The sequence below is a fragment of the Vicia villosa genome, linkage group LG2 (genome assembly GCF_029867415.1).
Source record: "Vicia villosa cultivar HV-30 ecotype Madison, WI linkage group LG2, Vvil1.0, whole genome shotgun sequence".
In the NCBI taxonomy this organism is placed as follows: Eukaryota; Viridiplantae; Streptophyta; class Magnoliopsida; order Fabales; family Fabaceae; genus Vicia; species Vicia villosa.
Window position 1 is genome coordinate 142439267 of NC_081181.1, and position 72089 is coordinate 142511355.

At 33.4% G+C, this 72089-nt stretch overlaps 2 protein-coding genes, 1 non-coding gene and 1 pseudogene across 5 annotated transcripts; 2 read left to right on the top strand and 2 right to left on the bottom strand.

Annotated features, from left to right (window-relative positions):
* Positions 1-14549: 14549 nt before the first annotated feature.
* On the bottom strand, positions 14550-15128 carry LOC131646938 (uncharacterized; the record flags this gene model as incomplete). Its single annotated transcript, XM_058916864.1, has 1 exon — positions 14550-15128. A coding segment is annotated over exon 1 (579 nt), but the record flags the coding sequence as incomplete, so codon positions are not given.
* Positions 15129-16248: 1120 nt separating this feature from the next.
* LOC131654329 (small nucleolar RNA R71) lies at positions 16249-16355 on the top strand. Its single transcript, XR_009299370.1, has one exon. It is a non-coding gene; the product is annotated as a small nucleolar RNA R71 (small nucleolar RNA).
* A 16549-nt stretch (positions 16356-32904) lies between these two features.
* Positions 32905-34558, bottom strand: LOC131650196 (uncharacterized; annotated as a pseudogene).
* Positions 34559-35644: 1086 nt separating this feature from the next.
* On the top strand, positions 35645-38802 carry LOC131652293 (uncharacterized). 3 transcript variants are annotated; one of them, XM_058922118.1, is made up of 5 exons: positions 35645-35835; positions 35917-35983; positions 36045-36299; positions 36403-36537; positions 37067-38802. In XM_058922118.1, the coding sequence occupies exons 1-5, from the start codon at positions 35764-35766 to the stop codon at positions 37192-37194; spliced, it is 657 nt and encodes a 218-aa protein (XP_058778101.1). In that variant the 5' UTR covers positions 35645-35763; the 3' UTR covers positions 37195-38802. The 3 variants fall into 3 exon arrangements, with proteins under 3 accessions (XP_058778101.1, XP_058778102.1, XP_058778103.1); XM_058922119.1 differs by having other exon boundaries at positions 35651-35835; positions 36063-36299; positions 37067-38800; XM_058922120.1 differs by lacking the exon at positions 37067-38802 and having other exon boundaries at positions 35657-35835; positions 36403-36839.
* The last annotated feature ends 33287 nt before the right edge of the window (positions 38803-72089 follow it).

A 72089-nucleotide genomic window follows, 5' to 3' on the forward strand; every position in this document is an offset into this window, starting at 1 on the left:
AAAACCTTCTAAAAACTGAGTATTCATAAAATCAGGATATTTACGAAATAAAATCCAAGATTATATGAAACTCCCAATTTTTAGACAGAAGTCTGTTGTCTTCTCTCTGAAAAAGATGCAGGCAAATTTTGGGGTATAACACATACCCGAAGAAGAGGTAGAAAGCATAATAACGCACTTCCATTCAGTCCCCTATGGAGGCCATGCCAGCACGTCTAAGACTTGCGCAAAAATCCTACAATTCGAACTTTATTGGCCTAACCTGTGGAAAGACGTACATGCCGCCATCATAAAATGCGACTGATGTCAACGCACTGGATACATTTCGAGGCGTGATGATATGCCTCAAGTGGGTATTTTAGAAGTCAAAATATTTGATGTCTGGGGAATAGACTTCATCGGACCATTTCCCTCTTCGTTTGGTAATAAATACATCCTCGTAGCTGTCGATTATGTTTTAAAATGGATCGAGGCTATAGCCTCTCCCACAAATGACACACGAGTGGTAATCAAGCTTTTTAAGAATGTAATCTTTCCAAGATTTGGCGTGCCAAGACTAGTAATTAGTGATGGAGGCTCCCATTTCATCTCGAAAATTTTAGAGAAACTTCTTTTTAAGTATGGAGTCAAACATCGAGTAGCAACACATTACCACCCGTAAACTAGTGGACAAGTGGAAGTGTCCAACATAGAAATTAAACAAATTTTAGAAAAGAGTGTTGCCACATCTAGAAAGGATTGGTCCTCTAAGCTAAACGAAGCTCTATGGGCATATAGAACCGCTTATAAAACTCCCATAGGAACTACTCCTTTTAAGCTTGTTTATGGTAAATCTTGTCACCTTCCGGTAGAATTAGAACATAAGGCCTATTGGGCTATTAAAACATTAAATTTAAGTTATACTGCCGCTGGTGAAAAACATATTCTCGACATAAATGAATTAGAATAACTTAGACAAGATGCGTACGAAAAAGCTAAAATTTATAAGGAAAGAACGAAAAAATGGCATGATAAGCGCATATTTAGGAAAAGTTTTAATAAAGGCGACATAGTGCTATTGTTTAACTCTAGGCTTAAATTATTCCCTGGAAATTTGCATTCTAGATGGTCTGAACCTTTCGAAGTCACTAACACCTTTCCGAGAGCAATAGAAATTAAAGGAAAATCGGTTGAACCCTTTATCGTAAATGGGCAACGTCTTAAACATTATCATCGTCTCGAAAATGATGAACATTCACAAATTTTAAAACTAGACGAGCTGCCCGTTCAATTTAACGATTAACCTTTCGCTGTATTGTCGAGCTTGCGACATTAAACAAAGCGCTTTGTGGGAGACAACCCACGTTATTTTATTTCTTTTTTTTTTCATATTATTCATTTTTTTTCACTCTTAAAATTTTATCACTTTTATTTTATTTTTCCTCTTATTCATTTTCATTTTTTAATTTTTTATTACTATTATCAAAATTTTATCTTTTTCAACTTTTTGTTTTTTTATTCATTTTTATCTTTTCTTATGTTTATCTTTTCCTATTTTTATTCTTTTTCTTCTTTTCGGCATCTGGCCAATTCTGACTTAATTTTCATTTGATCAACTCACTTTTCAGGCTAACTTAGTTAACTGACTTATTTCACAATTCAAGGAGTTGATATGATGGAAGTTGTTTTCAGAGGGAGAAGTCAAGTGGGACGTTATGCGAGGTTGGCAGAAAGAAGGATGGCATTGACTTTGTATCCTCATGGCCCAACAATGACTACTATAGGAACTAAAGAAAGTGTGATGTACTTGCTGAACCAAATAGGTTGGATAGATTCTCACCTGATGAGGAGATTCAGCTCTTACCGTAAGCTTACTTACTTACTTACTTGCCTAACTGTGGACTAGGAACGAATAAAGGCGTAATACTTTTTAGGCTTTTCGGCATTGAGTACAATTACACCATTTGCGACTTTACTTCCCTGTTGGGACTTCCCAACGGATTATATGCTTTTGCTGTGGTTCAGGAAGAACTTTTTGAGTACCATAAGCTAGAGCGCTTTTGGGGTAGTATCACTGGAAATGATGATCCCGAAGAGCATGAATTCCAATCTAAAAGCATCCATAATCATGCCTTTAGGTATTTCCACAAGATCCTTGCTCACTACATTTTTGGTAAAGCTGAAAACATCACCGCTGTTTCAAGAGAGGAGCTATTTATTATGTTCTGTGCCTCCCAAAACCGTCTGGTTAATGCTACCACTTTCATGCTAGCAAACTCTGAGCATATCACGCAAGATGAAGTTTCACCTATCTTGATCAGAGGATTAGTCACTATGATAGAAAATGCTATAGGTTTGAGACAACCACTCCTTGGGCTGACACCTCTTGGTACCTACCAATCGATGGATATTGGATTCTGCTTTAACAGAGGCATTATTGGGAATCTTGGTCTTAATCACTTTGAGTTGCTAATTGACCATCAAATCATGGACCAACTCACCTTGCCTAATCCAAGAACAAGTGTGCATAACCTAGATAATTGGCTTTACTTAGGACAAATCCCGGAAAGACAACCATCACCTAAAACACTGCAAGCCTATGAGCATTTTGATGATGCTATGACTGAAGCTGAATTTGAGCCTGAGACTCCGCCTGGTTATTAAGAAGTAGCTTCTCCTCCGCGTCCCGCTCCTCTTGCGCGTCCTGTTGCATCTGCTGAATCGACTGCCCTGAGAAATGATCCGCAACCGATAGATCATGCCCATCACCCGATAAGTCATGGTATGGCTATTGAGGCGCTTCAACATGAACTTCAACATGTGCACGAAGAACTTCAGACCGTGCGATTGGATCTTTTTGGATTTATGGACACCATGACAACACAATTAGATGAAGTTTTTCAACACAATTAGAATTCTGCATTTTTATTCCTTTCTTGCTAAATTTCACATTTAGTATCAACACTATATTTTGCTATATTAATGAAATTTAATTATTTTATATGCTGTGTTACTATAGTACTACTTTCATTTATATATATTCATATCTGTATTGTACTGAATGATTTATCAATCTTCTATATTTTATTGTACTGAATGCCTTATCAGTCTACTATAAGCTGCTATAGCAGTATACACATATATGCTATTTTCTGAAATGCTTTTATCAAAGCATTTGACCAGTACAAATATCTATGCTATGTTATGAAACACTCTTACCAAAACACAAAGACGTACAGACATGCATGCACATTGAGACGCCCATCTCCCTCTATGGGGACTCCCGTCCCAGTTTTTGAGCTCCTAGAGAGGCCCGTCTCAGGCTTTTAAGACCCCCGTCTCAGCGTGTAGCTCGTGACACAAAGAAACAATGAGACGTACGTCTCTGTCTTTTCCTCAGTCCCACGCGCGAGGTCCTCGCCTCTGGTTCTTGTCTGCATGCATGAGACACCCGTCTCAGCTTTTGCACATAAAGAGACTCACGCCTCTATCTCTCTTTTGTCCCACACGTGAATTTTTTTGGTTCCCATGGCTCATTTTTCATTTCAAAATTTTCCCTCTTCCTCGTTTAATTCATACATGCACTTCACCATAAAAACACCCCATTTCATCTCATTAACTCACTTCTATAAAACTTTCTCATTAACTCACTATCTTTAACTCATTTATTTCAAACTTCCTCCACTGTCATCAATATCATTTATCACTCCACCCATTCAACATCTACCACTCCCATATAAATCCATTCTATTATCACTCTTCTCATCACACTCTTATCATCTTCTTTTCTCCATATTTCTCCTTCCATAACCATTTTCTTTTACAAATCTCATTCCTTTTCACAAACCCCATCCACCATGCCTCCTAGGAGCATCATCAGACATGTGAGACCAGAGAGACCACCACCAAACCTGTCCACCACTAGGTTCCGTAAAAATGATGGTGGCAATCAAAGGAGAAAATACTTATCTTTATATACACGCTCAGTTGTCCCTACGAAATATGTGGACACCGACTGTTTAGAGATATTGGGACTAACCGATAGTGTAAATTTTATGTTGACCAACACTAGCCTCTATCATCTTTGTACCCAATCTTCTCCACTATTTGAGCCGCTAGTTTTGGAATTTCTCAGTTCTTTCAATTACGACACCCCTGCAGATGAACCATTCTTGACAGGTACCGTGCAGGTCCTGATGTTTAATCAACAATACGATTTTGATCAAGATGAGATTGCCAGACTTTTGCATTTTCCACGAGGGAAAAATGTCTACTATAGGCCCTTCGACGACTTCAGAGGAGTATCTTGGGAACATATCGATTACACACTCTAGCAAGATTTAACGGGCGAAGAAGTTGACGGTTGGCGGAATCTTTATGCTTCTCGTATCCACAACCCCGCTATACGATATTTCTATCGTATTTTGGGAAACACTGTCTTTGGAAGAACCAACTAGAGTGAAATGTTCTTCTTATATTACGCACTGAATGGTCGAAGAGTAAATGCCACCCTGCTATGCTAAACCACATCCAAGGATGCATAAATTCAGCCGAAACTAATTCTTCCTGTTTTGGCGGTATTATCAGCACCTTAGTCTACTCGTTAGGTCTCACCGTTGAACTCCTCTCTCTTAGTCAATATTTAATGCCGACACAATTCGTAGATTATATCTACTGTCATGACTCACACCTGATATCCCCACGGTCAGATGGGCGATACACCTTGGTCATTATGATCGCGACTTTACGTGTCTATAAATCTGATAACTGCAATTGCACAGTCGTGTCGTGTAGTTTTAAAAGATATCGAATCCACAGGGACTATGAATCGATCTACCGTTATCTAAGGTTACTATGTAAAGCTAGGAGTACTAAAATTTCGATTGTTCCTAAGGGAAAGTGATTGTGAGAAAATTAAGAATAATAATAAAAGACAGGTATCAGTATGTATTTCGTTTAACTAAAGGTAATCCGAAGGTCCATTGGCTTTTTCATAATTAAATTAAAAATCTTTACTAATTCCAATTGATTAAAAATCCTCGTCTCAAACTTTCGCTCTGTTGATTCAGACTACTATCCTAATCCTAATGTACGCTTTCGCCATCCCATTAGATTTTAGAAGAGCTTTTTGGAAACAATGTAATTAATAAAATGCCTATTTTACGAGGTTGTTATCTATTTAAATCTCCTAATCTCAAACTTTCGCTCTGTTGACTCGGAGCAAGCTAATAACCCTAACGTACGCTTTCGCCATCCCGCTCGAGTGTAAAAACAATTTTTGAAAATAAATAAGTTCCAATTAGTTTTAATACGCTTTCGCCATCCTTAAAACTAATGTCCTATGTCTACTATCCAGTTAAAGTCCTCAAACTTTCGCTCTATTGGTTTTAACCTTTGACCGTCCTAAGCCCTCAAACTTTCGCTCTATTGGTTTTAAGACTTACTAATTAAACTAGACATATAAACCAAAAATAAGTGATAATTAATAAAACATAATTTAAGCCAATTTATTTCGGATCCCTACGGTTAACTTACTTTACATACCGACACCTTTAGTAATTTAGCCAGACATATTAATATGATTAAACATGCATAAATCGGTTCGGTTCATAATAATAGACATATTAAATGGCATATAATATATCATGCAATAATAATATAAATAAAGGCGGTAAATAAAAAACCTGAATTAAAATAAATCTGAATTGAATTGAATCTTGAAGTACTCGAACTTCCACCACAGGTTGGCTGGATCGTTCTTCGGAATTTAAATGGCAGAAAATAAAAACAATGAAATAAAACGATAAATCTAACGTAAGGCTAGATCTACGAAAAGTTCACAACAATTTCCTGTGTAGAAATCGTTGTGAGAAAATAAACGGTTAAATGAAAGCAGAATAAGGAAAAGCAGTTCGCGGTACAATTTCGGCAGCACTTCGTTGGCAGGAAATCGGACAGATTGAAGTGAAGTGACTGGTCCTATTTATAGGAGGGGCTTTGCAGTTGCTTTGCGTGAAAAGAGGAACTTCTGCAGACTGGGACGTGGAGACGTGCGTCTCCTATTCTTCAGGGAGACTTGAGACGTGCGTCTCAAGTGGAGAGAATTTAGGGAGGTGGAGACGTGCGTCTCCCTTTTGCTGAGGTGGCAGAGACGTGCGTCTCTGCTTACTTGTGTGGCTTGGGCTGCTTTCCTTCGTGGGCTGGATTGCTTCATTGAGTCTTTGGGCCTCTTTCAGCACACTTGGCCTTTAATTGCACTCCCTTTTTACTTCAGCACCCAATTTATGTCTTTTAGGCATAGAAAACGGTCGTTTTGGCTCCATTTCTTCTCTTTTTCACAATTCGGCATAGTAAGAGTGTAAAACCTGAAACAAAGCAAAAACACGCGTAATATCATAATAAATTAACATAATAAACGGAAAAAGCTATAAGTATCTATGGATTTTAAGCTAAATATACGATATAAAATCGTGTTATCAAATTCCCCCATACTTGAACCTTTGCTTGTCCTCAAGCAAAATAAGAAGATAAAGATAAATGAAACACACTTCCACCACGTCGTTCAGTCATACTCAGCTACATAGTGTTCTTATTCGGAAATAATGATAATGAATCTAGCAATAAACCTATAGTAACAACACTAAACAACTCCCAGTATGCATACCAATCCGAATCATGCCATTATAGCTCGACCTTTTTGACTTGTCATCATGTTTCACCCTTTTCATTCGCGCGCAATCACATTAAGCCCATTATCTTGACACGCACATAGCAGAGTAGTCGGTTAGTGACTATGATCCTTCTCATGGAGTTCTGGCACAATATGTGGTATACTCCTTAGCATTCACTTGTAGATTGTGGGGAATCGGACAATAGTCCTTCCTACCAAGTTCATTACCAGATGACTTCTGAACCAATCGACAGTGAGTTTTTAAATTCTTTGTATTTGAGATTTGCGACCGTTAGGTTAAATGATCTTGTGAGGATCACCTTACTTAGTAGGCACATTTCTTCTTATGGTTGAGCACATAATTATTATTATGAGGATCATACACTTATATTCATCGACTCTCTGTGTAGTTTGTATCTAAGACGGTGCCGACTGCTAGAATAAACTACTAAGGGTTATTTCAAAACTTAAAGTCGGTGGTTTTGGTATAACGGGTACTCAAATCGGTTACGCATACTCGGGGTTTTAGAGTGTTGGGACAATAAGGATATTGACTATATTCAGTTTCAATGCGTTGAGTGTTTGAGTAGCTTTGTATTTCTTAAACGTGTGGGGTTTGCGTTTATTGTTTAGGAGCAAAATTTTTTGTTATGGCTCAAGAAAATGGAAGAAATTGAAATAACTACGGAATTATACATATAAGACTTTAAATTCCATAAATATACTTTATTGAATTTGAAAAACATTACAAGGAAGGGAAATAACTGAAGGGAAAAATAAAACTAAAGGAAATAGAAATAATACGACTCCCCCAGACGTAGATGATGCAATGTCCTCAGTGCATAAGAACTACTCCTCATTGTTGCGGTTGCGAGAACTGCTCGCGCCTCTTGTACGAACACGGCGACGTCTATCAGGAGAGTCATTCACACGAATGTCAAGATCATGCAAATATGTAGCAATTTCAGCGTATTGACTTTCGTTCCTAATAGCATAGTCACGGTGCTCCTGTTGCATCTCTCGGATGAGCCTAATTGTTTCAGTTTGGTTTGTCTGCATAGCTTGAACGAGTTGATCTTGGCGTTGAATAGCAGCATACATGGCTTCAAGAGTGATAGGCGGAGGGTTGTTTGGAGGAGGTTGGTTGACATCAGCTTTCCCTTGGTTGAGTTCTTCTTCATTTGAATCCATAGGTTCATTAGGATGTTCTTGTTGGTCATCTTGAGGGTTGTCTTCAATAAGCCTCCAACGTTGAACATAACGGATGTTGATTCTTTCAGGGCATGGAAGGATGGCATAAGGAATAGGAACTTTGTTGACGACCAAAGTGTATCGGCCATCATGGCGGGGTGAGACCAAGTGGGAATCGCGGCAGTAGGTGAGATCGAGTGACTGAGCAGGCTTCATGTGATGTGAGAGTGAGAGGAGCTCGTCACCAAGACCTAAAGCACAGGCCAAGGTAGTAATAATGCCTCCAAGCAAGAATGGATTTGTAGCGGGGGCGTTGACTAAACCTTGGATGTGTTGGAACATAAACGGTGCGGCATTGAAACGGATATTGTTAAGCGCACAGTAAAGGAAAAATAATTCATTTTGGTTTACCTTGTGGTTGTTAGATCTCGCAAAAATAGTATGCCCCAAAACACGTTGAAAATAACGTATAGCGGGGTTTTGAATGTGGGAAGCATGGAGAGCTCTCCAACCAGTAGGATTTTCTCCAGTGAGATTGAACCAAAATTCAAAAGCGAGTTCCTCCCAAGATCGACCATTGAGTTCTTGAAAGATTGAGCGGTGAGCAATTGGTGCATGATTAAAATGCAAATATGAAGCTACGACATCTTGAGCTAGAGCATATTCACGGTTGAACATTCGGAATTGGATGCTACCGGTTGAGAGTGGTTGATTAGAGGGAGTGTCGTAGTTGAAAGAACTCAAAAATTCTAAGACGAGCGGCTCATAAGTAGGTACGGGTTCGGTACAAAGATGGTGGAGGCTAGATTTGGTGAGCAGACGGGTAACACCATCAATGAGACCCAAATTTTCTAGACACTCGGTGTTCACAAATTTTGTGGGAACAACCGAACGTTCGTAGAAAGCGATATATTTTGTTCGTTGAGCATCATTGTCATCATCTCCGAAGATAATGTTTGAAAGGTCGGGAGGTGGTCTCTCGGGACGCTCACTACGGATTAATGAACGTGGAGGCATGGTGAGTGTGGAAATGAAAAATAGAAATGTAGTGTAGGAGAAATAGAGAATGGGATGAAAGTTGTGAAGAAGAAGAGTGGTGGTGGTGTGGTTTTATAGTGAGGTTTGAAAATGGGGTGGTTAATGGAGAATTAAAATGGATTAATGGTGGTGTTTGAAGTTTGAATAGAATAGAAAAGTGGGAAATGAATGGAGTTTAAGAGGTGAATGATGGAGGATGAATGAGGTTTATGGAGTTTAAATGGAATAAATAGGGGAAGAATGAAGGAGATTGAAAGATGAATTTTGAAATTCAAATTCAAAATTCAAGAGGGAAAGAGAGTGGTCTGCATGGTCAAACAGACTGCTGGCCTTGGGAGACGTGCGTCTCAGGCAGCCAGTCTGCTGGGGCAGAGCATGGAGACGTGCGTCTCCTGTTCCTTTGGTTCGTGTCAGCTGGCCCTACACAGATGGAGACGTGCGTCTCCTGCTGTAGGCAGGTGGGTCACGCATGCAAGTGACCAGACAGTGCTGACAGATACCATTAATATTGTCCATCAGTTCATAACAGTGTCGAATTTTAATACTATTAACAGCAAAAAATGAGAACCAGGCAAGTATATATAGCAGTCAATAGCAGTGTAACATAACACAGTAGCAGTAATCAAAAGAATTTTGCATTTAATATTAAACCAGTACTGAGTGTTAACAGAAACAGAAAGCAAAAGTGCAGAAAAATGAAAATCTAAACTAGGAATAGAAATTACTAAAACTAGAAATAAAATCTAATTGTCTAATACGGTAACATCTAGCCACGTCTATTGTTGTGCTCATTAGACTGAATGTGTTTGAAAACTTCGTCGAACTGAGCATTTAAGGTGTCGATAAAATCGAAGAAATGCATTTGCAAAGTGTGTAGCTCGTTGCGCACATGTTGTACATCTTGTTGTAGCGCAGTGATGGCTTGCTCGTGCGTATTCTGATTAGGCATTCTTTGATTCACCGATGCGGTAGGTGTAGCGGGTTGTTGTTGCTCGACCTCGACATCAGTCATATCAACAGTGTAGTCATCAACAGAATTTTCAGAACGAGTTTCAGGCTCATACTCAGATATAGGTTCATCAATAGGAAGAGGTTCGTAATCAGGAATGGGTTCATCAACGGGAAGAGGTTCATAATAACCAGGAGGTGTTTCAGGTTCAGATTCAGATGCAGGCATTTCCTCATCAAAATGTTCATAAGCTGGAGGAGTTTCAGGTGATGGCTCTCTCTCAGGAATCTGACCATAGTAAAGCCAGTTGGCATGGTTGTGCACACTCGTCCTAGGATTCGGTAAGGTGAACTGATACCAAACTTTGTTATCAATGAGCAATTCAAAACGATCAGGTCCAAGATTACCGATGATACCTTGATTAAAGCAGAAATTGATGTCCATAGAGGTATGGGTACCAAAAGGTGTCAATCTAAGCAAAGGCACTCTCATTCCTATGGCATTAGCGATCATAGTGACAAATCCGCCGATCCTAATGGGCGAAACTTCGTCTTGCGTGATGCGCTCGAAGTTTGTTAGCATGAATGCGATGGCATTGACCGGGCGGTTCTGAGAGGTACAAAACATGATGAACAACTCTTCTCTAGTAACTTCAGTGACATTATCAGGCTTTCCAAAAATATAGTGAGCAAGGATCTTGTTAAAGTAGCGGAAAGCAGGATTGTGGATGTTCTCAGATTGAAATTCATTCTCGTCAGGGTTGTCGTTTCCAGTGATCTTGCCCCAGTATTTTTCCAACTCCCAGTATGGAAGATTTTCTTCAGCTACTTGGGCGTATGCATCAGGTCCATGAGGTAGTTCTAACATTTCAGCAAAATCTCGGATGCAGAAATTAAACTCCATACCAAAGAGTCTAAAGAGAATAACTCCTTTTTTCAGTCCTTGTCCACAGTTTGGAAGATAGGTCAGGGAGCTCAAGAATTCCAGAGTGAGCTTCCGGTAAGTGCTAAACTTGCGGAACAAGTGAGAACCAGTCCAACCAATTTGGTTAAGCAGGTGTAGGATACTTTCTTCGATACCAAGTTTCACCATAGTTGGTTGGTGAGGATAGCAAGTCAAATCCATGTGTCTTCCAGCCAGCTTGTTAAATCTTGCTTCTTGTCCTCTACCACGGAACACAACTTCCATGTTATCAACTTCTTGCATCGTAGTTAGTAGTTAAATGAAAAACCTAGAAGTTGAAAAATATAAGATTAAGTTAGAACTAGGCTAGTGTTCATTTTTAAAAATAAATAAAATTAAATAAAACAAGTTATAATAATAATTATAATTATAAAAAGGAAGTATTTTCACGAGTTAAGATAGCGGCTATAATTATAATAATTATTATAAGATGTATGTAAAAAAAATAAGAGAATTAAAATCTAGAATAATTAAAAATAGAATAATTAAATGAAAATTAAAGGTTAAAATTTTTAAAAATAAAATAAAATAAAAAATCAAGAGAATAAATAAATGTGGGTTGTCTCCCACCAAGCGCTTTGTTTAATGTCGTAAGCTCGACGATTTTAAAATAGAAAACTATTTTTTCGAAAGAGCGGGCAGTTCGTCAAGTTTAAAAACTTTGATGTTTTCATCGTATTCGAGATGATGGTAATACTTAAGACGTTGCCCATTTACGACAAAAGGTTTGACGGTTTCTCCTTTGATTTCTATCGCTCCACTTGGAAATATGTTAGTTACTTCGAAAGGGCCAGACCATCTAGATCGTAACTTACCAGGAAATAATTTTAGTCTAGAATTAAATAAAAGCACTTTATCGCCTATGCTAAAAATTTTCCTAGATATACGCTTGTCGTGCCATTTTTTCGTTCGCTCTGTATAGATTTTGGCGTTTTCGTAAACGTCTTGTCTAAGTTCTTCTAATTCGTTTATGTCTAAAAGTCGTTTCTCACCAGCGGCAGTGTAGTTTAGGTTTAAGTTCTTAATGGCCCAATAGGCTTTATGTTCTAACTCTACCGGTAGGTGGCATGATTTTCCATAAACGAGTTTGAATGGGGTAGTTCCTATTGGAGTTTTGAAAGCTGTTCTATAAGCCCATAAAGCTTCATTTAGCTTGGTTGACCAATCTTTCCTAGATATAGCAACAGTTTTCTCCAATATTTGTTTTATTTTGCGGTTAGATACTTCTACTTGACTGCTTGTTTGTGGATGGTATGGTGTGGCTATTCGATGATTCACTCCATATTTTCGAAGGAGTTTCTCAAGTATTCTTGAAATGAAATGGGAACCACCATCGCTAATTACCAATCTTGGCACACCGAACCTAGGAAAGATGACGTTTTTGAAAAGTTTGATAACTACTCGTGTATCGTTTGTAGGAGAAGCAATAGCTTCTATCCATTTTGAAACGTAATCGACGGCTACGAGTATATATTGATTTCCAAACGATGACGGAAACGGTCCCATGAAGTCTATTCCCCAGACGTCAAATATTTCTACTTCTAGAATGCCTTTTTGAGGCATTTCATCGCGTCTTGAAATGTTTCCAGTTCGTTGGCATCTATCACAGCTTAGTACAGCAAAATAAACGTCTTTCCACAGGTTGGGTCAGAAGAGTCCAGATTGAAGGATTTTGGCGCAGGTTCTGGATGTGCTATGGTGTCCTCCACACGGTGCAGAATGACAGTGTGTTATTATGCTTCTTATCTCTTCCTCGGGTACACAACGTCTAAAGATTCCATCGGGGCCTCTTTTGAACAAGAGTGGGTCGTCCCAATAGTAATGTTTTAGGTCGTGGAAGAATTTCTTCTTCTGTTGGTAACTTAGATCAGGAGGAAGCACACCAGCAGCTAGGTAATTTACAAAATCTGCATACCAAGGTGCGTCAGATCGGGCTAAAGCTATTTCAGCTAATTTGTCGGTTTCAGAGTTTGGATGGTATGGTTCGAATTCATTTGCTTCTAATTGGGCGATGAGTCTTTCATAAGGGAAATCGTCGTCAATTGGTACTTGTTCGGGTTTCAGATTTTCTAATCGAGAGAGGTGATCTGCTACGACATTTTCAGTGCCTTTTTTATCTTTAATTTCCAGGTCGAATTCTTGCAGTAACAAGATCCATTTCAAAAGTCTTGGTTTGGCGTCCTTTTTGGTTAGGAGGTACCTAATGGCGGCGTGGTCAGTGTATATGATTATTTTGGCTCCTACCAGGTAAGAACGGAATTTGTCTAATGCGAATACGACAGCTAATAATTCTTTATCTGTCGTGGCATAATTCATCTGAGCTTCGTCTAGGGTTTTACTCGCATAATATATGACATGTAGTTTCTTATCCTTTCTTTGTCCTAGAACGGCTCCTACAGCATAATCACTTGCGTCACACATTATTTCGAAAGGCTCATTCCAGTTGGGAGGTTGCATAATTGGCGCAGAGATTAATGCTTGTTTAAGCGTTTGAAATGCTTCAGTGCATTTATCGGTGAAAATAAATTCGACGTCTTTCACAAGTAGTTCAGTTAAGGGTTTGGTTATTTTAGAGAAATCCTTAATGAAGCGTCGGTAAAAACCAGCGTGTCCCAGAAAACTTCTTATTTCTCTAACGGTTTTGGGAGGTTGAAGGTTTTCGATGATTTCGATTTTCGCTTTATCAACTTCGATTCCTCTATCTGATACGATGTGTCCAAGTACAATTCCTTGTCGAACCATGAAATGGCATTTTTCCCAATTAAGGACTAGGTTTACACTTACACATTGTTTAAGCACCATTTCAAGGTTTTCTAAACATGTTTCAAAACTTCCTCCACAGACAGAGAAGTCGTCCATAAAGACCTCCATTATTCCATCTAGGAAGTCGGCAAATATTGCCATCATGCATCTTTGGAAGGTCGCGGGTGCATTGCAGAGCCCAAAAGGCATCCGTCTATAAGCGAATGTACCATAAGGACAGGTAAATGTGGTCTTCTCTTGGTCGTCAGGGTGGATAGGAATTTGGAAAAATCCGGAGTATCCATCCAGATAACAAAAATGCGAGTGTTTAGCTAGGCGTTCGAGCATTTGATCTATGAAAGGTAAAGGGAAATGGTCTTTTCGGGTAGCTTTATTTAACTTCCTATAGTCAATGCACATTCTCCATCCAGTTTGGGTACGTTGTGCTACAGATTCTCCTTTTGCATTAGTGATTACAGTGACTCCTCCTTTCTTTGGTACGACGTGAACAGGACTAACCCATTTACTATCGGATATAGGATATATTATTCCAGCTTCTAGCAGTTTTTGGATTTCCTTTTTAACCACATCGCTCATAATAGGATTTATTCGCCTTTGATGTTCCCTAGAGGTTTTACTATCGTCTTCGAGCATAATGCGGTGCATACACAGAGAAGGGCTTATACCTTTCAGATCTGATATGTTATATCCTAAAGCGGTAGGGTATTTTCTTAGGACATTAAGTAATTTTTCAGTCTCAGTTCGTCCTAAGTTGGCGTTCACTATAACTGGTCGGTTTAGTTCTTCGTCTAGAAATTCGTATCTAAGATCGGTAGGAAGTGTTTTTAGTTCTACAGCAGGTTTCTTAGGTCCAGGTATAGGATCGGGAGTTAAGGCTAAGCATTCACTCAGGTGGTTATCTTGATATTCCTCACGCCAGTTGTCATCTTCAAGAATTGGCGGCATAGGAATTCTTAGGATCTCGGTTTCCTTATTTGGTTCGGATTTTATTTCCTTGACACACTCGTCGATTATGTCAGCAGAACAGCATGTGTCAATTATAGAAGGTGCTTTTAGGAATTGGGAAAGGATAAATTCTATTTTCTCTTCTCCTACTTCGAAAGTAAGCTTTCCTCGCTTTACATCTATAATTGCTCCAGCAGTTACTAAAAATGGTCTTCCTAATATGATCGGGATGTTAGAATCTTCTTGGATATCCATAATGATGAAGTCAGTTGGAATGTAGAATTGACCTACACGAACAGGGATATTCTCTAACATTCCTACAGGGTACTTAACTGAACGGTCTGCTAGTTGAAGAGACATTCTTGTTGCTTTAAGCTCACCTAGATTGAGTTTCTTACAGGTTGAAAGAGGCATCAAACTAACACTAGCTCCTAAGTCGCACAAGGCTTTTTCTATGATGGTTTTTCCAATTACGCAGGGTATAGAGAAACTACCAGGGTCTTTCAGTTTTGGAGGCATGTTATTTTGGATGATAGCGCTACATTCAGCGGTAAGCGTTATAGTTTCGTTATCCTCGAGTTTCTTTTTGTTTGATAAGATTTCTTTTAAGAACTTAGCGTACGAAGGCATCTCAGTTATGGCTTCTGTGAACGGTATGGTTATGTTTAATTGCTTCAGAAGTTCTACAAATCTTTTAAATTGCGCTTCGGTTTTTGATTTAGCTAATCTCTGAGGGTAAGGAATTGGTGGCTTATAAGGTGGTGGTGGAACATAAGGTTTCTCTTTTTCGGGTTCCACTTCGTTATTGTTCTCATCAGTCTTAGCAGTTTGTTCATCAGTTGTTTTCTTTTGGGTTTCCTTTGGCTCTTGTTGTGACATGGGTACGTTTTGGGTTCTAGGATCTATGGGTCCATCGTAATTCGTTCCACTTCGTAGTGTTATCGCGTTCGCATGTCCTTTAGGATTGGGTTGAGGTTGAGCAGGAAACGCGCCAGCAGGGGCAGCAGTAGGTGCTTGTTGTTGAGCTACTTGTGAGATTTGAGTTTCTAACATTTTGTTATGCGTAGCTAAAGCATCTACTTTGTTCGATAGTTGTTTTAGTTGCTCGCTATTGTGGATGTTTTGATTCAGGAAGTCCTTATTGGTTTGTTGTTGGGAAGCTATGAAGTTCTCCATCATGATTTCTAGATTTGACTTCCTAGGGGTGTTTTGAGCAGCTACAGGCGCTTTTTGGTAGCCAGGAGGTACAGCAGGTGCTTGTCCAGGCGCGTACAACGCATTGTTGTTCTTATAAGAAAAGTTCGGGTGGTTTTTCCATCCAGGGTTGTACGTGTTAGAATAAGGGTTTCCTTGAGCGTAATTTACTTGATCAGATGGGACTCCATTCAAGAGTTGGCATTCAGCAACTACATGTCCAGTCAATCCACAAATCTCGCAGTTAGGTGTTACAGCGGCAGCGGTGGCTGAAGGAGTGATGGTTAAGTTCTCGATCTTTTGAGTTAAAGCGTCTACTTTAGCGTTAACGCGGTCTATACCACTTATTTCGTACATTCCTCCTTTGGTTTGGGTTTTCTCTAGAGCGGCTCGTTCTCCACCCCATTGGTAATGGTTTTGTGCCATGTTCTCTATGAGTTTGTATGCTTCATCATGGGGTTTGTCCATTAATGCTCCGCCAGCAGCGGCATCTATAGTCATTTTAGTGTTATATAAAAGACCACCATAGAAAGTATGGATGATCAGCCATGGTTTGAGTCCATGATGAGGGCATATTCTAAGCATGTCCTTGTAACGTTCCCAAGCTTCGAAGAGCGATTCGTTATCTTTCTGGGTAAATCCGTTGATTTGACCTCTAAGCATAGCAGTTTTGCTAGGCGGAAAGTATCTCGCTAAGAATACTCTCTTCAATTCGTCCCACGTAGTTATGGAATTGGAAGGCAGGGATTGAAGCCACGCTCTCGCTCTATCTCTCAAGGAGAAAGGGAAAAGGCGTAATCGAATAGCTTCGGAACTAACGTTGTTGGCTTTGATAGTGTCGGCGTATTGCACGAACACGGATAAATGGAGATTGGGGTCGTCTACAGGGCTTCCAGAGAATTGATTCTGTTGAACAGCTTGGACCAGTGAAGGTTTCAGTTCGAAATTGTTCGCCTCAATCGCAGGTGGTGCGATACTTGAATGCGGTTCAGCGTGCGAAGGAGCGGCATAATCTCTAAGAGGACGAATAGCAGCCATCTCTAACTTCGGGGTAATTTGATTAATTTGATCAGTAAAAATCAATTCCTGATTAATCGGAATTTCTGCTACTTCGGGAAGATTACGAGCTCGTCGTTTAACGTTAATGAAACGTTCGATCTCATTAATTCGTTGTATTAAATCTCCTCCTTGTGAACGAGTATTTGGCATACAATCGTTCAGAAAGAAAGGGAAGAATTGTCCTAGTCTCTACGGTGTAACAGTGAGTTACGATATCGACTTAAATAGTCCCCGGCAACGGCGCCAAAAACTTGATCGCGACTTTACGTGTCTATAAATCTGATAGCTGCAAGTGCACAGTCGTGTCGTGTAGTTTTAAAAGATATCGAATCCACAGGGACTATGAATCGATCTACCGTTATCTAAGGTTACTATGTAAAGCTAGGAGTACTAAAATTTCGATTGTTCCTAAGGGAAAGTGATTGTGAGAAAATTAAGAATAATAATAAAAGACAGGTATCAGTATGTATTTCGTTTAACTAAAGGTAATCCGAAGGTCCATTGGCTTTTGCATAATTAAATTAAAAATCTTTACTAATTCCAATTGATTAAAAATCCTCGTCTCAAACTTTCGCTCTGTTGATTCAGACTACTATCCTAATCCTAATGTACGCTTTCGCCATCCCATTAGATTTTAGAAGAGCTTTTTGGAAACAATGTAATTAATAAAATGCCTATTTTACGAGGTTGTTATCTATTTAAATCTCCTAATCTCAAACTTTCGCTCTGTTGACTCGGAGCAAGCTAATAACCCTAACGTACGCTTTCGCCATCCCGCTCGAGTGTAAAAACAATTTTTGAAAATAAATAAGTTCCAATTAGTTTTAATACGCTTTCGCCATCCTTAAAACTAATGTCCTATGTCTACTATCCAGTTAAAGTCCTCAAACTTCCGCTCTATTGGTTTTAACCTTTGACCGTCCTAAGCCCTCAAACTTTCGCTCTATTGGTTTTAAGACTTACTAATTAAACTAGACATATAAACCAAAAATAAGTGATAATTAATAAAACATAATTTAAGCCAATTTATTTCGGATCCCTACGGTTAACTTACTTTACATACCGACACCTTTAGTAATTTAGCCAGACATATTAATATGATTAAACATGCATAAATCGGTTCGGTTCATAATAATAGACATATTAAATGGCATATAATATATCATGCAATAATAATATAAATAAAGGCGGTAAATAAAAAACCTGAATTAAAATAAATCTGAATTGAATTGAATCTTGAAGTACTCGAACTTCCACCACAGGTTGGCTAGATCGTTCTTCGGAATTTAAATGGCAGAAAATAAAAACAATGAAATAAAACGATAAATCTAACGTAAGGCTAGATCTACGAAAAGTTCACAACAATTTCCAGTGTAGAAATCGTTGTGAGAAAATAAACGGTTAAATGAAAGCAGAATAAGGAAAAGCAGTTCGCGGTACAATTTCGGCAGCACTTCGTTGGCAGGAAATCGGACAGATTGAAGAGAAGTGACTGGTCCTATTTATAGGAGGGGCTTTGCAGTTGCTTTGCGTGAAAAGAGGAACTTCTGCAGATTGGGACGTGGAGACGTGCGTCTCCTATTCTTCAGGGAGACTTGAGACGTGAGTCTCAAGTGGAGAGAATTTAGGGAGGTGGAGACGTGCGTCTCCCTTTTGCTGAGGTGGCAGAGACGTGCGTCTCTGCTTACTTGTGTGGCTTGGGCTGCTTTCCTTCGTGGGCTGGATTACTTCATTGAGTCTTTGGGCCTCTTTCAGCACACTTGGCCTTTAATTGCACTCCCTTTTTACTTCAGCACCCAATTTATGTCTTTTAGGCATAGAAAACGGTCGTTTTGGCTCAATTTCTTCTCTTTTTCACAATTCGGCATAGTAAGAGTGTAAAACCTGAAACAAAGCAAAAACACGCGTAATATCATAATAAATTAACATAATAAACGGAAAAAGCTATAAGTATCTATGGATTTTAAGCTAAATATACGATATAAAATCGTGTTATCAATTAACAAAAACCCGGTCCCAAGTGTAATCTTACCCTATCCGGATTGGATTAATGTATGGTATTTTCAGCGTTGGCGTTTTGATCTTGATGCACAAGAAAACTAAGCTGAACTAGAAAACTCCGCGGTGGATGAGATATAACAAGAAATCGATCAAGGTAATCCTTCACCTAAAAACCACCAACCTGCTGCTCAACCACCTCCAGAAAATAATCCTCCACCGGCCACTCTTGAAGCCATGTATGGTGCAATTAATATTACGACAAGATCAATTGTTTCAAACAATGCAAATTAATCAAAATGAAACATTGCGGCTGGTTAAAAAATTGCAGTGCGATCAACACGACTACGCTTATTGGAACAACCTAAACTATGAAGCTATGTCTCCCCAAATGGCGGGATTTAGCAAAGAAATGCATGCTCTCAACTTTCGAGTAGATGGCATGCAAGACTATGACGACAATAGGCGTAGACGTCCCCGAACTCGAGGCGGAGGCAGAGCATGCAGTTGGGATAACAAGGAGTGGTTTTTATTTTCCCTATTTTTACACATTGAGGACAATGCTCGTATTAAGTGTAGGGGAGTCGTATTGTTTCTCCCACTTTATTTATTTTCTTTGTTGCAAACTTTCCATTCAATAAAAAGCATTTTTATGTGCTCTTAAGTTTTATATGCATAATTTTCGTGTTTATTCGAATTCTTCTATTTTATTGACCCATAACAAAATTTTCGAGTGATTAGATGCATGACTCTACACGTTCGAAAGTATGAGGTTACTTATTTACAAGACATGTTAGAAACTTGAGTGAAATTGAGACAATACTATTACCGTCTCGACACTCTAAAACTCCCGAGTATGCATCACTGATTTGAGTACTGTCATACCCCAATTTTTGACCTAAGATACCACCTCATATCATAGCATATGCATCATTTGCATCTCTAACAAATTGCATAGCTTGTGTTTGCTACTTGTGACTCAGCAGGGTTTAATCAAGAAATCACTCATCAGTACAAGCAACAATCAATTAGGGTTTTGTTCCCCCTTCATTTCAAATGAATCATCTTCATCAACAATCAACATTTGGTCCTCAGAGATTCATTTCAACAAACTCAAAGGCTCTGAATCAACCCGATTAGGGTTTTGACTGAAGATAGCACCCCTGACTTTTGCTCAGGATTTGACCTAATGACTTGGGACATGACCTCAAGACCCCAAGTACATCATTTTGGCCTAATCTATTGGCTCAAGACATCTCCTACACAAGGATTGATCAACAGTGAAGTTTCAAATCATCAGATTAGGGTTTTGAACTATCAGGGACTGAAATCAGGGATCACATTTGGGAAACCCTAAAAATCCCCAGGAAGTCAATCAAAAGTTTCAATCATCCTCAAATAATCCCTATGACAGCATCCAGTGGGAATTGCATCTCAATTCAAGATCCACAGTCATCAATCTCATCAGGTCGACAATTAGGGTTTTTGACCTAATTCACTAGACAGCTGACTTTTTAATCAGAACATGGTGCCATAACTTAAACCATGGATCAAGGTCCTCCAATAACTCAATATGATCCATTCATACCATTCATTTGGTGAGGATAGCTTGGTTCATTTAAAATCTCCAGAAACGCGATTCGTCTGAAAAAGTTAACTGTACAAGATCACCATTGACTTTTGGGGAATTTTGGTCAACCTTGACTTTTGAAGTTTTGAATCATCAATATATGATATATGAAGTCATTTGGTCAAGAAAAATCAAGAAAATCAATCAAGAATCAAAAAGTCAAAAGTTTGACTTTTATACTTAGAAAAATTTCTAAGTGTTTTTCAATGGTTTTTTTCCAAACTTTGGAAGGGAATTTCTCAAAATTTCACCTACAAACTGAAAAAAACTTCCAACATGAAAGTTGTAGATTTTGATCCAATGAACAAATTTGTCACATATAATTTTTTTCCAAAAGATCAACCATTTAAGAGATATGGAGCTTCAAAGTTGGTATCTTTTGAAAATTTCACTTAAAACCTCATTTTCTTCAAAATTCATGGATCTTTTTCACCCATTTCCTTAAAGGTCTTGAAGAAACTTTCAACTAGGGTTTTGAAGTGTGTAATATGAGCTTTCCAAAATGTTCAAGAGCATGAAAAAATATGGAGCATAGCTATGGTTTTGAATTATGCATTTAGTGATCATTTTCACTTGAAATTTCAAACCATTTTCACTAAGTTATGAACCAATTTGCCAAATAATGCAAGTAATGATGCATCAAGGCAATAATTGAAGATATTTTCTGATTTGAAGATCAGAATGGAAGAGGATAAGAAGCTTGGAAGAATGACCATGGTTAAGTTACTTTAACCATTTTGCATTAAATGTAAAAGATTCCTTTTTATCTCTTAAGCCAAATCATCACTTCTTTGATCAACTTGCCAAGCTCTGCATTCAGAACTCTTGGCCTATAAATAGAGGTCCAAACTCCATTCAAAATCACACCAAAGCCTCACAAATTATAGGCTTTCTCTTTCTTTCTTAGAATACAAGTTTCTTAAGTTTCTAAGAGGTAGAAAACTCAACCTCCAAACCCTTGAAGTTATGGCCAAAGTGATGGTTCTAGCAACTCATAAACATCATATGGGATGTGTTTGAACCACTCACACACCCCAAATCACCCCAAAACTCAGATTCACTCTTCAACCTCCATATGAACACATGAAGAGCCTTATCATGCCAATTTTCATTCCAGCTCATTTCTGTCCAAATTAACACTTCCCACACCTCACATATATCACATATGAGCTATCCAAACACTCATCATCAACCTAAAACATCAGAATCATCGAGCTCGATTCACACTTAGGCTTAACTGCAGATCGGGTACCTCCAACTGCTCCAGGTGTTTTCAATTCACTCCAAGCATCCAGACACCTTCCATAATCATCATTGAAGCTATCCAGATTGTTACAAAGCATCTGTAACACCTCCAGATCAAAATTCAATTCCCAGTTTGGCCGTTTTTGAAGGTAAGTCTTATGAACTTCAAACTCATACATACATGCATCATAAATGAAAAATTGAGTTGCCATCTTGTTTCTGCACTATCACTGATCAATAGCCCTCAATCAATTTCACAATTCATCAATCGTACACGGTTTCATGTTCAAATTCAGAATTAGGGTTCTTTGTGTTCATCACAAAATTGACCACCTTAGAGAAAAAATAAATGAATTATGAGGACACCATCATGTTCCTCGTGAAAAACCGAGTGAGATAGACCCTTTACTTGATCAAAACAACACAGTTTCAATGATTTTCAAAAATCAGTTAGGGTTGTGTTCTTGGCGCGTTTTTTGGTTTGGAAAATTCAAATCCTTGTTTTAAAATATATTTAATTGAACGCGTATGTATTACAAGCCACAAGCGTGGCTCAGTTGGCAAGTGTTTTGGCTGGTGAGAGTAAGGGCGTGGGTTCAAACCCTGGCAGGACCAAACCATTTTTTTAAACACTTATTTTCTTCAATTTTTTTTAACAACTTTAACTAATTAATTAACTAACCAAATCAATTCATTTTTGCTTCATTTTTTGCACACTTTTTATTTAACACATATATTTTATGAATACTAAAAAAATCACAAAAAAAATATATTTATTTAATACATTTTTAATTAAGTTTAAAATGACATGTTTTTAAGTGTTTTTTAATACTTTAAATATTGTTTTTCATTTGATTTTTTTAAACTTAATCACTTGTAAATATTTTTGATCAAACCCTAATTATTTAGGTCTTAATTAAGCATGAAATTTGTTTTTTATCTTAATTAAGTTGACTTTTGTCAAAATTCAAACCGTTTTAAAACAAACGATCACAATTTTTCAAAACGATAAACCGTTTCTTTTTGGTTTTTCTTTTCAAAAGAAACTATTGATTAAATCTTTTTTTGGATTGATCAATTGATTTTCAAACATGGGCCTCTCGAATATTAGAGAGTATAAGTCCCTTTCCTTTTTCTTTGTACAGTTTTTCTTTAAACAGAAAACTTCTTTCAAAACAAAAACTTTCAAACTGTTTTCAAAACCTCGCGCTTTTTAACAAAAACAATCAACCATGTTTTATAAAATAAAACATGGGCCTCCACATAGGTATAAGTCCCATCCCTTTACATGAAATTAGGTATTTAATTTGTACATACACCTTTTTGTACATACCTCGATCAATTTGATTTTTAACTTTGAATAACTAATAAAAAATGAAGGTTTTCTTTAAATCTTCCCAAAAATACCATGGGCCTCCATGTAGGTATAAGTCCCAAATCCCTTTTGTAAATACTTGTTTACATAGCTTTTGAATACACTCAATGGGCCTCTCCCCGAGTATAAGTCCCGAGCCCCGTGTATACAAACGGATCATGCTTACAGGTATATTTCCTTCATAAACTCCATTGTATACACACACCTTGACATATATATGTAATTGTTCATACTTGTTCATGTTTGTCCATGTTTGTTCATACTTGTTCATGTGTTTATTCATGTTATATATACTTGTTCAACTTAGTACAACACTAGGTTCCCGATAGCCTCCTATTGGGCTTCGTGCAAAGAATCTCCCTAGTTTAGGTTAGGACATAGAGTATGGTTTCCCGGTGAAATCGCTCTAAGAGCTCAAACCAACTATACCATGCCTCCTCTTGGGCTTCGTACAAACGAGTGTCCCTCCCATAGCCTTCTCTTGGGCTTACAATGCAAGGACCCTCGATTGTCCCTCCCATAGCCTCCTCTTGGGCTTACAATGCAAGGACCCTCGGATAGCCTCCTCTTGGGCTTCGTACAAGGACCCATGGGCTTCTTATAAACATCCCCAATATCCAAATCAAATACCCTAGGAGATTATACATTTATCATCTCTATAATAGGAGTATCTCTTCTATATCATCACAAACAATCAATCAATCAATCAATCAATCAAACTTTTTTGCCACAAGGCTGGCTAATCAATCAAACTTTTTGCCACCATACTGGCTGATTAATCAAAGTTTTTGTCACAAGGCTGACTTCATTGAAACTTTTGCCACAAGGCTGGCTGATTAATCAAAATTTTTTGTCACAAGGCTGACTTCATTGAAAGTTTTTGCTACAAGGCTGGCTAAAAAGCATCTTTATCATTCTAAGCACCATAAGTGGCATGGCCCAGGGCTTATAATGAAAAGATTTTCAAACAAAAAACAAACAGATGTATGTGATGATATAGATTAGATACATCGAACATTTAGATGACATTTGTCTCTTATCCTTTGCTTCCACTAGCATAAGTGGGAACTACGATTGCTCTGACTTTCTCAACATCCCTTTGAGAATACGTAGGCACAAGGTCGTATCCTTGGCGAGCAAAACTTCTCCCTCAAACTATTCAAACCTTAGCACCCGTAGACCCGAGCTACAGATGCTCTGATTCCCTCTAAGGGATATGTATGCAGAGGATCGCGATGATCTTTGCGAGCATAATCAAACAAACACCTTAGGTCCCACCTATTTCACAAGAACCTCTCAATAACATGGAATGAAAAACATAGAAAAGAAACCTATAGAGTACTATAGATACGTTGGGTGCTAATACCTTCCCTTCGTATAACCAACCCTCTTACCCAAAGATCTCTCCTCCACTTTTAAGGTTATTGCAGCTTTTTTCCTTTTCCTACTTTGGAAACAATAAAAAGTTTGGTCGGAACAAAAGAAAAATCATTTTTTTGAGCACTCGAGCCCAAAGAAGGCATCAGGTGTCTCATCCCGAAAAAGGATACGATTTTTCCCCGCGACAAGTACCTATTATACCGAAACCATAAACTTTAGTTTTAAAGTAACCTTGAGTAGTTTATCTAGCAGTCGACACCGTCTTAAACACAAACTACGTAAAGAGTCGATGAATATAAGTGAATGATCCACATAAAAAAATATAAGAATCTTTATGCTTTATTGTTATTGGGAATGTACCAACTAAGTTAGGTGACCCTCACCCGGTCATTTAACCCAACGGTTGCAGAACCTAAGATATTTGATAAAAAGAAACTCATTGTTAGTTGGTTCAGAAGTTATCTGGTACTGAACTTGGTAGGGAGAACTTCGGTTCGATCCCCCGCAACTTGCAATGGAGCATAAAAGAAGTATACCACGTAATTGTGCCAGAACTCCATGCTTAAGGATCATAATCACAAACCGACTTCTCTACTATGTGCGTGAAAAGATAATGGGCTTAATGTGATTGCGCGCGAATGAAACGGGTAAAACAAAGCGACAAGAATAAGGTTAAGCTATAACGACATGATTCAAATTGGTATGTATATGTCGAGTTCTCTAGTGTCGTTACTGTACTTTTAGTGTTAAAATTAATCTCATAGGGTTCTAACAAGAACACTCCGTAGTCAAGTACAACTCGAGCGATGTAATGAGCCTGTATTTAATTTTTATTGTCCAGCTGTTTTATCTGATTATTTGCTTGAGGACAAGCAAAGGTTCAAGTATAGGAGAGTTTGATAACACGAATTTATATAACATATTTGATTTGATTCTCATGAATAATGTTAGTATTTTCATTTAGTTAAATTACTTTATTTTAGTATTATGTTGGTATTTTCGATGTTTCAGGTATTATGTTCGTGTGAAAATTATTTGTCAAAAGAAGAAGAAATTTAGAAAATCAACTTAAAAAGACAAAAGAAAGAAGAGGGAAGCAATTTAGAATTGGAGGTGCAAAGCAAAATGAACAAGAAGCACATTTGAGGCCCAGCCCACGAAGGGGATGAGATGCCCGTCTCACAAGCCCAAAAGAAGGAGACGCCCGTCACCAAATTCCAAGGCCCAATTGCAGCCCACGTCTCCAAAGGTGAGACGCCCGTCCCCACTCCTCTTCATACTTGAGACGTCCGTCTCAAGACTTCTTCAAAGAAATGCTTCAAAACCTAATGACGCACGTCCCTATCTTTTTGCCAAGTTCCATGCATGCACTATATTTCCGGAGAAAAATATGGGGACGGAAAGACTTGAAGCCAAGATGACCGTTACTACATGAGACTATATAAACAACACTGAATTCACATTGAAGGGTTCCAAATTTTTTTACCAGCAAATTGCAATCTTAGTTTTCGATTCCGTAATTTCTTTCCAGCAATTTTACTTTCTGCATTCTTTCAGTCTTTACTTTATTTTTCTCACAGCAATTTCTACACCGGAAATTATTGTGAACTTTTAACTGGTCTGACCTTACGTTAGATTCAAGTTCTTTTCATTCTTTGGTTTACTTTCCGTTGATTAATTTTTAAAGAGCAATGCAACCGACTTGTGGTGGAAGTTCCATTACTTCAAGATTTAAAGTTTAATTCCAGTACCTTCTATTTTCAGGTTTCTTATTTATAGTATTTATTTATTTATTAAACCATTATTGCATGATTATCTGTTGTATGCCAATGAATATGCCCGAATTTATAAATCGAAATTGTTTATGCATGTTTAATTTAAAAAGTATGTATGGCTAAATTAATCAGATATCGGTATGTAAATTAATTTAACCAAGGGATCCGAAATAAATTGGCCTGAATAATATTTTATTGAAAATCACCTTTTTCTGGTTTAGTATCCAATTAACAGTATTAAAAGTTTGTTACGAGAGTAAAAACTGACTAAAGTTTAAAATCAACAGAGCGAGAGTTTGAGATTTAAAACCAGATAGTGGATACTAGACATTAGTTTTAAGGACAACGAGAGCGTATTAAAACTGATTAGATATTTATTTATTTTCCAAAAGTGTTTTTAAACTCGGCGGGACAGCGAAAGTATGCGTTAGGGATTATTTGCATAATCTAAGTCAATAGAGCGAGAGTTTGAGACAAGGGTTTTTAAATAGATATTATTTACATGAAAAAGGCATTTTATTAATTATGTTGTTTTCAAAAAGTACTTCTAAATCTAATGGGACAACGAGAGCGTACGTTACGAGTTAGGACTATAGTGTGATTCAACAGAGCGAGAGTTTGAGATGAGGACTTTTAAACTGACTTAGTTAGTAAAGGATTTTTGGTAGATTAAAAACCAGGCCAATGGAACTTTGGATTCCTTAAGTTTGATGAATTACATACAAATATCCACTCATTTTAATATCTTATCTAGATCTAAGTTTTATTTCCCTTAAAAGCATTATTAATATCACTAGACTTAGCTTTACATAGTAACCTTTGATAATAGTAGATCGATTCATAGTCCCTGTGGATTTAATATCTTTTAAGACTACACGACACGACTGTGCACTTGCAATTTTCCGATTAATAGACACATAAAGTCGCGATCACTTGGGTGTTACAGTGATCGCAAAAATCAGGGGAAGATCATCGTTCGGAACTCCATTGATCTTATTATGATCTCGAAATCCAAACTCCAATCGACCTATTACTCTCTGAGCATCCATATCAATTACGAGTATGGAGCGATTCGATGAAGGAAAAGTGCTTAAAGGCGTGGTACCGTGGAATTCTTCAATTAGTAACGCCAGACCTATTCCTCTTTGAGAATGCATTCAAGATTCTAGCCATAACCGCTAAAATTATCGTCTATGTTCTTTCTTTTACGGTTACATATCAACTTTTTCATATCAAGATCAACCCAAGTGTGGAAATTAGTGGGAATTTTATGTCATTTTTCACAGGCGGTGCTACTGTTCAGTTCGGGTATCAAAAATAGATGTTTCAACTTCACGAAGAAACCATAAATGATGAGAAGTTAACAAACGTTGATTTTAGACGACAAGTATGATGTCCTTTACGGAGGCGTAGAGTGGACCTATATGGTTAGCACTCCAACGCTCTAGTCAGTTTAAGATTCAAAGTAAGTAATGTGAAATTGTAGATTAGAGATTAGAGATGTATCTTTCATAATGTGTGAACTATTTTTATATTTAGGTCGAGTATAATGCATTTGAGATGAATTGGACTTTGGTCTATGGGCCATTTTGCCAGGTCCAGAACAATATTCAAAGAAGATAGGAACTAAAACTAAAGATAAATGGGACACTAATCCAAAACCCTTAAGAAAATGATTCTAAGTCTAGACATTTCTAGCTTGTTATACAAGAAATCACTAGAAATGCCTTTCAATGAATATGATTAAACCAAGTGAATCTTTTAGAGGCAAAACCATAGCTAGCAAGTTTATCTGTAGAATGTTACCTTCTTTATAAATATATAATATCATGAAGTCCATTGACTGATAAATGTACAAACAATTTAATCATCTAGTTTTGATGCGCCAATGAAGAATAGGTGGATTAGAAAAAGCTTGCACTACCATCATTGAATCCTTTTCCAGCCAAATCTTCTTCCAATTTCTCTCCAAAGCTAACTCAATAGCTAATATATGACCTTGAGAGGAGAACAATCCTTGTCAATTACCTCCCAACACTAACAAAAAATTTCCTGGATAGTGTAGAGCATATAATACAATCAATATCTATAAATCTCATCTTTGTTTTCATGAAACCAGACGAAAGAAAACGGCGCTTCAACGAAGCAATTGTTAACACATTATATCCTAGGGGTGTTCAAAAATATGGTTAAGTGAGTTGTATACTTGAATTGAATTGCATTGCACCATATAAAACCTGATCCACTTAAATAGTTAATGAACTGAACCATTTAATTTAAACATTTCAAGTTCAATTTAAAATCGGTTCAGAACCAGTTTCCTTTTATAAACTGGTTTAATCATATAAATTAATTTTTCATTTTTTAAATAAATATTTTGTATAAAATATTTGTTTTACATTTTCAAAAATGTAATCAATATTTCATATTTTTCATAAAACACTAGATTTTACTGTATTTTTGGAAAAACTCAATTTTACTGTATTTTCAAAAAAACATATTTTACTGTATTTTCAAAAAAACTCGATTTTACTGTATTTTCAAAAAAAAACTCGATTTTACTATATTTTCATAAAACTTGATTTTACTGTAATTTTGGAAAAAGTTGATTTTACTGTATTTTCAAAAATATCTGATTTTACTGTCTTTTAAAAAAACTCGATTTTACTGGTTTTTTTGGAAAAACTCAATTTTACTGTATTTTCAAAAAACTCGATTTTACTATTTTTTGGAAAAATTCAATTTTTCTGTATTTTCAAAAAATTAGATTTTACTGTATTTTCAAAAACTTGATTTTACTGTATTTACAAAAAACTTGATTTTACTGTATTTTCAAAAAACCTGATTTTACTGTATTTTCAAGTGATGTTGTTGATGATGGTACGAAAGAAGCTCGTACATAAGCATATGTGTGTGTAGCTCTTGAGTCTGAACTGAAAATATACGAGCTCTTAGCAACAATCACAAAAAAGGATGTGGTTTATTGTATTGCTTTTGTGCATGTGTTGTTGCTCTTAATGCAGTGATCATATATTTAAGCATTATAGATGGGGGTGGCTTTACAAACTAAACCATGACTGTGTTTGTTGTTGTTTAATAATTGACTCTAGAAATTTTCTGTGTTTGAGTATGATGAAATGTCCTGTAATGCTATTTCTTTGATGTAACTTTCTTTTTAATGCTTATGTTTTGAAATTTTATATTGGGAAAAGTTTTCTTTTGTGACCAAAATTTTTTGCATTGAATGACATTATTCTTTAATGTATCATTATAAAATGAAGAGAAGTTTAATCTTGACCAAATTGTTGTAAATAAAATCTAAGTTCTCCCATTTGTTTGTTCGGAACGGACCACTAGTATCTCTCCTCATTTTATCTGATTTCCTTCATTTTGCATAAGCAATTGTTGAGGAAGCATGTTGTATTATGCACTGCTTGGAGGAGTTTTGTCTAACTTCAGATCAAAAATGGAATCCTTACAAAACCCATATTTGCTTCTCCAAAATATGAAGACCAAAAGTTGCATAGTGAAAAAACTCTGAAATCGGTTGTTAAATCCATCTCTAATTAGACAAAAAATTTAAAAAGAAACGTTTTAGAAGTTAAGGGACCAAAGTGACACGAAAAGAAAAATTAAGGAACCAATCTGAACCTAAGGGTATATTTAAGGGACTAAAATGAGTATTTTGCCTTAAAATTTTAAATTATTGATGTCTAAGGATATATCGTGTATATAAATTTAATATTATTTAAATATGTGATAAACTCTTTGATTTTACGCCTCAATTTTTCTAAGGGCAAAACGAGTCAAAATAATATTTCAATTCCGACAAGTTACAACCTAGCATGTAATGTCAATTTGGACAAATTTAAAATATTTTCATTAAAATTAGAAGAAGGAAACCACTTGACTAACATAAGTATAGTTATGAGGTTTAAGAGAATTATTTTAAAGGACCAATAAGAAACAAACAATTTAATTTAGGAACTAAAAATTCAATTAGGCCTTTAAAAACATTTTAAATATAAGATAAATCATGTAAAATTGATTCTCACTCATTCTAATCTATACTTCAACTTATGTACTTAAATCACCAATGTATATCATGTATAAAAAATTATTCAACCTCATTGTTCATGCATTAGTATGATTGTCAGAGAGCATTCATGTCATATGAGAATGAATATATATATATATATATATATATATATATATATATATATATATATATATATATATATATATATATATATATATATATATATATATATATATATTATTACGAGGATTGTTATATTCTTACACTAAAATTCTTACATTTATACCTGCATCATATAAAATATAAAATACAGTAATACAAAAAATTATATATTTACAGTGTAGTCGTATATCTATATTTAGTGTAAGTATATATTGACCATTAGGTTAATAGTAAAACAAATTTTAATAACTTAATTTTTTAAATAATTACACAAGCTTTTGGAACCATCCATTATTTTTAAATGAATTAAATACTTCATAATTCAATTCTTTGATCTATCATTTTTTTCCACCTTATTATCCTATAAAAGAAATTTCAATACAAAAAGGTAATGAAGAACCTAGTTTAAAACAAAAGGTTTTCTTCTTTTTACATATATACATAAAAAAACATTTTATGAATGAAGAGTACTAAAATAAAAACCGAACATATTTTAATTTTTTTTTTCAATACAAAAATAATGAAGAACCTGCATGTTAAAACAAAAGGTTTTGATAATTACAAATTAAAAATTGAGACAAAGAGTTAGGATTTGTTGAAATAGGAATGACAATTTGGTTTATACTTTATGAGTATTGTAAAAATATTCACAATAGATAGGATAAAAATTCAAAAATGAATATGGTACGAGTACGGTTAATTGACCGTTAAAATAAACGGTTATGAGTGCGGCTATGAGTACCTTACTATCTACCACGTCTTATATTCGCACTATATATTTATATTATATAATATCTTTTGTATTATTATATAAAAATGTACATTTATCAATTTTTAAAATATATATTATTATTAAACTATTACACATTTTAATAAAGATGTTTATTTAATTCTTAACTCAACAATAACATTCATATATATTTTTAATATGGTTAAAAAAAATATGATACCAATATATATATATATATATATATATATATATATATATATATATATATATATATATATATATATATATATATATATGATATTTTATAATTAATTAATTTAATTTTACTATAAAAATGCAGATAAACGGGTACGAGTATGAGTATTGAGATTCTGTAGTATATGAGTACGAATATATTTATGGATATTGAGGTTCTATATTATATGGGTACGGATATATTTGAGTTTGGGTACGAAGATTTTTTCTTACCGCAAATACGTAAATATGTAATATAGTACTCTGCTATATTGAAACAAAGAACTAAGCCTAAAATTGAAGAAAGAATGCTATAAGAGACCAACTCCTAAAGTAGAAGAAAGAGAAGAGCTTGACTGAGATGATAAAGGAACTACTAAAACAAATTAACTAAATCATGCTACCAAATTCACGCAAATCTGATGCTCCTCGTCATTCTATCTATGTAATTTCCAGTTACAAGATATAGCAAACAATCAAATTTTATCTATAACTGCATTGTACCCTACTATATAAATTTTTCTCAAAAAATAATAAATATAATGTTTAATTTAATTATTTTCTCGTATTTATGTTATTTTCTCATACTGGTGTTATTTCACGAAATAAAAATTCCTAAAAAAAGTTTATATATTTGTTAAGTTGATTATTATGTTTACCAAGAAAATTCAAAAAAGAATGATTTTATATTCTATATTTATTTAGATCACTAAGTAATTTATTTTAATAAAAAATATAAAAAGAACAAAAATTATACTTTATTATAAATCCGACTAAATTAGAGTTAAGAGTCTAAATTACACTTGCTCAACCCACAAAATAACAGTATAAAACCGAAAATAAAATTTTAAAAAATTAATTAATTTCAAGTTGACTTATGCTTCCATTGATATCTTTACTGATTGCTACAAAGTGATCATGATGATCCAAACAATGACCCTGAAAAGCCGACGAGATCCCTAACCACCCAGACAACAATGGCTAAATTTTGCCAAAATACTCAGACCAAACAAAAACATGGTCTATGCTCTCATCCATACTACAATCCATATGACAACTCTACGCGTCCGCTAAGATAACATGCCTCCTAAGCAAATTGTTTTTGGTTGGTAATCTACTACAATACAACTGCCAAAGGAAAATATTGACCTTAAGCGGCACCGCTTTTGACCACCAAACCTAAGATCCTCATGAATAATAATCATCCTTTGTCTTTGTCAATAAATGGTACACACTGCTCACATTATAACTCTTTGAAGAATGAATACGCCACACCCAAGTATCCTTACCTCGCCCTACAAAACAACCGAATCTAACAACCGAATACACTCTCCCACCATCTCTTCCTCCCACGCAAACAACATCCTACGCCAACTCTAAGCTTCTCCATCTACCCCCACCCTAAGACACACATCTCCGATACAGTGGCATCCTTATGCTCCGATAACTCAAACAACCAGCGGTATCTAGACAACAACGCCCCTCCCTCCAGGCAGGGGTCCCTCCAGAATAAAGAAGTAACCCCATTACTAAGAGCACGCTTGATATTATTGATCAACCACCTAGGGACACGCATCCCATCCCCCTATCTGATTCTGATCCCACTCTGCCACCAAACAGACCCCCAGACGACCCAATTTTTAAACTCCCCTTCCTCCCCATACCGCTGCACAAGCACCCGATACCAAACACTACCCCTCTCATCCAACACCCTCCAACACCATTTCCCTAACAACACCTCATTAAATTCCCTTAACCTTCTCACACCCAGACCACCCTTCTCCTTACTCAAACAAAGAGTATCCCAATCAGACCAAGCTATCCATCTCATATTCTCCATACCTCCCCAAAAGAAAGCATTAAATAAAGATTCAAGAGAAGAGATTATACCTACGGGAGCTTTGAAGAAGTAAATGAAATAAACCGGGATAGCGGATGGAACAAACATCAAAAGGATCAAACGACCCCCCACCGAAAGATTACGACTCTTCCACCTTGATAACCTTTTCCTAACAGTTTCCACAACTGGTTACCAAAAATTAAGCTTACGTCGCGGATCATCTCCAATGGGAAGCCCCAAATACACGAAAGGAATAACTCCCAACTTACAATTTAAAACCATAGATGCTTCTTACAACCAAGAATTAGAAATATTGATTCCCACCAACATGCTCTTATTAAAATTCACCTTTAAACCCGATATGGATTCAAATAAAAGCAACACCGTTTTAAGATCCCTCACATTAGCCCAACTCTTAACCCCTATTAGTATAGTGTCATCCGCAAACTGTAAATGAGAAATAAGTTCACCTGCACCATTACCCACTCTATATCCTGTAAACAAACCTCCCTGAATCATAGCATTCATCAGAACGTTGAAACCCTCTACTGCAATTAAAAAGAGAAAATGTGATAACGGATCACCTTGTCGTAACCCTCGCTCCATTCTAAATTCATTAGTATGGCTTCCATTAACTAAAATTGAAGCGGTAGCAGCCGACACACATTCATTAATCCATTTCACCCATAAAACAGGAAAATGCATTCTAGCCATCACTCTCTTCAAATAATACCAATCCACAAAATCACAAGCTTTTTCAAAGTCTACTTTGAATAACATCAACTCTTTTTTATACTTCCGAGCTTCATCTACTACCTCGTTTGCTATAAGAATACCATCGAGAATTTGTCTACCAGAAATAAAAGCTTATTGAGTTTCCGAAATCAGCCCCCAGTCACCTTCCTCAATATATTAGATAAAACTTTTGCCAAAACTTTATACAAACATCCAACTAACGATATAGGGCAAAAATCCGCAACCCGTTGAGGACAACTAACTTTAGGTATCATAGTTATGAAAGTGCTATTAATACCTTTAGTTAGCTTACCATTCCGATGAAACTCCACCATGTATCTCAAGAGGTCATCTTTTAGAATGTCCCGGAATTCTTTTAAAAAGCCGAAGCTTACACCATCAGGACCAGGACTCTTGTAACTATCAGAATCCCACACCTCCATTTTCACTTCTTCCATCGATAACGACTTAATCAGATCAGCCCCTTCCCTCGTACTGAGAGTTTTAAACGACAAACTCTCAATATCCGTCGGTCACCTTCCAATACCTTAAAATGAGACCGAAAATGCTGAAAAATTGCATCCCTAATCGGCTCTACAACTTCCACAATATCACGGTTAACAGTTAAAGAAGCTATCACATTAACCCTTCTTCTAGACGACATATACCCATGATTTTTTTTTGAATTTGCATCACCTTCTTTCAACGCATTTAATTTGGAAAGAGCCATCAACTCTGTCGGTAACTCATGAAATTCCTCCAACTCACCTTCCTCTAAGTTGTGTTGTTCCCCTTTCATATCAAGGAACTCAAGCCGCTCCTTTACCTTTACCATTTTCCCCTCTAAATTATGAGTATGCTTTTTATTCCACAATTTATGATTTCCTTTTATTAATCTTGTTAGAACAAAATTTGGTTCTACACTTTATCTTTAAGTTTTGATGACAATATATATATATATATATATATATATATATATATATATATATATATATATATATATATATATATATATATATATATATATATATATAAACAATTTGATTTTTAATGTTTTCTTGAGTGTGCATATCAGAAGTTCTGAGTGTATTTCAACTTAGGAGGATGAATCATGTTCGAGAATGTTGAAATCCAACATGGTTGAGTTTAAGGATTTATTAGCCGCCTTACCCGAAAACATGGCACTATTAGCGATACAAGTTTTCTAATGAATAAACTTGTTCTAAAATATTTTCTTATTTCTAATCATCCATATTACATTGATTGAGTTGATCACACGAGAGCAGATCACTATATGACCTTGACAGGAGACCAATCCTTGCCAATTACCTCCCAACACTAAGGGTGTGCTTGGTAGAGGTGAAATAGAAGAGAGAGAGGTTGAAGAGAGAGAGATAGGAGAGAAGACCCATACTTCTCTTGTTTGGTTGTGAAGAGAATGAGGGAAGAGAGAAATAAAACATGTGGACCCCACTGTTTTTAGAGTCTTCTCATATATGAGAAGAAATAGACTAGAGATGCACAATATTTATGGTTTTCCAATTATATCCTCCATAAATAGTGCTCATATAATATAATATTATGTTTATTTTTTTATTTTTTTTATTTTATTTAAGGATAGTTTTGTCATTTAAAAATAATCATATTACTCTTTCTCTTCTATTTCTCTTATCTTTCTCTTCTACCAAACAATATATTAAATCAACTCTATTTCTCACTTCTTTCTCTCTTTTCACACTCTCTCTTACCTACTTCTCTCTTCATAATTTCTCTTCCAAACCAAACACACCCTAACAAACAATTTCCTGGATACTGGATAGTATAGAGCATATAATACAATCAATATCTATAAATCTCATCTTTGTTTTCATGAAACCAGACGAGAGAAAACGCCGCTTTAACGAAGCAATTGTTAACACACTATATCCTCCATCTCCACAGGTTTTCTATTCTATACTTCCCCTCAATTCTCTCTCGTTCTTTAATAATTTCGTCTTTAATTCATTGTTATCGTTCATTTAGCATGAACAAGACTCGGAACCAGAAGAAAACTTGATCGAATTGGAATCTTACACCAGCGTTATTTCAGGTTCGATTCAAACTCTAAACTCTAAACAAAAAACTCTCTAAAAATTCACATTGTTTTGTAGCATTTTTCGTAATGTCAGGCACTTTGGATGAATGTGAAAATGCCTCAACAAGCGGCGAGGACGAAGAAGAAGAAGAACACGGTTCTGAGACGGAGAAACTCACTAGAGCTCAACGAAAGAGAATTCGTAAGAAGAAGATGAAGGAAGAATCCATCCTCCGTGGAAACTTAATTGGCCCGTTGATGCCTCCAACCCAAACAACACAGGTCGGGGATAATGATCCTCCACCTGTTCGATCAAATGTCTCTAAGAAAGGTTATCTAAAGATGAATCTATTGACTGTTTTTTTTACAGTGTTGATAAAAAAAAACTCATAGGCTGTGTTTTGTTCTCTGATCTCTGACTGCATTTGATTTAGGTGACGAGACTACGCGTTCTTCTAACGCCAAGAGAATGAAGCAGCGGAGGATGGCGAAGAAGGTTGTCAAAGAAAAGCGAGTTGCCTCTCCATTGGACAATTGTAATCAAGTTTCAAGTGATGCTGTTGATGATGGTATGAAAGAAGCTCGTACGTAAGCATATGTGTGTGTAGCTCTAGTCTGTGAACTGAAAATATACTAGCTCTGAGCAACAATCACAAAAAAGGATGTAATTTATAGTATTGCTATTGTGCATGAGTTGTTTGTTGCTCTTAGTGCAGTTATCATATATCTAGGCATTATAGATGGGGGGTGGCTTTACAAACTAAACCATGACTGTGTTTGTTGTTGTTTAATAATTAACTCCAGAAATTTTCTGTTTGTGTTTGATGAAATGTCCTGTAATGCTATTTCTTTGATGGAACTTTCTTTTTAATGCTTATGTTTTGATATTTTATATAGGGATAAGTCTTTTTGTGACCAATATTTTTTTTGCATTGTATGCCCTTAGTGTATCATTATAAAATGAAGAGAAGTTTAATCTTGAAGTTAACCATATTCATTGCGAATAAAATCTTAGTTCTTTCATTAGTGTACTGTGGTTGGAATGGGCCTCTTGTATCTCACCTCATTTTTCTGATGATTTACTTCTTTTTGCATAAGCAATCATTGAGGAAGCATGTTGTATTATGGACTGCTTGGAGGAGTTTTGTCCAACTTCAGACCAAAAGTTGAATCCTTACAAAACCCATGTTTACTTCGCCAAAAGATGCGGACAAGAAGTTGCATAGTGAAAACTTGCAGCAAACATGCTCCAGGCAGGACTAGAAAGGGCCAATTTAAGCATGTCATCTTCAAGATTCAATCTCAATTAATGCTTGGAAGCAACAATGGCTCTACTTAGCGCGAAGATTCATGGTAAATCAATCAGTAACATCTCCACACGATATGGTCAGATGCCGAAGCTGGTGTATTATCAACTGGGGGGATATTGCAAAGAAGCGTCATCTACGGAAATTCAGACACTATGTTTAAAGTGCACTCGGATGGGTGGTATGTATGCTATTGAAGCATGAGAAGTGGTGGCCTTGGTCTTTCCCTTCTATTTGCCCAGAGACTTCTAACACTCGAAATTCACTACACATTTATTCTCTTTCCTCTCTTTTCCAAAAATTTGCATCAATTCTAGCCTTGTCTGTATCTTCCTTTCTTGTTCGATTTAGTTCCTGCATCACTATGATAGGAGAATCCAATATCTACTTTGATTTTGCAACAAATGAATCTAATCCCTACTATCTCCATCTCAATGAAAATCTCTCCTTAGAGTACTGGTACTCCTCTTCTTGATAGCAAAAATTTCATCTTCTGGTCACGTGTCATGCATGTTGCTCTTATCTTCAAGAATGAGTTGAAACTTGTAGACGAGACTTTCACTCAGCCATCACCAACTCATATCCTTCAAGGTCAATGGACTAGGTGCAATCATATGATTCTGTCATGACTTCAATGTTCTATTTTATAAAGCATCAACAAATCAATTCTTTGGATTGACAAGGTGCTCTTTTTTTTTTTGTCTGTGTTTATGATATTCAAGATGACCTAACTAAGCTTCCATGTTGAATATTTCAAATTATTTTAGTGTCTAGCAGGATTCGAACTTGAGATCGTAAGGGAAGCACGCCTTCAAAACCTAAATTTTCACCACTAGAGCCAAACACACGCACACCTATTTTACTTAATTGGTAATAATGTGAAAATAAACTGAGAATTTTTCTACCTACTCGTGATTGTTCTTGTGCAATTCCTTGCACTTGCAGCGTTGAAAAACGGGTCTTCAAAAATACAAGGAGTAAGGCAAAGTGATAAGTTTTTCAAAGGGTATCAATGAACAATATACTCGTGTGCCCTATCACATAATGTTGAAGGAATCCCTTCCTAGTCTTGATAAAACATTTTCTTTATTATTCGGTCAAGAATGCCTATTTCAACTTCCGATCTCACTGCTCCTACTACAGAAAAATGTACCATGAATTTTCAAATTGGTTCAAATGGAAATGGTCGCGATTCTTCATCGTCATGTGGACGTGACATAGGTGGTTACAATTATGGTGGTAGAAGCTCCAACTGTTTCTACATTTACCGTTAAGAAACAAATCATACAGTGAAACATGCTTTTTGAAGCATGGTTTTTCACAAGAGGTACTTTTACACCAAAACACTTAAATACTAAATTAAAGTGTATTAGGAGGGACAATGATATAGAATTTCAAATGAATGTTTTTTCTTCTCTTAAAGGGCGTTTTGCATTAAAAAAAACTAGTGTCTTACCCGTGCGTTCGCACAGGTATCCGTCGTTTCCGCGCATTGTGATTGAGGGAAATAAAAGATGATAGGAAAAATATTATTTTGTTCAATATAATTATTGTAGAAGTAAATGTCCTAAAAAAAAGTGTAAAATATAGAAATTTCTTTTCAATAGGTTGGATCAAAGTTTGTGATATATTGATTAATAAATATTATTTTACCCTTAATATTCAATATTTCGATCAGTAACTTCATGTTTCCGTTAATATTCAATATTTTGATTAGTAACTCATGTTCTCGTTAATATTGAATGTAACTTCATGTTCCCGTTAATAGTCAATATTTTGATCAGTAACTTCATGTTCCCGCTAATACTCATTATTTTGATCAGCAACTTCGTATTCCCGTTAATATTCCAAATTTGTTCCCGTTAATATTTAATATTTTGATCATTAACTTCATGTTCCCGTTAATATTCATTTTTTAATCCGTAAGTCCATGTTACCGTTAATATTAATTATTTTGATCAATAACTTCGTGTTCCCGTTAATATTTCAAATTTGTTCCTGTTAATATTCAAAAAAATTATAAGGAAAAGGTATTAGTAAAAGATGAAATCTAGGTTAAAATTGAAAAAGTTATAAAAATACTAATATTAAAAAAATTGAATATTGAAAATAAAAAGTAATAAAGAAAATAAAGTTTCTATGTTATTTTATTAATATGCAATAAAAATTGGAAAGATCTATTATATGACTTAAATTATTAATGTTTTATCGATAGTAGAATAAAATGTGAACTGCATAAAGAACAAACAACACAATGCCGATTGTCCAATGCAATAAACTTATTCACATTTACTTTCAACTTACTAACATTGGTTCCCGTTAATATTGAATATTTTAATTAATAACTCCATGTTCCCGTTAATATTCAATAGTTTGATCAATAACTTCTTGTTCTGGTTAATATACAATAGTTTGATCAGTAACTTCATGTTTTCATTAATATTCCATATTTTGATCAATAACTTCATGTTTATGTTAATATTCAATATTTTAATCAGTAATTCATTTTCTCATTAATATCAAATATTTTATCCGGTAACTTCATGTTCCCGTTAATATTCAATGTTTTGATCAGTAACTTCATGTTATCGCTAATATTCATTATTTTGATCACTAATTGCATATTCATGTTAATATTCTAAATTTGTTATCGTTAATATTCAATATTTTGATCAGTGACTTCATGTTCCCGTTAATATTTATTATTTTCATCAGTAACTCAGTGTTCCCGTTAATATTCATTATTTTGATAAATAACTTCGTGTTCTCGTTAATATATATTCCAAATTTGTTCTCGTTAATGTTCAAAACATTTATCAGTAACTTAATGTTTATGTTAATATTAAAAAAAATCATTAGTAACTTCGTGTTCCCGTTAATATTCAAATTTTGTTAACAATTAGAATAATATATTCATTGTTATTATCTTTAAAATGCAACAAATATTTTTTCTATTATATTACTATTATTATTATAGATTTTTTATCATAAAATATTTCATTAATGTTTTTTGTTATTTTATAACTAAAATATAATTATTTATTATCATACTACTAATATGGCTCTATATTTATTCCAAAAATATTTTTATATAAATTATAATCTTTATTATAATTATATAATAATAAAAAATTTAATATAACTATATAATAGTCACAATCCTTAATAAAACTATATATATTATTATTATATATTTATATTAATCATTTTAATTAATACGAAATTATATTAATTTATTTCTTTTTTATTTTTAAAACAACCATATATGTTTGCAGCAAATATTTATCAAATAAATATAACTATATACACGGTTTAAAGTAATATGGGTGTTACGTCTAGAAAAGAGTGGAGGAGATTTAAATTAATAAATATTTATGACTCTTAATATAACATAAAGAATATTAAAGAATATTTGTGACTCTAAATAAAACATATACAATTAAATAAATACTTAAAGAATATTAAAAGACAAAAACAAAAATTTAAATTAATATTTATGATGATTAATTTAATTGATTGTAACTGATTTATATTTATTTTATTTTATGATTCAATTAATGGATAAGATTAATTTTCGATCTAATGAATTTTGATTACCAATTGAATAATTTTAATAGAGTTTTTTAACATAAAATAATTTTATTGCTAGTGTTTTGTATTTTTTTAATTAATTATTAATATACAAATTAAAGCCTATAAAAATATTTTTCGAATTACTAAATAACTATATTAATAGTTAAATAATATATACTCATGGTTATTATCTTTAAAATGAAACAAATATTTTTCTATTATATTATTATTATTATTATATATTTTTTATTATAAAATATTTTATCGATGCTTTTTGTTAATATAATTATTTATTATTAATGTAAACAATTAACATCTTCGATAAAATTAATAATATGGCTCTATATTTATTGAAAAAATATTTTCTACTACTATATCTTCTTGTATTCAAAAAATAAAAAACGATATATTTTCATATAAATTATAATTTTTATTATAATTATATAATAATAAAAAATTTAATATAACTATATAATAGTCACAATCCTTAATATAACTATATTAGTATTATATATTTATATTAATAATTTTAATTAATACGGAATTATATTAAGTTTTTTATTTTTATTTTTTTAATACAACCATATATGTTAGTAGCAAATATTTATCAAATTAATATCACTATATTCACGATTTAAATTAATAGTGGGTGTTAGGTAAGAAAAGAGTGTAGGAGATTTATATTAATAAATATTTATGACTCTTAATACATCATAAAGAATATTAAAGAATATTTGTGACTCTTAATATAACATATAGAATGAAATAAGTACTTAAAGAATATTAAAAGACATAAACAAAAATGTAGAATAATATTTATGATAATTAAATTAATTGATTGTAACTGATTTCTATTTTATTACTAATATATATATATATATATATATATATATATATATATATATATATATATATATATATATATATATATATAAGCAACACATTAATGTAAATTGATCTTTTGATATTAATGTTATAAAAATTTGTTGAAAAAACTCATAGCAAATATTTCAATGAGGAATGATGATATTAATTTGCTTGATGGTTTTTCGTATATTTTGTGTATATTGGCGGCATAAAATAAGAGATATTTGGTCTATATCTTAGTTTTTTTTTTAAATCTTGTCTTTGATCTTATTTTTGATCTATTGAATTTATTTTGTGTTAGTAGTAATATAAGTAATTTCTAACAACAGTTATTTTCTTTTATTTTATCATTTATATTGTCATTTATGTTACCATTAAATGTTTAATATACATATTTTTTTCTTTATTCTTTGATTCTATTTACATATACATTTTAAAATTATGTATACATTTTTAATTTGTAATATTTTATTACATTCTATATTTTTTTCGACCTTACAATAAATAAATATCAATAATATTTTATAAAATTAATTTTAATATATATATATATATATATATATATATATATTGATAAACTTAATTTTTTAATTTGACTTAAATAAAATATTCTTTAGTTCTATGAATTAATATAAAATATTATGTTATTTACATATTATAATATTTATAATTTCGATAATTATTAAGATTTAATATAAATATCGCTCAAACATAATATTCAATCGATCAATGAAGTTTATTTATTAACATTTTCACTTAAAGTATAAAAAGTTAAACGTCATTTTGTAATAATATACCAATTACTTCATGAAACAATTTCCATATCAAGAAAACAGGTGTATAAGAAGTTAAAAAATTACAATCACATTAAATCAAAATTAAAAATTGCAATCAATCAATGATTTTAATATTATAAATTTATATTAAATGTGTAATAATAATATTCATAATTATAGTTATTTTTTCTCGTATATAAAATTAATTTAATCAATATAGTTATTTGTATATAAATATTTTTTGTCATTAATTATAAAAATATTTCAATCATTAGTAAATTTGTTATATATATATATATATATATATATATATATATATATATATATATATATATATATATATATATATATATATACACACACACTTGAAAAATGTCTCCCTATTTAAATTTACATTATTTTCTTTCCTTTTATATATTATATAAAACCACGTCTCCATAATTATTCTTTCTTTTATTATTTTTTCAAATATTAAACTATTTTTGCTTTAATATATTAAAGAAAAAATATAGGCACAGCTAATTTTAAAAAAATATATATCAAAATTATATTTTGTAAATTATTATATTAGGTAAACTATGTTTTATTTAAAAAAAATATATATCAAAATGAGTTTGTGGATTAAGTGTTAGTCTATAACAATCCATATGACCAAACATCTAAGGACAAACACAAAAAATATTAATCATCAAATAAAAATGGATAAATAAATATATTTCGCATGATAAAATAATAGAAAAAAACTCAATCATTATGGTATCTTTGTTACAAAAGATTTTGCTACTCCTTGTTATCTGATTTTCAAGGGTTTGAGTAAATGATTTCTATAATGCATTCATAAATATTTTCTACAAAGAATCTTCAACACTATTAAGATAATCAAATATTTCAGACTTCACTTCTTCCACTTCTTTATTTCACTTCTTCCACTTCTTCTTCCAGCAATGGTAGTTGATGGCATTGCCCTTAAATAAAAAAGAAACATGAGTTAGGAAACATCATATATCATGCAAATAGCATATCAATCATTAATATAGAAAATATCCATGATTAATATAGAAAATATTACATAGATGGAATTCATAAAACAAAATAACAAAAAAAATATAAAATATTACTGAGATGGAATGAAAACACCTCACAAATCGTGAAACGAAAATGAAAAGAAAAAAATTCGCCTTATAAGCATTATTATGAGATGCAGCCTGCAAGTTACAACACAACAGAGTAAAAAAGAAAAAAAAACGGTGGTGTCGTAGGAACCAAAACAGATCCGGAAACACACTGGAGCACTACCAACATTTCTGACACCACGCATAACCTCCACACCACGGCGCTTCAAACTGTGATAACCCATGTAGACCACCACCATCATCAGCGGCTACAGCCGCGATCCACCCATAACTGACGTCTTCCACCATCACATACATACAACCCAACGCAAATCTTCAATCAGGATCCCTCTGACTCACACATGATCATGCAATTTCACAGCACACTGAATTAAACGTGGAAAGAAGAAGAATGAAAGTGGTTGATAAATATGCAAAGCATTATATGAGGTCATTAGTGCTGTAAGCAGTTTGAAATGTGAATGACCAGAGAAAGTAAATAATTTGTAACTGCGAGATCATGAGAGGTTGGAGGTTTAAAGTTCAATCCTTACAACTGCTGCAACATACAATGGGAAGGGAATGATGTGGAATTTTGTGAGAAGAGAGGCTGATGTGGCATAGCTAAGAGATGAGGAAATGGTATACTCTTCTTATATGATAGATAATACTTTGTTGAGTATTCTCAACAAAATGTATTTATTGAGAGAACGTTAACACGTCTTAAAATCTCTTCTTTCATTCCTAAATACTTTCTTTCATTTCTAAATACTAGTCTTTTGGGCATTTTAGCAGTTAGCATGCCATTCATATCATTAAGGGGTGTTTGTTTCGGAGATACAAATGTTATTCCAGGGAATGTGACATTGGAATTCACATATTCCTTTGTTTGTTTCAAGTTTTGATAAATTATTCCCAGGTACTTTTTATTCCCAGGAATAAATTTTGTTCATGAGTTTCTTCATTTTCATTCCCATATAAAAGGATGAAAATCTTACATTCCTATGAGAATATAAAATAACCAACCATAACTTCCCAATCTCATATTATTTTAACATATTTACTTTTTAATTTTTAATTTTTAAAATTTAATTAAAACAAAATCTAAAAATATTCCTAAGAACTTTATTCATTTGCCAAACACATTGATAGGAATAAAGTTCCAAGCAATAATATTCTTAGGAATGATATTCCCAAAATTATAATTTTAATTCTTCAAACAAACACACCCTAATAGATTTCCTAATCCTCTTTTTATATTTTTCTTTTTATTTTAAAATTGTCCTCCTACTTTGATGTATTTTAAAATTTTTGGTTGTCTTGCTTTTGATAATGGGAGAAAAAATAATTGTTCAATAATATTCATAAAAACTTTATATTTTATATCAAAATATTATTAAAAAGTTTATAATATATAGAATAGAGTTTTTTGTAAATACAATATATTTTATATTAGGATATGTTTTTAATGCTAAATATACTACACAAATTAAAAGAATACAGCAACAACAACAACAACAACAATAATCAAGTCGTATTCCACTAAATGTGATCGACTACATGGATCAACTTTCACCATAATGTTCTATCCAGTACCATACTTCTATCCAAATTGTTAATCTCGAGATCTTTTTAGATATATTCTCTTATTTTCTAGGTCTTTCTTTTCTCTAGTTGTTTGACTTCTCTCCATCTGATCTATTCTCCTTACCACCTAAGCTATTTTCCACCATATTCTCTACTATAGGTGCTACCCCTACACACACTCTCTCTCTCTCTCTCTCTCTCTCTCTCTCTCTCTCTCTAATATTTTCATTTTTTTATCTTATCATCTCTAGTATTAGCCCACAACTAACACAACATCCACTACTATGGAAAACCCATTTAACAACGGTTGGAAAGTACATATAATCACGTGGGTCCAGGCGCTGTTATGTAGAGTGTTGTCGTAAATATTTTACTTACAATCATGGTCCTAGGACCGTTGTTTACTCTAGAAAGCGCGCGATATCACAACGGTTAGTTAAACCAACCGTTGTGATAGAACTAATGGTCCCAGGTTCGATTTTCAACAGCGACATTTTGGAACATAAATTATAATTTATTACGGTTACATTAGATAACCGTTGTGGTAAGTACCCAAAGTTTATTATATACTACGTAGATTGCTTGTTTTTCCATACACCTCATTAAAGAAATACAACCATTTAAATTGATGAAAAAGTATATAATATGAAAATTAAACTATTCTTGAAAATCAGCTTAAACAAACCACTGTTTTCCGAATTGCATGTCTCTCATCATTCATTTCATGCTCTCTAACACATAAAATATGGTTCAATTGTATGAGTCATTCATTGCATCGATTCCTTCTATTCTAGATTAATTTGAACAACAATAATTTATTGGTTGGGTCTTCCTCATCGTTGCCGCTTATCATCGTGATTGTTATGATAACTTATCATCATAACAATCACAATGATAAGCGACGACAATGAGGTAATCCCGAAAATATTGATTTATATAAGTTGATTTTTAAATACAACTTAATTTTCATATTATAAGTTTCTATGTCAATTTAAATAAATGTATTAAGTTGTAATTAAATAAATTTAATACATTGTATTTTTGTAATAAATGTAATAGAATATAATAAACTCAAACAACATCATACAACAGAACTAGATATTATAAATTTGTGAGCAATGAAAAAGATATATTATAAATTTCCAGGACACACCTTTTTATGAAATTAATCGTGGAACATGAATCAATTCTAAAGTTCATCTAATTTGTGAAGCAACAAAAAAGAAATATAAGGAGGAAGAAACTTACACAACAACTTCATATGCTTCTTATATTTCTTCTCATTGTAACTCAAACTAGATGAATTTTATTGCCGTTGTTGTTTCTTTATTAACTAAAATGTGTTGTTCTTGTTGAGTCCTATAATAAACATGAAAAACATCTTGTTTGCGAAGCTATGAAAGAAATACAAGGTGGATGAAGTTTCCATTATAACTTCATGCTTCTTGTATTTTTTTCCATAGTTACACAAACAATATGTACCATAGCCAAAATATGATCTTTGTTAAGGTAGTGAAGACGAATTTGAAAAAATGAGAACAATTAATCAACAAAAACAACATGCAATAAACGAGAAAATGGCTAATGGAAAAGATGTAAGAAGAAGAATATCTTAACGTATGAAGCAGAAGATTCACGACTAATAGCAAAGAAGAAGAGAAAAAATGAGTGTTATGGTTCCATTGTGCAGGAAACGACGCTACTGTCAATAAATGAGAGTTAATTCGCTTATATATGAGTTAATTATTTCACAATGGTTATCTACCAACCGTATTTATAAGTATTTATTTATTATAAATATATCACAATGGTGGACCGTACCAACCGTAGTCATTTCTCTTTAAGTTTTTTTTATAAACATAAATAAAAAAGAAAAGACGTGCCTTAACATTAAAGGAATAATATATATGATGACGTTGAGGTTTGAACCCATGAAAGCTGGATGGTTTTACCACCGTTGGCTGCTCAACTTTTGTTATATACAATTAATTTTTAATAAAAAAACATACACACTATGGTAGCGCCTTATTTTAGGGATGTCACCACGTTGTTGTTAACGCGTTTTGTAGTAGCGATCTTCATCTCTGCTACACTTACTTTATCATTGTGTTGATTATTAACCACCCTACAGTTTGTCCCATACAACAACGCATGTCTTACCACAGTTTGATACGATTTTTCCTTAAACTTGAGTGATACCTTTGCATCACATAAAATAATTGAAACCCTTATCCATTTCAGCCAACCAACTTAAATTTAATGATTTACACCCCTTTATATTTTTCCATTATTTTGTATTATAGACCCAAAATATTTAAATCGTGTGACTTGAGGGATGATATGGTCTTCAATTTTGAGCTCTACGTTAGAAACACTTCTTTTTTTTGTTAAATTTACATTCCATACTTCATCTTATTTCTGCTTAGACAAAAACCATGTGTTTGTAAAGCTCGTCCCCAAGTCTCCAGCCTCTCATTTAAATCCTCCTTCGACTCTTCAAATAAGATTATATCATCTATTAAAAAAATATGCATCTTGGTGCTATCTCTTGGATAAGTTTCGTGAGTACACTCAAAATTAAGGTAAAAAAGTTGGGGGCTTAGGGATGAACCTTCATACAAACCTATTGTAATGGAGAAATCATTTGTTTTTCAATTATGTGTCTGCACACTAGTCAATACATCTTCGTACATATCTTAGATGGCTCAAATATATGAATTCCTAACCACTTTCTTCTCAAGCGCTTTTCACAAAATCTCTCCAGTCACTCTATGATACGCCTTTTCCAAGTCCTTAACAATTAAGTGCAAGTCTTATTGGTCCATCCGATACTACTCCATCACATGCCATAGTAAATATATCGCTTCCATGGTCGACCTTTCAAGCATAATACCAAATTGATTCTCGGTGACTTGAGATTCTTTTCTTAATCTTCGTTCGGTCACTCTTTCCTATAACTTCATGTTACGACTCATAAGTTTAACGCCCTTATAGTTTGCACACTTTTGTATATTTCCCATTTCTTATATATTGGAACAAAAGTGCTTTTTCTCCATTCATCTGACATGTGTTTTGACATCATAATTTCATTAAAGAGTTTGGTGAACCACTCAATATCTCTATCTCCAAGAATAAATTATTTATTGTATGTTCTTTCACACAAGTTTTTATACTTTTTTTAACATTAATTATAAATACTTTAAGGGGACAATTTTAAAATTTTAAAGACATTTATTAACATTTTTTTTATTTTTGTGGGGACTTGAGCCCCCTTATGGATGCACCGCATCCACCCTTGGAGGACAATGAGAAAAAAATAGAGGATAATGAGTTATTAAATTTAATAAAATAAGAAGAAGAATATTATAAATAGAAGAAGAAGAAGAAGAAAAGAATAAGAGAAGACGGTGAGAAAAATAAGAATAGGAAAACACACCTGAATAGAGGCTTCTTTGCAGGTGGCAATATTGGGAGGGAAAAATAATTGGCAACAATGTTGAGAGGGAAGGAATCAACCAACGTGAGAAGAGGATGGGTGGAAACGTTGAGAATTGAGACTGATGAGAAATGAGTGAGAAGACAATAAGGAACTTTCTGAAGTTAGGACAAAGATGTGCGAAAAGATAAAAAAGGTCCTCTAAGGTAATTAATTTAAAAGGTAAATATCGTATTTCTTCTCTAAAGCAGATATCAGATCTTAACACGCTCCGAGCTAAGAAGTGATCTGCTCCTGTGACTCGCAAAAAATTAAAATGCGATGCACTATAGCTAGTCGTTGGCCTGCACTTGTCATGCCACACTTTTTAACCTATTAAATTTATTTGGTTATATCAACTATTAGATTGAATTTTTCATTCATTGAATGCATGCATGTTTTCCTTCACTTTTCTAAGTGTTATTACTCTTATGTATTTCATGAACACCATAAATTATGTAAAATGTATTGGGATTTTTTCTTCCAATTCTAGTCTTTCACTGTAGGCCATTAATCATTCCTTTTGGGTTATAGTTTTTTTTGTCGTTTTAGTTAAGACTAACTGTAATTTTCCTTGAGTAGAATTAAGCCTATTAATATATAAAGGCTACCCAACCACTTGCTTTATGTATGCAAGAAATAATTCATTGAATGAGTTGGTTTTCTTCACACTTTGTGCTTCCTCTGTATGTAATATTAACATGTTATCAGTAACATACATGTTCTGGTGGCCGCTGTTAACCTCCTTCAACCACTATCATTCTCTTTCTCTCTTATCAATGGCTAACTTGAGCTACTATGATTTTGTAACAAATTCATCAAATCCATACTACTTTCACCCTAACAAAAATCCAACATTTGTTATTGTTTCTCCTCTTCTTGATGCCAAGAACTATTACACATGGTCCCGGTCAATGGAAATTACCCTAATTTCGAAAAGCAAACAACATTTCATCGACGAAACCCTCTCCAAACTACTACCCACTGATCCTCTTCATGCACCATGGACACGATGTAATACAATGGTTCTTGGTTAGCTTTTTCAGTAAATCACCGAAACAATTGCCAAATCCATTCTTTGGATTTATACCGCTGTTTAGGTTTGGGCAAATATGCGAACTCAATTCTTTAAAAGTGACGTCTTCAGAATCTCTGACATCCAAGAATAACTATACAAGTTACAACATGGTACGCTCACCATTTCTGATTATTTTACTCAACTCAAAATTTATTAGGATGAACTGGAATCATATGGACCAATTCCTTCTTGTTTTTGCTCAATACCTTGCTCGTGTGGAGCTGCAATAATAAAAAGCTTACGAGAACAAGATTACGTGATTTAATTTCTGAAAGGCCTTAATGAGAATTTCTCCTCTTATAAATTTTAAATTATGATGATGCACCCCTTACTAGATATTGATTAAGATTTCTCATTGGTGATTCAATAAGAATGCAAAATGAATGACACTTCTTCTACGAATTTGCCTTCACTCGATACAATGGTTCCTACCACTGTTTTGTAGGTCAATTCAAATCTATATCATGGTGGCAATAAATATTGGAACCCTAATTTCAAAGGAAAACCCCTTCTCCAAGTTTAACCGTGTATGACTCATTGTGGTTGCACTAACCACACGATTGACACATGTTTTGTTAAACACAGATATCCACCTGGATTCAAGAACAAGCCAAAGATTGATTCTTCAGCCAATAATGTTTATGATCATGCACATACAAAAAATCTAAGTTTTGGTTTTACACAAGAGCAGTTCAAAAACATCATAGAGCTGCTCCAACAGTCAAAATTTTAATCCACTCCCATGGGTAACTCAATCACCAGCACACCCCTTGTGATGACCATGGATTCTTCCCTACACAATGGTAAGTCTTACATTTATTTTATTCTTGACATAGGGGAAACTAACCATATCACTTATGGTCTTACTTTTTTTCTCACATATTAAACAATTAACCCTATTTATGTTACTTTACCTAATGGCTCCCAGATTAGTGCTTGCATATCTGGTAGCGTTGCCCTTTTCCTCACCCCTTATCAAACATAACGTCTTATACATCCCTACCTTTAATGTTCATCTTGTATTTGTGTCCAAACTAACTACTTGTTAGACGCTAGGCTTAAGGATCTAGAGGGGGGGTGAATAGATACCTCAGAATTTTTCGGATTTATTTCAAGTTTAGGCGAAAGCGTTTCGGGATCGACTCGCGTCTATTCCGAACCACTATTGAAAGAATCGGATATGTGATTAAACCACAAAATAGTTAAGAGTTAACAATGAAAAGACCACTTAGAGAATCAATCAGTTAAGCTAATGTAAATCGTTTAACTACTTGCTTGATTAACTTTGTTTGCAATGACTTGATAATGGTTGAAGCAATATATCAAACACTTGGTAATAATGTCCAAATTGATTATGATTCAATGTGTGGTGACTTGTGATGTTTGTGCAGAATCTTATCACACAAGTTTAGCACTTGAACCTTTGAACAATTTGCAATTATGACCAGAATTAAGCGAAACATAAAAAAAATGATAAAAGCGATAAGAACACGATATTTGTTCAGGCAGTTCGTCGATCGTCCTCGCTACGACTACATCTGCCCCCAAATCCAAACGGGAATTGGGATGTCTTTCATTATGATTGAAAACAGTTTATACAAAGAAGATAACAAAGCGATAATGATAAACCGAATATGTTGATCCTTTGAATCTTCTTCCCCTTGATCTTGAGCCAGATCAAGTATCTTCCAAGAGCTTCACTTTGATTCCCTTTCTGCAGTGTTTTGAATTGCTCGAACCCTTGTTCTTCAATCTTCACACTCAGTTGAATCTTTGATGAAGTCTCTTGATAAAAACCCCCAAAATTCACCAATCTTGGAGGAAAAAATCCGCAGATTTTATTCACCAAAAACCCCACAAATCTTCACCCACTAGGAATCTTCAATTCAGTTCCATGGACGTTATCGATCTTGATCGCAAACCCTCAACGCAAAAATGATTGTGTGTAGTTGTGTTGGAGTTGAGAAGAAGAACGGAGATGAGAAGCCTTTGTGTCTCTTTCAGTTGTTGGTGTTGAGCATGAATAATTAACATAAAAAGATATATAAAGGAGCTGGTATGTTGGTGCAGAGCAAACATACAATTTGGCAATTTTTGAGGAGATAGGTTGACCTACTTGATTGCTTAGGTCGACCTAAATGGAGTATATTAAACCAATTTGTAATTGTTGCCAGTTGGGTCGACCTGTTGGGGGTTTTGGTCGACCTAGAATCAGTTGAAACACGTTCTTGAGACTTTTCTTCAGTTTAGGTCGACCTAGGAGCGTGGGTGAGTCGACCTAACAGAGACATAGTTTATTTGCTTCAGTTTGAGTCGACCTGATGACGACCTAGGTCGACCTAGCAGATGCAGAATCATATGCTGAGTGATTTTAGCTTTACAGGTTGACCTGGGCACATGGTAGGTCGACCTACATTGTCTTAGATAGCCAAAACTTGCTTTTCCTTGAGTCATTCACTTGTGCTTTTGTGTTTGTTCACTTATGATGTTTGCCATGAATCGAAAACTCCTTGGCGAGTATAGGCTTGCACTTACAAACTCCCCCTTTTTGATGATGGCAAACATTTGTTTAAATGATGAAAGCTCCCCCGTACTCTCAACTCATATCTTGTATGTGTAAGCTCCCCCGTACTAAGCTCCCCCGTACTCTCAACTCATCTCCCCCTTTGACAACATCAAAAGATAGAAAACAGGAGACTAGTAGAAGAGAATAACATAATAATCTAAACAAAACACTGTCTTACATAACATAATAGTAGAGCAGTAGAACAGAATATCCAAACATATTTAAAAGTACACACCAAGCTTAAGTTCAAGTAATAAAAGTAAACAAAAAGACATAGGAGAAATGAAATGCAATGCAATGAGATGAGCTAATGAGATGCAATGCTTGCTAATGTCTGCCCCGTCTTCCTCGTCCTCTTTGGAAACCTTGAGGTCGATCCTCTTCAACTTGTTCCAGCAGGTCATGGAGGAATGTGTTGAGAATGTTGAAGCGTTGGCTCAGACTAGCGTGCCGATTGGTTGCAGTTTCTTCAAAACGGTTCTGTCGTTCAATCATGTTGGAGGCAAAGGTTTCAAAATCTCTTTTGTGCTCTTGAGCCAAGCGATGAAGATTTGCATACTGGAGTTGTTGTTCATTATAACGATCTTGTTGAAGCTGTTGCATATTCTGAATTTGGAGCTGTTGTGCTTCAAAGTTTTGTTGTTGACGAAGTTGCATGTTCTCTAGCATAGCAATGATGTTGGATTGATCCGGCTGAGGTGGGGCTGTGTATCCCCAAGGGATTTCCTCCTCTTGAGGAGGAACATATTGCCAATTTGAATCCCCATCATGAGGAATATCTTCCATGATGTGATCATCATCATTTGGCATGTCAAGATCATGTCCTTCCTCTTCATTACCTCCAAGGTGACCAAATTCTGCAGGATCATCATAATTTTAAATAATTTTTCCGGTTCCCTTTTGGATGAGATAATAAGTTTGACTATTTGGATCCCAGTGATAGCCCATGAGGGTCAATGTTGTCTGAGAGAAGTCTTGAGGCTGTTTGACCCTAATGTAAGACAGTCCATCAAGTTTCATACCAAAATGGTTCACAATTGTCTGAATGATTGAACCATAGCATAGAGTAGTAGTTTTCTGCTTTACCTCATAGAACTTGGTTGCGAGAAAATTTGGCCAGTTCACACGGGATCTATTTTGAAGCAGATACATTAACAGAATTTCATTTCGTTCAACTCTAGAGTATCCTCCTGCTCGTGGTCTAATGATTCTTGAGATGATCCAATTTAAGAGCCTAGGATCTCTTTTTAAGTGCCCTGCTGTAATTGTTTCATTTGGTTTGTCAATAACAGAAGGGTCTTTGAGGATTGATCTCATGTAGGCCAAGTGATCATAGTTAGCCGGAACCTCACCGTCTTCTATACAGAGTTCATCTCCCACAAGTGTAAGGCCAAAGATGCTGACCCAAACCCTTTTGTCAACAAGGTGCGATCGAGACCCCATTTTAAACTTGAAGCAACAACCTTCCCCCTTTTGTAACCCAGCATAGAAATCCCTAACGGTATTCTCACAGTAAGGAGTGTCACATTCCAATAGTGGATAGATATTTTGATGCCTAATCAAATTAGTAACTTCGGGTATATGCATACGATCGGCTACCTTAGGGTTATAAACATATTGCTTGATAATTTTCCGTTTCATCTGCCATTTTTCAAAATTTTCTCTACAATCGGGATGAACGAGAGCTAGAGCACTTACCGGTTGAAAGGATGATCCAAATGCAATTTCCTTCCCTTTTCTGGATTTTGGGGCCATGAGAGGATGATTTGTGTGAAAGTGATGAGAATTGGAGGAATTTGATCTTGGAGGATTAGGGTTAGCCGTAGACAAAGTGTTTGAGAATGAACAAGAATGAAAATGTATGCATATGTATGTAGGAGAATGGGTCGGGTCAACCTAAAAGCCCAAATTTGACATTTATGTCTCAGTAGGTCGACCTAAACTAAGGCTGCGTCGACCTAACAGAAGCACTGAAAAAAAACTTCAAAATAGGTCGACCTAAAATAGGTGTAGGTCGACGTAGCTGGAAGTGTTTTGGTGAGTTTTAAAAAAATGCTTCAACAGGTCGACTCAGATGCATAGGAGGTCGACCTAAAATGCTTAAAATGCTTGAAATTGCAATGGAGAGACTTATGAATGGTAGATGTATGCTTATTCTACTATTTGTATGCCTAAACATGATATATTATGAGTAATGATGAACAACATATACATGTAAGTGAGATATGTGGAGAAGCATACATGAAGTCACTATAAACATGTTAATTGATAGCATATTATAACATCAATAATATTTTTGGAAGTGAACAACAAACATGTTACCATTTTATCAACTTGCAGATATCTTGTCATCTTTGTCAATGTAGCACGATCCTTGATTGATTTCGTACTACCTTCATGCTAAGAGAAGTGTTAGCTTGAGCATAATCAAAGTATATAGTTAAAAATAATTAAATAAACAAAACGAAGCACGTTTAGCTCAGATTAGAGATATCTAATATCCCTAATTCTCTTTGAATGTTGAAGAACGGCTCGGTTGCAAGAGGTTTGGTAAAGATATCAGCTAGTTGTTTCTTGCTCTCTACATGTTCAAATATTACTTCCCCTTTTTCCACATGATCTCTTAGGAAGTGATGCCTTATTTCGATATGCTTGGTTCGTGAGTGTAGAACAGGATTCTTGCTTAAGTTTATGGCGCTTGTGTTGTCGCACATGATAGGTATTCGATCAAGCTTAATGCCAAAGTCAATGAGCTGCTGCTTGAGCCATAATATCTGAGCACAGCAGCTTCCGGCAGCTACATATTCTACCTCAGTTGTAGATAATGCAACTGATACTTGTTTCTTGTTGTGCCAACTTATCAATGAATTTGAGAATAGATGACATGTCCCACTGGTGCTCTTTCTGTCAGATTTGCATCCAGCAAAGTCGGAGTCGGAGTATCCCACCAAATAGCATTCATTTCCCTTAGGATACCATAGGCCATATGTAGTAGTTCCACGGAGATATCGTAGAATTCATTTTACAACTTTTAGGTGTGATTCCTTTGGGCATGACTGGTATCTTGCGCACATGCATACACTAAACATAATGTCCAGTCTTGAAGCTGTGAGGTACAATAGTGAGCCTATCATACCTCGGTACAATTTCACATCAACTTCTTTACCTTTTTCATCCTTGTCTAGGTTGCCATAGGTGTGTCAATCTCCTTTGCCTCACTCATTCCAAATCTCTTAAGCAACTCCATGCAATATTTGGTTTGACTAACGAAGGTTCGTTGACTAAGTTGCTTGATTTGTAGACCAAGGAAGAAGTTCAATTCTCCCATGAGGCTCATCTCAAATTCACTCCGCATAAGCTTAGAAAATTCTTTGACAAGTTTTACATTAGTCGACCCAAATACAATATCATCTACATAGACTTGAACCAAAAGTATATCTTTATCTTTTCTTTTAATGAAGAGAGTAGTGTCAACTTTACCCCTAAAGTATCCTTGACTAAGTAGAAATTTACTTAAACGTTCATACCAAGCCCTAGGAGCTTGTTTAAGACCGTATAAAGCACGTTTCAACTTACAAACATGGGTTGGATACTTGTAGTTTTCAAAACCGGGTGGTTGAGCTACATACACCTCTTCATTAATGTAGCCATTTAGAAAGTCACTCTTAACATCCATTTGAAAGAGCTTAAAGTCTTTTGAGCAAGCATAAGCAAGTAAGAGACGAATGGCCTCGAGACGTGCTACGGGAGCGTACGTCTCTTCATAATCAATACCTTCCTCTTGATTGTAGCCTTGAGCTACTAATCTAGCCTTGTTTCTAGTAATAACTCCGTTTTCATCAAGTTTGTTACGAAAAACCCATCTAGTACCGATCACTTGATGTTCTCCCGGATGAGGGACAAGGTCCCAAACATCATTCCGTTTAAATTGGTTTAATTCTTCTTGCATGGCCATTAGCCAATGCTCATCAAGTAATGCGTCCTTAGCGTTTTTTCGGCTCAACTTGTGAAACAAAAGCAAAATGATGACAAAAGTTACTTATCTTGGAGCGTGTTGTAACGCCCTTTGAGATGTCCCCTATTATGTTGTCGATTGGATGATCTTTTACGTTTGTCCAGGCCTTAGGAAGATCTTCGTTGTTTGAGATGCTTTCTTTTTCAACATTATCATGAGACTCATCTTTCTCTTTCTTAGCATCTTCCTTTGCAACACTTTCACTTTCGTCTTCCTTATCTTTGACAATGTCTTCAGTAGATGGGCCTGCACTATCAAAAGATATACCTTTCTCGACACATTTTGCATAAGATTCATCAAAGGACACATGAACTGACTCTTCAACTATAAGTAACCTTTTGTTGTAAATCCTATATGCTTTACTAGATTGAGAGTAACCAAGAAATATGCCTTCGTCAGCTTTAGCATCAAATTTCCCAAGGTTATCCTTACCATTATTTAACACAAAACATTTGCAACCGAATACGTGGAGATGTGACACATTTGGTTTTCTACCCTTTAATAATTCATATGGTGTTTTGTTTAGTATAGGACGTATTAGTATCCTATTCAAAACATAACATGCGGTGCTAATAGCATCAGCCTAGAAATATTTAGGTAGACTATCCTCATTGAGCATTGTTCTTGCCAACTCCTCTAGAACACGATTTTTGCGTTCAACCACTCCGTTTTGTTGTGGTGTTCTAGGAGCTGAAAAGTTATGTTCAATTCCATGTTTATCACAGTATTTTTCAAAAAGATAATTTTCAAATTCTCCACCGTGATCACTACGGATTGCAACTATCTTAGTGTTCATTTTGTTTTGACATAACCTTGCAAATTGAGTAAAGGCTGGAAAAGTTTGATCCTTACTAGGTAGGAAGATTGTCCAACAAAATCTAGAGTAATCATCAACAATGACAAAACCATAGATGTTTCCACCTATGCTTTTAGTCCTTGAAGGGCCAAAGAGATCCATGTGAAGAAGCTCAAGGGGACGTGATGTTGAAACCACGTTTTTTGATTTAAAAGAAGTTTTCGTTTGCTTCCCCTTTTGACATGCATCACATAGATGATCCTTTGAAAACTTTATTTTTGGTAAACCGATTACTAAGTCTTTTGTGACAACCTTATTAAGTAAGTTGAAATTTATGTGGGCAAGGCGTCTATGCCAAAGCCATGAGTCTCCGCCTGGAGCAATGAGACACTTGGCACTTGACTTAGATACTTCGTCCAAGTTCAGCATATAGATGTTATTTACTCTTATGCCATTAAACATAATGTCTCTTTTCTTAGTATGTTCTATTGTGCATCCAGAATTTGTAAAGGTTACTTTGAAGTCTTTGTCGCACAATTGACTAATACTTAAGAGATTATGTTTAAGACCTTCTACTAGTAACACATCAGGTATAGTTGTGGTAGAAGGGTTACCTACACTTCCTTTACCAAGTATAGCTCCCTTATTGTTGTCTCCATAGGTGACATATCCCTTTTTCTCTGCGTGGAACTCAACGAAAAGTGATATGTCTCCCGTCATGTGTCTTGAACATCCGCTATCAAGGAACCACAACCTTTCGGCAATGTCAAGACACTTTTCCTGCAAAATTAATTTAGAGTGGAAGGTCCCCAATTTTCATTGGGTCCTTGGTAGTGAGTACATAAATTGTTGCACTTAGGCAACCATTGAAATACTCCTTTAGGAACTAAAATCCTCCTAAATTTGCATTTTTCAATGGTATGACCCTTTTTGCAACAATAGTGACAAGTAATATGATGAGAATATGATGTTTTGCTAGTTGATTCTTTTGGTACAAAAGTGTATTTACTATATAAAGGAGTATACGATCTTTTGAACTTATTTGGATCAACCGCAAAAGTCACTTTTGGTTGTAGAGCCTTATCTAATTTGGCCTTTAGATCTCTTACTTCTTTTTGCCAAATATGACATGTCTCACAACCAAACCATGATGTAGGATCTTCCTCAATTTTATCCTTTTGAATATCTAGCATAGATTGTTTTAAAGCTTCCATATCCTTTTCGGTTTTCTCAACTTTTGATTCAAGATATGAATTTTTTTTCTTATTTGAGGCCAAAAGTTTGAAAGCTTCAATTGCATCTCTATGTAGTTCTTCAAAAGCTAATTTTAATTGAGAATGAGATACCTTATCTACAAGTTCGGGTTTAAGATGACTTACACGTTTCTTTTTCTTATGTTGATGAGCCATAAGACATAAGTTTGATGATTCTTCTTCATCACTTGATGAGTCTTCACTAGATGAATCACTTTCCCATGCTATGTAGGCTCTTCTAGGCTTGTTGTGATTTTTGCTTTGATTCTTCTCTTTCTCCTTCTTAAGGTATGGACAATCCGGTTTGTAGTGACCAACTTTACCACAATTGAAACAAGGACCTTTGGATTTTCCTTTGTTATTCTCATCTTGTTTGTACTTGTTGAATTGCTTCCTATAGTTGATCAAGCTTTTGTCGGAGTGTTTTGCTCCATTTTTATTTATGTATTTGTTGTACCTTCGCACAAACAGTCCCATTTCCTCATCATCCGAGTCTTCCTCATCACTAGAATCACTATCCTCTTGCTCTTGCTTTGAGGTCTTGGAGCTTGAAGCCTTTAGAGCTATTGACTTCTTCTCTACCTCTTTCTCCATGTTCTTATCTTTCTTTTCCCTTTTCTCATGCATGTCAAGGCATTTAAGATGTTGCTCATGTTCTTCAAGTTTACCAAAGAGAGTGGTGATGTCTAAGGTATTTAGATCATTTGCTTCCTTTATGGCTGTAACCTTGGATTGCCATTCCTTGTTTAAACATCTTAAGATTTTGTTAGTAGCAATAGCATTGGAAACAGGTCTATCAAGAGAATTTAAACGATTTTTAAGATGCACGAATCTCTTTTGCATGTTTTCGATGGATTCACCATCTTCCATGTGAAAGAGTTCAAACTCTTGAGTTAACGTATTGATTCTAGCTAGTTTGACATGATCCGTGCCCTCATGGGCAACTTGCAATGTGTCCCACATAGCTTTAGCGGATCTACAATGGGAAACACGATAGTATTCATCAACTCCTAGAGCTGATATTAGAATGCTTCTCGCTTTCCAATCATATCCATATCTCTTTTCATCTTCAGCATCCCAAGTATTTTCTGGTTTAGGGACAACAGCACCAGCTGCATTTGTCATGGTAATTTGAAAGGGACCATTAACAATTGCTGTCCAAATGTTCCTATTAATTGCATTGATATGAACGCACATACAATCCTTCCAATAGCCATAGTTTTCACCGTTGAAAACCCGAGCTCTATTGTGAGCCCCTTTAGGTCCGGAAGCCATCTTTCCAATAAGTGTTTCACGTAGCACGGAATAAACCAGGCTCTGATGCCACTTGTTAGACGCTAGGCTTAAGCATCTAGAGGGGGGTGAATAGATACCTCATAATTTTTCGGATTTATTTCAAGTTTAGGCGAAAGCATTTCGGGATCGACTCGCGTCTATTCCGAACCACTATTGAAAGAATCAGATATGTGATTAAACCACAAAATAGTTAAGAGTTAACAATGAAAAGACCACTTAGAGAATCAATCAGTTAAGCTAATGTAAATCGTTTAACTACTTGCTTGAGTAGCTTTGTTTGCAATGACTTGATAATGGTTGAAGCAATATATCAAACACTTGGTAATAATGTCATAATTGATTATGATTCAATGTGTGGTGACTTGTGATGTTTGTGCAGAATCTTATCACACAAGTTTAGCACTTGAACCTTTGATCAATTTGCAATTATGACTAGAATTAAGCGAAACATAAAAGAAAAGATAAAAGCGATAAGAACACGATATTTGTTCAGGCAGTTCGTTGATCGTCCTCGCTACGACTACATCTGCCCCCAAATCCAAACGGGAATTGGGATGTCTTTCATTATGATTGAAAACAGTTTATACAAAGAAGATACAAAGCGATAACGATAAACCGAATATGTTGATCCTTTGAATCTTCTTCCCCTTGATCTTGAGCAAGATCAAGTATCTTCCAAGAGCTTCACTTTGATTCCCTTTCTGCAGTGTTTTGAATTGCTCGAACCCTTGTTCTTCAATCTTCACACTCAGCTAAATCTTTGATGAAGTCTCTTGATAAAACCCCCCAAAATTCACCAATCTTGGAGGATAAAATCCGCAGATTTTATTCACCAAAAACCCCACAAATCTTCACCCACTAGGAATCTTCAATTCCGTTCCATGGACGTTATCGATCTTGATCGCAAACCTTCAACGCAAAAATGATTGTGTGTAGTTGTGTTGGAGTTGAGAAGAAGAACGAAGATGAGAAGCCTTTGTGTCTCTTTCAGTTGTTGGTGTTGAGCATGAATAATTAACATAAAAAGATATATAAAGGAGCTGGTATGTTGGTGCAGAGCAAACATACAATTTGGCAATTTTTGAGGAGATAGGTTGACCTACTTGATTGCTTAGGTCGACCTAAATGGAGTATATTAAACCAGTTTGTAATTGTTGCCAGTTGGGTCGACCTGTTGGGGGTTTTGGTCGACCTAGAATCAGTTGCAACACGTTCTTGAGACTTTTCTTCAGTTTAGGTTGACCTAGGAGCGCGGGTGAGTCGACCTAACAGAGACATAGTTTATTTGCTTCAGTTTGAGTCGACCCGATGATGACCTAGGTCGACCTAGCAGATGCAGAATCATATGCTGAGTGATTTTAGCTTTACAGGTTGACCTGGGCACATGGTAGGTCAACCTACATTGTCTTAGATAGCAAAAACTTGCTTTTCCTTGAGTCATTCACTTGTGCTTTTGTGTTTGTTCACTTATGATGTTTGCCATGAATCGAAAACTCCTTGGCGAGTATAGGCTTGTACTTACACTACTGACCTTAATCATAATTTTTTTCATTGCTAATGCATGTCATATTTTGCATAATCATTTCAAAAAAATGATTGGTATAACTAACTTACAAAGAGGCATATACATTCTTGAATCTCATAGCTACCTAACACTTCATAATTCTGCTGACAATATCTCCTATGATCTTTGGCACTTAAGGTTAAAACATGTAGGGGTGGTAAAATGGGTCGCCAGTCCCGCCTTAAGCCTGACAAAAAAGGGACGGGGTGGGCAAGTCGACCAAGTGAAATAGAGCTTAAAATTCTAGTTCACTCCGTCAAAGTGAGAGGTTGGCGGGCAAGGGCTTGCCGCCTATTATTTATTTCTTTTTTCTTTTTTTTAATAGATTAATTGAATTTTTTTTACATTTCTATTATATTTTCACTTATAACCATTAACCATTTTTCAATATTTCAAAGTTTAAACATCATGGATCAGCTAGTATATATTATCAATTACTGAACTATGTGTAACATTAATGATTAATCTAATAAAATATTTCAAGTTTGTCCCGAAATAAGGAGAATAAAGCATCATAATATAATCACACTGAGATGAGAATATTTTGTTGGACCTTAAAACTAAAAACAAAGCAATGAATTTGACATTGTAGGTTAATATGAAACGCTAATGTCCATCACAAAGAAAACTATTCAATAAGAACAACTGAAAAAATGGAGTACCAAGACAAAACCAGCCTGCTAAGGTATCTTTCTACAAATCATTAACTTGCTAGAATCTTCACTTAAATTATACTATAATCCATATTTGGGTTATACTACTCAGCATTTACAACTACATCTTGAAAAATGTTATAATTATAAAAACAAAATTATAAAAGTATAGTACTTGTTTGTTGAGAAACATGATAGCTATTAGAGTCAAATAAAAGATAAGAATAGTATGAGAAATTTTTTAACTCTGGATTTGCTATAATAAAATGGATGATTACAATATAGTTGAGATAAAGTACTTATTACCCTAACAAACTTTCACTCAGTATCATACCTATTTTCTAATTTTTTTAAAACTAATTCTAATAAATCTAATTATATTTAACAATTATATTTTAAAAAATTAAACGGGCTTGACGGGCCAATCCATCCCGTTACTTCTTTACCTCATGGGATTTTTTGTTCTGGCGGAGAGGATTGAGCGTGCCTCAAATTTCAACCCAACCCGTTGTGTTTTAGTGGGTGAGCAGGCCAGCCCGACCCTGTGGGCCACGAACCATTTTGAAACCTCTAAGGACATGTATCTGATGGAGGTTTAAAATCCATTTCTAGAGTTTTTTCTTTTATCTCTTGTAAGCCTAATTTGGTCCCTTGCGATTCTTGTCATAATGCAAAATAAAAAAGATTATCCTTTCCATTAAGTAATACTCTTACTAATGATCCCTTTGATTTATTACATGCTAATTTGTGGGGCCTTTACTCCACTATTTCTCTTGTAGGTCAAAGATATTTTATAACTTTAGTTGATGACTACACTAGATATACACATGTCATATTTCTCAAAACCAAAATCAAGTTAAAGCTAGCATTACCAACTTCATAGGTTACATTGAAAATCAATTTAACATGACCCTCAAATGTTTAATTACTAGACAATGAAACCGAGTTCCTCACCCTAGCACCTTTCCTTATGTCTAACCTACCCCCCGAACTCAAAATCTTTTTAAAAGGTCTTTTCCTACACTAAAGTCACTCCACACAATTTACAATCTTGCTAGTGTATATGGATGACGTTGTTCTTGCTGGTAACTTAATTACAAAAATAAATTCTGTCAAATAAACCCTAGACACTAAGTTCAAAATTAAGGATTTGGGTCAACTAAGATACTTCTTAGGGTTTGAAATTGTCAAAAATAGCTCAGGGATCTTTTTCAACCAAAGACAATATACCCTTGAACTTTTGTAGGAAACAAGCTATCTTGCTTCCAAACCTTTTTCCATTCCTTTTGACCATTCCCTTAAAATCTCTGTATCAAAAGGTATTCATATCCCTAACCTTACCACTTATAGAATCCTTATTGGTAGGTTGATTTACTTGACAAATAGCATATCAGATATATCATATGCAGTACAACACCTTAGTCAGTTCATTTCTAAGCCTCTCCTACCTCACTACAATGCAGTCATTCGCCTCTTAAGATACTTGAAATCATTTTCTTCTAATGGTATTTTTTCTCTAAAAATAGTGGTCCGAAGCTTCATGCTTTTGCCGATTTTTACTGGGCTAGATGCCCTGACACACAAAAATAAATCTCAGGATTTTGTGTTATCCTTGGTTCCTCCTTGATATGCTGGAGATCAACAAAACAAAACATTGCATCTAGGTCTTCTACTAAGGTGGAATACATGTCTCTGACTTCCCTCACATGTGAGCTGTAATAGTTACACAACTTATTCAGAGATCTTCACATTCAATTCTCCACACTTGCCTCTGTTTATTGTGATAACCAATTTGCAATCTATTTAGCTCACAATTTACTCTCCATGAAATGACCAAGCATATTAAACTTGATTGTCATATGATTCGTGAGAAAATCAACTCCAAGCTTATTCATCTTCTTCTAGTATCCAGCGCCAATCAATTGGCTGATATCTTTACCATGCCTTTGCATCAACCGGTTTTAGTTTTAGTTTTATCCAAATTGAGATTTTATGCCATACACAATCCAAGCTGAGACTTTGTTAAATATATTGGGCTTTTTTTCTTCATGTTCTATTCTTTTATTATAGGCCCATTAATCATTCCTTTTATGTATGTAAGAAATAATTCATTGAATGAGAATTGTTTTCTTCACATTTTATATGCTTCCTGTACATGTAATATTAACAACTTATCTTATTTTATATCCTATTGATAGGTTGTTCCAGATTGCTTGGGTTTCAATTCAGCAGTGTTTATCAAATAGAGGAGAAGCACTTGGTTATTTTGTTTCTATATTTGGTTGCTTTTTATTTGGTTTTTTTAGTTTTTCAGGAGCTTGTTAGTGTAGGAATGTGATAGTGTTTTAATTTTCAACCATGGAATTTCAACATATCTTTTCCTTCCTGCTGTTTCGTTCTTTTTGTTCTTTTTTTAATGATGTTGTCTTGTTTTGTAGTTTTCCTCGGTTGTTATATCTTTGGCTACTAGTTTTATTTGGCTTTTTTTAATTATAGTAGATGTTATTGAGTCTTGCTTTTTAGTTCTCCTATTAATTTCTCTGAATAAGAGTGATACTTGTATTTTGGACACTACAATAGCATATGAAAAGATTAAAAATATTGATAGGTTAATGAGAACATGACTTAGGAGTATTGAGGATGAAACATAATTCTCAGAAATATTTTTATTAATTTTCACCAAAAAATAGGGCATATCAATGAAATTTTTTTAAAGTGATAATTAATGGCGCCTACAATTATTTCAATATATAAAAATATTTGAATTTAATATATATATATATATATATATATATATATATATATATATATATATATATATATATATATATATATATATATATATATATAAATATTATCTTTTTTTGAAATTATTGTCGAAAATATTTAAATCAATAGTAAAGTTGTTCTATTATTATTCAATATTTTGATCAATAACTTTATGTTTCCGTTAGTATTCAATAAGTTGATCAATAACTTCATCTTCCCGTTAATATTCAATATTTTAATTAGTAATTTCATGTTCCCGATAATATATAATATTTGTGATCAATAATTTCATGTTCGCGTTAATATTCAATTAACTTTATGTTGTCGTTAATATTGAATATTTGATAAGTAATTTCATATTCACGTTAATATTGAATATTTTGATTAGTAATTTTATGCTCCCGTTAATATTCAACAGTTTGAACAATAACGTCGTGTTCCCGTTAATATTCAAGATTTAAATTAGTAGATTCATGTTTCCGTTATTATTCAATATTTTGATTAGTAACTTCATATTCCCGTTAATATTTAATATTTTGATCAGTAATTTAATATTTCTGTTAATATTCAATATTTTGATTCGTTCCCGTTAATATTAAATATTTCTATTATCTTGAATAATTTTGAATATTATATTTTCCCTATATTACCAAAATTGTTTTACATCAATAATATATATTTCGATTTTCTATATGTTATTTTGAAAATATTTGTTTCTTGAATTATAAATAATTTATAAATAAAAATATTAGATACATAAATAATTAAAAAACAAAACATAACATTTTTATCGTGTTTGGATTAATATATTATTTTTTATTTTATTTTCTTTTATTGCACAAAGAAATATAATAACTCGTGCGTTTGCACGGATTTGAATATTGTTACTCGTGCGAACACATGATACTTGTGTGTTTCATATATAAAAAATACACTTACATGCATGAAATTCAAATATATTATTTCATATGTAAAAAATATTTGAATCAACAATATAATTATTCCTATATATAAATAACTTTTTTGGAACTATTTATAAAAATATTTAAATTAATAGTAAGCTGTTTCTCGTTATTATTATTCAATATTTAAATAAATGTGTTAATATCAGTATCATATATGCGTACCATATAAATACATGTGTGTATCTATACTATATTATTTCGTATTTGAGTGGAATAGACCCATTAAAGGTTTAATTTTAATATTTTAATATTTCAATTATTTTATATATATATATATATATATATATATATATATATATATATATATATATATATATATATATATATATATATATATATATATATATATATATATATATATATATATATATATATATATATATATATATATATATATATATATATATATATATATATATATATATTTTTTTGATCACTGAGGGACTTGTTCGGTTAAAATTTTAAATTTTATAAATAACAAACAAATTGTATGATTAATAAAAAATATCATACAATTTTGATACTATTTATTCATACATTACTTATATATATTTCTATTAATATTTATATTGAAGTTCATTTGATTTATTTAAATTGTATGTTTATTTTGTACCCAACAAATTTTGTATGATTATTTATTTAATTATATAAATTGATTATCTTATGCTTATATACATTTAAAAAATTTGACGTCAATAAAATGTGTGATTCTCCTATCAATTCATAGATTAAAACTCTATATACTATTTTATGTATAGTAATAAATTATCATGTTCCTGTTTATAAATATATAATTTTTCTTTATGCGGTTCTCATATTTAATATATAATTATCCTTTATTTAAGTTAACTAATAAAGATATATATAAGATAAGTAAATATTCAGACCTAAACTGAGTAATAATTATAGGGCAATGCTAACGAGTGTCCCAAGGGACTTGTTAAGAGTTTAAAAAGGTATCTTTTGTTATTAATTGTATTGATTGCATTAAAAATAGAAATAATTGACTTCTTTTAAGTAACAAAATGTATGTTTTATTGGAAATATTTGTATTTAATGAATCGAAAATGAAAATAATTTATTTAGATAATATTTTCTTTAATTAGAAACCTTAAAGAGTGCCGGTGGGGCACTCATTAGCATAACCCATGATTATATAATCAATTTAATGATAAAGCCAAATAAAAGATTTGAAAGATTCTTAACCTTCTTTTTAAGATATATTAAAAAATAATAAAAAATTAAAGTAATAATTATATAATTAATTTAATGATAAAGTCTAATAAAAGATTTGAAAGATTCTTAACCTTCTTTTTAAGATATATTAAAAAATAATAAGGTATATTTGGTATGAATTGAATGGTATTATATAGAAATAACTAAACCTTTTTGAATTGAAAGAAATTTAATGATTTAAAAAAACTTAAAGAAAATTAAATAAACTTAATAATTGAAAAAAACTATAACGTAAATATTTCCAATTTCTCCATTTAATAATTTTTTAAAATAAATTTTATGATTCAAATTTACAATTTTTTATTTCTAAAATGAGGAATGTGAAATATTAAAAAGTGAACCATACTATTTATGTCATTAGAAATATGAAATAAATAGATACAAATATGAAAAATAAATACTAACTAATATTCCCTCCGTTTTTTATTATAAGTCGTTTTGGATTTTTCACACATATTAAAAAAATAATAATAACTCTTGTGTGAAAATGAGAAATTATGAAAGTTTTTACAAAATTGTCCATCATTAATAACATGTGGAAGATAAATTTATATAATTGAAAGGAGATAGAATAATAAATATTTAAGGATATAATAGGAAAAATATCATTAATTATTCATTGGAATTATAAAGCGACTTATATTAAAATACAAATTTTCAAAACGACTTATAGTAAAAAAAGAAGGAGTATGGTAGAAACATAAATTAAATTTCAATTAATATGCATTATGACAGTATATTTTAAACTATTTGCATTAATTATACTATATATATATATATATATATATATATATATATATATATATATATATATATATATATATATATATATATATATATATATATATATATATATATATATATATATATATATATATATATATATATATATATATGGGGACGACTCAAGTGAGAACACTTGGTTATTATGAGAAATGAGAACAATGAATCACGACCATTAAATTTTGATTTTGTTGATTTTAATGGACTGTATTGGTTTCTCTTTCTATGTTGATTTAAAATAAATACTAAGGATCATAGAAAGAGAAACTAATCCAGTCCATTAAAATCAACAAAATCAAAATTTAATAGTCGTGATTCATTGTTCTCATTTCTCATAATAACCAAGTGTTCTCACTTGAGTCGTCCCCTATATATATATATATATATATATATATATATATATATATATATATATATATATATATATATATATATATATATATATATATATATAAATTAAATAGTATCTTAAGTGCAAATCAATTACTATAATGATTATAACATAAAATGTATACCAAAACCAAAATGTTGGCTAAGATGGATATTATGATATTTGATAATAAATAATTCAATGACAATAAAATAGATTAATCTAATTTATATATTGATTTTCATAAAAGATATAAACTATCCAAATTTCTCTAATTTCTTCACCATGACATTTTAATATTTTTCTCGTATTTATATCAGTAGCATATATTTATTAAATTATAATTTCAATGGCATTAACTTCAATAAGTAACCGTTTTTTTATATTTAGATCAATAATTAACATCACCTTCTATTTTTCTTTTATTTTGATTATTATTATATTTTTATATATTTACTTTATTTATTTTAAATGTTTTGAAAAATCAATTTTATAAATATTTTTTTATCAATTTTAGACTTTAATCTAGTAATAATGTTTTGAAAAATCAATTTTATAAATATTTTTGTCAATAGAGCAAATATTTAATGATTTTCAGCCAAAATAGATAAATCTCAAACAGATTTAATTTGACTAATCGATCCTCAACTTTAAGGACCCGTTTGGTGTGCAGGATATGATAGAGACATGATAGGATAGCAAGCAGGATAAGGATAGGATATGATACAGACAAGATAAGACTTATCCTATCATGTGTTTAGTTCACAAAGGATAGCAAGCAGGAAAAATATTTTAAATTTTATAAATTGGTAATAAAAATAATAATTTTCTATAATTAAAAAAAAAAAACTCACTAACACTATTGAGTAAATAATTTCAATTTTTCTTAAGATCATGAATTCTAGTATATATTGGATAAACAAAATAATATATATATATATATATATATATATATGACAAAATTACCCTTGCAAGAACATATATTTAATTTGATAAAAAATAAAATTAGTATTCATATATTTAAAATTTTAATAATTATTTTATTTTTAAAAATTCTAATTTTTTATATATTATTAAGTTAAAAAATTATATATCCTTATGACATTCATACATTTTTTTTGAAAAATTAATTTTTAATATTTAATTAATTTTTATTTATATTTTGTCATATTTAATTTTTTATTTTAAATTATATTTTATAGGGATAAATTATAAGAACATTTTCTTATCCTATCCTGCCAGATTATAACCCAGCTCATATTCAGGATAACAAATTGAACTAGTGTGGCAGGATAGGATAAGTTTCAGGATTTACTTATCATATCATGTTGTGTCAGCAAACACTGAATTGAGATAGGATATGATACAGTTATCCTATCCTGTCTCTTATCCTGCGCACCAAACGGGCCCTAAAAAACTCATTATATTCCTCTCTTTCATTTTTATCTAAATAAATAGGTAAAATAAAAGAAAAATAGTATATTTGAGTTGGTCTAAACAATTTGAAACTATATCATAAATTTTCCAAACATACATGATGTCTTAACTCCCGAATATGATTGGAGTAGTGAGTTTTCATATTTAGAGGTATATTTAGAGGTATTTTTAATAGTATAAGTAAATACTTAAAATTTATTAATTTTAATTTAGTACTCTTGTATTCATAATTTTTTGTATGTATGTGTAGAAAGAAGAAAGAAAAGAAGAAAAGAAATTAAGGTGAAAAAAAGATATCAAAGTTTCAAGTTTTAATTGATTAAATATATCATTAATTTAAAGACAATGAATGGTTACAATAGCTTATGTAATTATTTACAAAATTAAGTTATTTGATAAATATATATTTTTTTAATTTTATTATTGACCTTGTGGTCAATATATACTCAAATAAACATTTGTACAACCAAACTTTTTAAAAATTACAACACAAGATCAAGCATAATATATACATTTTAAATATAATAGAGATTGTAGTTTACAACCACTTTATATATATATATATATATATATATATATATATATATATATATATATATATATATATATATATATATATATATATATATATATATATATATATATATATATATATATATATATATATATATATATATATATATATATATATTCATTCTCATATGACATGAACGAATCTAAAAATCATATTTAATACATGAAAAGATGAGGTTGAATAATTTCTTTTTCGTGATATATTGATATGGTCATGCATATAGCTTGTTGTGTTATCGGTGATTTAAGTACATAATTTGAAGGTTCATATTTAATAGATTAGTGTGGGTGAGAATCAATTGTACATGATTGATTTAATAGACATTTCAAACTTGTAGAAATCATTGGCTTTACCAAGGCTTCTTCTCCTTTAACTTACCTAGGAGTTTCTATATTTATTGGTAACCCTAAAGCTAGCCATTTCACTTTTCTTGCAGATAACATTAGGCTAAAGCTGGCAACTTGAAAAGCTATACTACTGTCAATGGCTGGGAGAGTTCTTCTGGTCAAAACTGTGATACACAGTATGATGGTGCATTGCATCACCATTTATAATTGGTCTGCTAGCATCATTAAATGCATTGACAAGTGGATGAGGAACTTCATCTAGAGTGGCAATGTGGAGAAAGGAAAGCTGGTTACAGTTGTTTAGAAGAAGTGCTACACAAAGATAAAAGATGGAGGCCCTATCATTATCTCTTTGAAGCATTACAATACTGCTACCAATATTCACCCTTGCTGGCAGTTTCTCAACACCAATCAAACCTGATATGTTCTTCTAGCTGCTCGAGTGAAAAGAAACAATAAACTTATCAATTTCTCCATTAAATCATCCTTATGGAAAGGCTTCAAGGATGTGTATGACAAATTGATGGACAATAGTGTTTGGATAATTGGCAATGGTAGAAAAAACAATTTCTAGTTGGACAACTGCGCTGGTGAAACTCTTGCATTTAAATACAAAATTCAGGAAAAGTTTCATTCTAGCCTCACTACTAAAATTGCTAAGTGTTGGAACAACAACTCTTGGTCCTTTCATGACAACATCCTTCTTGCCATGCTTAATCTTTTAAAAATCATTTCTCCCTTCTCCATTTCTGAGATGGACATTGAGGATTCTTTGGCTTGGAAAAATGTGGAAAGTGAGAATCTTACCATCAAGCATGCCTATAATATGATCACAAAGCCTTCTAGTAAAGATAAGTGGTCTCAATTCCCTTAGGACAAGGATTTTGCTCCTGCCACTACAACACGGAAGGCCTACGAAAGCGCTTATTTTGGGCTTTAAAAGCGCTTTAAAGCGCTGTGAAAGCCAGCGCTGGCATAGGTAACAAAAGCACTTCTAAAAGCGCTCTGGTAGACCCCCCTATAAGAGCGCTTTTCTGGAAAAAGCGCTCTGGTACCCCCCCTATTAGAGCGCTTTTTCTGGAAAAAGCGCTCTGATAGCCCCCCCTATAAGAGCGCTTTTCCAAAAGCGCTTTCGTAGGTTGCGTTTTTTATTTTATTTTTTATGCTTTTTTTTTATAAACCTATTATTTTTATAATTTCTAAACCTGCATTTATGGCAGCATTCTTTCATGAACCTGTAATTTACCATTGTTATCCCATAAACCTATAATTTACAATCGTAATCCCATTATTTCAGTAATCTCATTATTTCAACAAAGAAGCGATTTCGATTATATACTAAACATGCATTATAATTATACCATTGTAATTAATCCAAAATATATATACACCGATTCACATATTTCTAACATGAAAACAACTAAACCAATTCACATGACATTATAACAATAAGAAAATCATCCCTAAACAACTAAATCAACTAAATCGGTCCTAGTCCTGCAAAGTCTGAACATCTTCAAATGACTGAAAATCTTCACAATCTGCAAAATAAAAATAATATAATCAAAATAAGATTATTATTATATAAAGGCTCTAAAATAAGAAGGTAAAGAGTAGAACGAGTATATATATATATATATATATATATATATATATATATATATATATATATATATATATATATATATATATATATATATATATATATATATATATATATAT

Excerpts from the sequence above, each read along its gene's own strand:
- LOC131652293 (XM_058922118.1), top strand. The coding sequence starts at position 35,764 with ATGAAACCAGACGAGAGAAAACGCCGCTTTAACGAAGCAATTGTTAAC. Across the intron at positions 35,984-36,044 it reads TTACACCAGCGTTATTTCAG|CATTTTTCGTAATGTCAGGC; the intron begins GTTCGATTCAAA and ends ATTGTTTTGTAG. Across the intron at positions 36,538-37,066 it reads AAGTGATGCTGTTGATGATG|CAATCATTGAGGAAGCATGT; the intron begins GTATGAAAGAAG and ends TTTTTGCATAAG.